At 40.8% G+C, this 72,089-nt stretch overlaps 1 protein-coding gene and 1 non-coding gene across 2 annotated transcripts; one reads left to right on the forward strand and one right to left on the reverse strand.

The window, feature by feature from the left end:
* Nucleotides 1–19,916: 19,916 nt before the first annotated feature.
* On the reverse strand, nt 19,917–41,598 carry LOC130736388 (uncharacterized). The gene is made up of 2 exons (XM_057588222.1): nt 41,391–41,598; nt 19,917–20,785 (listed from the first exon to the last, which is right to left on the reverse strand). Exons 1-2 carry the CDS (start codon nt 41,596–41,598, stop codon nt 19,917–19,919), a joined length of 1,077 nt encoding a protein of 358 aa, XP_057444205.1.
* Nucleotides 41,599–69,714: 28,116 nt separating this feature from the next.
* On the forward strand, nt 69,715–69,821 carry LOC130741543 (small nucleolar RNA R71). The gene has a single exon (XR_009020436.1). It is a non-coding gene; the product is annotated as a small nucleolar RNA R71 (small nucleolar RNA).
* Nucleotides 69,822–72,089: the final 2,268 nt, after the last annotated feature.

The following is a 72,089-nucleotide window of genomic DNA, read 5'->3' on the forward strand; positions in this document are numbered from 1 at the left end:
GTTACTCTCATTTAATTCAGAAATCTTTTTCTCATGTTCAACAGAGGTTTCAGAGGCAGCAAAGAAATTCTTTTTCATCTTTTTGTGCTTAGTCAAAAGAGAGTTATATTTATCCATAATTTCAGACAAGGCATCTTTGAGTTCAGAAGTAGAGAGAGACGCAAATACCTCATTTTCATCATCTGAGTCTGGCTCTTCTTCTGATGCAGATTCAACATTAGGTGCATCATTTGATTATGCTTCTTTGTCCTTGACAATCGCCATGAGTCCTTCTATGACTTCACCATTAGAATCAACTTCTTCTGACTCTGAGTCATCAAAAGTCACCATGAGACCTTTCTTTGCTTTGAAGTGCTTCTTAGGCTTCTTGTCCTTCTTCAGCTTAGGACAATCACTCTTGTAATGGCCAAGTTCTTTGCATTCGAAACAAGTGACTTCTTTTGATGAGGACTTCTTCTGTCCTGATGAAGATTCATGCTTTCCTCTTGCCTTTGCTGAACCTTTGTACTTGTTCTTGCTATGCTTCCAGATGCGGTTAAGCTTTCTGAAGATCAATGTAAGCACATCTTCATCAGAATCTTCAGAGGATTCTTTAGATTCTACTATTGCTTGAAGTGCCTTGGCCTTTTCAGATTTGGATTTCAAAGCTATAGACTTCTTCCTCTGAGTTTGACACTCAGCGCGATCTAACTCATGACTCTTCAGCATGCTTATTAGTTCTTCTAAACTCAACTGGTCAATATCTCTGGAAAACTTCAAGGAAGTTATCAGAGGTACCCATTTCTCAGGAAGACCTCTAAGGATCCTCTTAACATGGTCAGCAGTGGTGCTCTTAACATGGTCAGCAGTGGTGTAACCTTTGTTGAGAATTCTTATTCCAGCAATAATCAACTGGAATCTGGTAACATGTCGCCAATGGATTCGTCAGGTTCCATTTGAAAGGATTCATACCTTTTGATCAAAGACAGCGCCTTTGTCTCTTATACTTCTTTGTTTCCTTCATGAGTCATCTTCAAAGAATCAAAGATGGATTTAGCAGAATCACGATCAGTAATCTTCTCATATTCTTCATATGAGATAGCGTTGAGAATAATGGTTCTAGCTCTATGATGATCCTTGAAGTCCTTCTTCTACTCAGCTGTCATCATGTCTCTTGAGATCTTTTCGCCATTAGCATCAACTGGACGCTTTCAGCCATCCACAACGATATCCTACAGATCTGCATCGAAGCCAAGAAATAAACTTTCAATTCTATCTTTCCAGTACTCAAACTTTTCTCCATCAAAGACATGAGGCTTTGCATTGTAGTAGTCTTTTTGCGCATCACTAGTGGTCGCCATCACATTTTTTAAACACCGGCCCGGATCACTGAACATTGTTAGCTGTGGTCTGATACCCATTGAAGGTATGAAAAACGATAGAAGGGGGGGTTTGAATAGCGTTTTCAGATAAAAACTTTTCCCACTTAAGATTTAGACAAATCTTTTCGGAACAAATAACACAATGTGCAAAGATAAGAGATGTAGAGGGCAACCAAGTATTTTATCCTGGTTCACTTGATAATCTCTCAAGCTAATCCAATCCACTCGTTAAGGTGATTTCTTCCTTCTTAGAATGTTTGTTACAACTGCACTAGTAACCTGCTCAATGACAAACAATACAATGAACTAGCAAACACTAAGATTCACTCTCTTAGTCTTCTCAAGGATCTGACCAACCTTGGTCCCTTAAGGAAATACAAACTCACTGTTTGAAAGATTTGGTTTACAATGAATTGCTTCTGAGAAAGCTAAGGTAAACACAATAAGAACATAATGAAGAAAGATTGCTAAGAGAATCGGTGGAATATTTGCTTGAGTTTGGCACAAAGTTTCTTAACTTCTTTCTTCCATCTTCAACCTCTATATATACTCCAAGGTTTAGGGTTGTAGCCGTTGCATGGAATGCTACCGTTGGAGGGCAAATCCGGAACTTCCAGATTCTGCTATGCTGAACATCTTAGGTAAGGCCGTCAGAATAGTACACTTGCTTTTGTACTTGGATAGCGACGTGAGCCTTAGCCTAGTTGACTTCTGATCTGGGGACGCTTCGTGTTGGGACGCGTGAAGCTTATGAGATCAGAGTCAGAGGGAAGCTTTGATCCTCTAACCTTCGTAGCTTCTGCTTCTGGACTGTTCATCAAAACTTCTGGTCATCAGAGTTGGAAGTACTTGGTCTTCAGAGCCAGCTTAATCTTGGACTTCAGAGTCTTCACTTCTTAACTTCTTAACTTCTGGAACCTTCAGAGCTTCTGATCATCAGAGCTTCTAGTCTTCAGAACTTGAAGTGATCTGAATCCATATCAGAGCTTGTAATCTTTAGAACTTCTGAAGCATTTACTACTGTTGAAACAGAACATAGTGAGACCGAAAGCGTTGCGTTGGTTACTCTTTTGGCTTTGTGCTTCTGATAAGTGTGTTGTTAGACCAGAGTCAGAGCCTGTTAATAAAACACTCAGAGAACAACGTTAGAGTACCATAATTGTTCATACACAATAATTAACTTGTAATCATCAAAACATAGAGTTGTACTACATGACCAAATCTTGGTCTTACAGGAAGAGGGTCCGATCACCAAGTTTTTCCAGGGATGTTGGATTTACAAACAGCGGTTCGTGAAGCCCGATGGGTTGGGAGAGAGATTACCTATGCCAGTGCTGGAGGAGGGGAACAAAAGAGACATGGAAGAGGATTCGGAGGAGGAGGAGGTTGGGGAATGAAGCCGAATGATCCGATGATAGTTCTTACTAGTTTTCTTGATTAATTAAGTTTTTATTTGATGATGCCTTGTGGGGGATGTGTATACCCTCACTTGAACACTCTCTTGCTTCTGTCATTCGAGCTTTGTAGTGGCCTTGGCCACGTATGCTATGTGTTTGATGTTTTATCTGTTGCTAACTTGCTTGTCTTAGGATACGATCATCCGTCTGAAAATGTTAGAGGGGAACTCTGCGACTGTGAAAGGTCGCAAGTGGTCTCTGAATCGAAGTGTAGTTAGAAAGGGTAACACTAAAACAACACAAAAAAAAATCGGGTCGCTCATTCATAAGTGATAGGAGTTGGGCGAATACATCACTTGTGAAAGAGGGACGCCACTGATGGCGTAGTGGAGTACCCACTATTTTCACCTTTATGGGGCTGGGGGGGTTCGCTTGTGATGGTGGTTTTGGGTGGGAGTGTGATGAGAAGAAGGAAGAAGAAGATGAAGGGAATTATGGGTGCTTGGGTTTTAAAGATAAAGAAAATGGTTAAATTTCTAGGTTTTGGAGATGAACTTCTGGTGTTTCAATTTCAATGAATGAATGAATTTTTTTTTGAACTTCTGGATTTTTTGGGTCCAAATTGATGAAATTTGGTTCCACTGCCAACACGAAACCAACCCCACAACGTACAAGAACTGGGTATCAATTTTCAATTGAATCTTCTCCCCCAATCCAACATAGTGATGGAGATGGTGGGTGTGAAACTTGGAAGAGACGAAGATGGAGTTGAACAGGAATGCAATTGGGGGAGAAGGATTAATAAATGGGTAAATACCCAATATTCAAATTAGGGGAGAGAGATTGAAGATAGCAGTGGAAGGAATAATAGAGGCTACGAGAGAGATGGAGTGCAGATGGTAAAAGGTTGAGTGAGAGAGAGAAATGAAGGTGTGATAGGGTGATGCATCTTCTCTGCAAAGTCTGAATTGGAGAGAGTGTAGATTGCAAAATTACTTTGGCACCCTTATAAAGTAACTTAATTTAAAAAGTGAAACCCGAGCTTTTTGTCGAAAGAAAAAAGGTGTATGTTGCTAATGTACTCCTTCTAAAAAAAGAGTGGGTGTGCATTAGCATTCCCCTATATATATATATATATATATATATATATATATATATATATGGGGAATGGCCGTATATATATATATATATATATATATATATATATATATATGAAGAAAAACAGAGGAATAATGCTATACAGATGTACCTTTCATTTTCCAATATTATATTGTACTATCAAACATCAATGAATCTTTCCATTATTGATACAACGCAAAAGTATTGGAGACAACTTTCTTTGTAAGCAAAACTTACCATCTGGGTGAAGGTATGAAAAACACTAGAAAGGGGGCTTTCAATAGGGTTTTGCTTTTAAAAACTTTCCCTCTAAGATTTTTACAAATATTTTCGGTTTAAAGAACACAAAGTTCAAGAGATGAAGGGATGAGAAAAGCACACAAGTGTTTTATCCTAGTTCACTTGGTAAATCCCTCAAGCTAATCCAGTCCACCCGTTAAGGTGATTTCTTCCTTCTTAGAATGAAGGTAATCCACTATTCAAAGATTGTTACAACTGCACTAGCACACCTTGCTCAGTGACTAACAAATCTATGAAATAGCAACACTAAGACTCATGTGGCTGAACATCGTAGGTAAGGCGGTTAGAATAGTACACTTGCTTTTGTACTATTGACAATGACATTTCCTTAGCCTAGTTGACTTCTGATCTTGGCGACGCTTCATGTTGGAACTTGTGGAGCAATTGATCAGAGTTAGAAGGAAGCTTGGATCCTCTGACCTTCTGAACTTCTACTTCTGGACCGTTCTCTTTGAACATCTGGTCTTGAGAATTGGAAGTACGTTGGTCTTGAGAGCCAGCTTACTCTTGTACTTCAGAATCTTCAAGTCTCAGCTTCTGGACCGTTCACTCAGAACTTCTAGTCTTCAGAACTTCAACACTTGAATCTTCAGACCCCACATCAGAGCTTTAATCTTCAGAACATCTGAAGCGTTTACTACCGTTCAGAAGAATGTAGTGATTGCAGAAGTGTTTCATTGGTTACTCTTTGGTCTTTAACTCCTAATGTATATGTCTTTGGGTCAGAGTTAGAACCTGTTTGTCACACACTTAAAAGACAAACGTTAGAGTACCATAATTGTTCATACATAAATATAAACTTGTTATCCTCAAAACTTAGAGTTGTACAACCTGACCAAATCTTGCTCTTACAATCTCCCTGTTTTTGATGATGACAAAACCATGTATTTTGATGAACAATTCTTAAACAATAAACTAACTACACTCATAGTTTAAGATATCAGAGTTAAACTTATCATGATTTGTATAGTTTATTTAGCTCCTTCTGAATCCAAGTCTAGAGCTTGATTCTGTGCTAAGCTCCCCCTGAATCTAAGACTTAATGAAATCGTTAGAGTTGTCTAGATTCTGAGCTTAAATATTTGAGATAATGACCATAATGATATCAATCAGAGTGATACAGAAATAGTTTGACAAATGAATTAGGCATTATGATTATATCAGACTATTGATTTATCAGAGTATATATTCACTTCCGAAGAAGTGAAATGTATTCCTTGCTATTTCGTCGTGAAAGGGTTATAGCGATTGATCACTTATCTCTAGAAAAATTTTGAAGTTTATCAAAAATAATTTGTATACTCCCCCGTTTTGTCATAAGCAAAAAGAGTGTGAAAAACTTAAAGTTGAAAACAAGAAGTACTAGGTACTCCCCTTGATTAGGATACAGGACTAAGTTCACAAGAAAACAGAGTGAAGAAAAGTAGAAGAGATCAGATGCAAAGATATATATATATATATATATATATAATGTGCGGTAAAAACAAATGCAAAAACAATGGATGAGAGTTAAAAAGAAACGAGAAGCAAAAGAAGAACAAGTCCTAAAACTATTTTCTGTTCAGAAGGTCCAAGAGCATTTGTTTGATTTCATCATTAGATTTCTGGATTGCAGAGGTGACAGTGTCCTGATGATCCAATAGAGCCCGGAAGGCTTGTTGTTCAGCTTGAATGGTAGCCAGAGTCGCTTCGAGTCTAGAGGGAGTTGGAGCAGAAGATCTAACCAATATAGTTGATGTAGAACTGCCAGCTAGAGCCTCTAACTGAGTAGCCTTGGCCTTGAACGAATTAGCCTTGACCAGGGCCTCTATACGAGCACCTTCGATTCTGGAAGCTTCGTCATACTCTTCTTCTATCTGAACACACTCTCCCAGTTCAGCTTCATAGACAACCTTAAGTGCAGTCACTTCTTCTTCTCTTTGACGCATGGCTTCCAGAGCCAGCTCTCTCAGATTGAGCAAACTATTGTACTCAACAATAGCTTCTCTTCTTGCATTCAAGGCAGCTTGCCTTACTTGCCTTACTTTCGCAGCCTTAACCCTTTGATCCTTGTCATAATCAGAAAGCACAAGCATATCTTCAAGACGAATGCGCAACCAGCTCTCAAATTCCCCCCAAAAGCGCATTAACCAAGTTTGGTTGAGAGCTTGAATTAGTGGCAGCATATAGATTGCGGACCCTGGTGCTTGCTTCAACACTTAACCAATTGAGAAACTCAAGAAGGTTGTTTGGATCAGGTTCGTTGTATAGGATTCAAGCTTGGTTAGATGAAGTGCGTGTAAGAGTTGAGCTACAAGCTTCAGAGGTTACTGGAGCAGAAGTGTCTGCTTCAGAGTTCATTTGTTCAGAAGCTTGGTCTTGATCATCTGATCAGGAATGGTCTGATCAGGGGCCAATTGTGAGGGTGGAGTTTCTGGTTGCGAAAAGACAAAGTCTTTGGAGGTGACTGGTGAGTATTGTTTAAGGGACACATCAGAAGGTTCTGATGTGGCTGGTTCAGTGTTGTTTGTGGGGAAGGCAACTGAGAGGGGAATGGGAACTGCTGAGATTGAATAAGTTGAGGTTAATCAGATTCAGTGGAAACAAGGCTGGTATAAGTGAGTTGGATAGGGGGATTTGGTGCAGAGGTGGATTAACGTAAGATCTCTAGAAGATCAACTCTTGGAGAGGGGTTAGATGATTGTTCAGCGGTGGTTGTGGTAATTTGAATAGGTGGAGTTGGTATGGGTACAGAGTGAGAGATGAGCGGTGAGGTTAGGGGAATGGTGGCGGAAGTAGTAGAGATAGAAGGAGGGGGAAGTGGTTGAGTTTCATCAATAGTTGTAAGTGGAATAGAAACAAAAGTAGAGGCAAACTTACTAGCATGTCGTGCAGAGCCTCTGGTAGGCCTTGGAGTTGGATTCTGATTCAGAGCGGTTGAAGCAACATCCTTCTTGGCCTTCTTTCTTTTCACCTTCTGTTCGCTGTCACAGGCTTCTGACTGCTTCTTCCTTTTCTTCGGAATCTCAACATCAGGAGTCTCTGGAAGGAGCCTGACGAAGTCTTCAGGGTCTATGTCAATGCCTTCATCCTTCATGGCGTTCAGATACTCCACGATGGCTTCAGGAGAGTCCTGCTTGGACCAAACTGGGTAGCTATCAACATAGATTTGCCTTCGAATCAGATCTTCTGCAGATTCCTTTACAGGCTGACCGCCTCGTGGTGGTCAGGCAAGCTCAGAGTTGGGCCTCCCCTGCGAGGCCTACATGCTCAATAGGGGTAGTTAAACTTTCCAGGCCCCGCCCCTAGCCTATAAATAGGGAGCGGTTACCATATGTAAATGGGACTCTTGGCTCATTTGATCAATAATAAACTCTCAATTCAGTTATTTTCTCTCTCTAAGCGGTTACATTCTCTCTCTACGTAGTTACACATTCCTCTCTCTAGATTCTATCTCTTGTGCAATCCCTTCACTCTAAGTACTATACCATATCTCTATGTTCTTGGCTGGAACAACGAAAACTCATCCTTTCGTCTTCGATTAACATACTCTGAAGCTTCTAAAGTTTCGTCAGATGTTAGTTAACACTGTTTAGACTGTATTTGACTGAATAATGTTATGTTTTCTGAAAGGTTTGGTTTTCGAAACCTTGGAAGCCAGTGAGGAAGCGAGTGAAGGACCCCTGCACTATGAAGTTGGACAATTTGGAGGTGAGGGCAACTTACTTATCAGATAATGCTTTAGGTGTTGATAACTTCGACTTGCTTATTTGATTGTGATGATGTTAATTGAGTTGCATTGGGAAATGTTTTCCGAGGCTTCAGCCGTGGTTAAAACTTGAGACTTATGTCTCTATTTTCTAGGGCTTTGACCGACATATGTGTTGGTGATTTGCTTGTTGCTATGATTGATGTTGACTGAATCACATGCTTTATATTTGCTAAGTGGCTAATCATAAGATGTGTTGATATCTGCGAATATGCTTTGTTGGATTGTACTAACTGAATTGTGCAATTATATAACTCATCCACCCTAAACCAATCTGGGTTATCCACCCAAAGCTTTGTCCAATCCAAACAAACTAAGGAAGACTATGCCTTCCCAATCCAAACCCTTCAGGCCTTCCAAGAACAAGGTCTTAGGACCAGAATCCTGTGGTGTTATCCCATGCTAATGTATCCAGAGCGTAGGCTTGCTTTGAGCACTCTTATTTCTTCAAAGTAACAGCGTCGGAGGCACGACCCGACCAATTAAGGCCAAGAGCGCATCGCCGGCAGAAGGGACGAGCCAACCGGTGCACACCAGAGGCGGACCGATCGACCCAACCCAAGGTCCAACTACGAGCTTTTTAACTGCAACAACTTAAATATACGCTATTGGAGCTGGAATTACCGCGGCTGCTAGCACCAGACTTGCCCTCCAATAGATCCTCGTTAAGGGATTTAGATTGTACTCATTCCAATTACCCGACTCAAAGAGCCCGGTATTGTTATTTATTGTCACTACCTCCCCGTGTCAGGATTGGGTAATTTACGCGCCTGTTGCCTTCCTTGGACGTGGTAGCCGTTTCTCAGGATTTCTCTCCGGAATCGAACCCTAATTCTCCGTCACCCGTCACCACCATGGTAGACCACTATCCTACCATCGAAAGTTGATAGGGCAGAAATTTGAATGATGCGTCGCCGGCACAAAGGCCGTGCGATCCGACGAGTTATCATGAATCATCAAAGCAATTAGGGGTTACTCATAATATTCCTACTTCCCCATCAGGCTCTGATACCAAGAGGGGTTCGGAAGCAGATTTAAGGGGTTAGAATTAAAGCTGGTAAGAGAAGTAGGATGCAGCCAGACTGCAGAATATAACGATTGACTGGAATAATAAATGCGCAATAAGTAAATAAATTAAAAGGAGGCTCAGCCTTCCATTGACAGAATAAAATAAAGCAGGAGGCTTAGCCGTCCATTAAATAAGATTGCAGAAGATTGATATTATTGAAAACTGAAAAGGATTGAAATTACAGAAACAGATTGAAAAACTGAAACAGATTGAAAAAAGAGAAAGCAGGAAGAGATAAGACTTACAGTTTATCTCTCTAGGATCTGACTATCTCTCTGCGTCTAAAGTGTGCCCTCTAACATAAGAGGGGCTCTCTATTTATAGGAAAAATACAAACACTGTTTGAATAGTTCTGGTTATCGACTGGAACTGTTCGGTACTAACTACAGTGAAAAGTCAACTTTGCTACAGTATAAAAGTCAACTTTGCTACAGTAAAAAGTACAATTATTGAGATGAAAATCAAAGGAGATCTTCTTCATTGTCTTCCAGGCTGTCTGGGACAAAACTGGCGTCAGATTCTGATTGAGAGGGTATCCGATGCTTTTCTTTTTTCTGCAAAGGGTCCTTTGAAGAAGATGCTTGATTGTCTTTTGAATTATTTTGTAGTATTTGAAGGGCAACTTGGAGGCTTTTCAATAAACCTTCCTCTGAAGAGGCACCTGCGAGTGCTGCAATGATGTGAGCCTTCTGGTTGAGCAGGAGGCAAGATTGAGGACTTCCATGATTCAGATATTTCTGATTTGTTATGAACCAAAGATCAATATTTTCTTTTGAAACCATCGAAGCATCAAAGGTTTTCCACCATTTGATTGAGGTTTGCTTGTGGAGCTCAGGAATATTTTTTGTTTTAATGAAGTACTGCCATGCAAAAATCCAAGACAGCGAAAAGATTGTATTAAAATTTAAACTAACCGGATAGTTGTTTAAATCTTTATTCCAATTTTTTGAAAAAAGTTTGAATCCCTCCAGTACTTCGGGGGGGAAAATATCTTTTGTAGGTCCAAAGAAATCCCACCAAGAGTGGAACCAATTTGGAAAAGAGTAATTGGTGTCTTTCTTGAAATAGATAAGCCAGGAATGTTTGAGATTCTTATTTTGGAAGCCGAGGATGGTATTTTCCCAGGCTCTGACATAGTCCCAATAATTAAAACCTATTGGGTCAAAGTTCTTGGAGAATTTCTTGGTTTTTGTTGGGATTGCTACCAAAGTCTGAAGGTTTAAGAACTCTCATGATTTGGAAAGTTGAATGGGTTATTAGGGATTCATCATTTTTGACCCTAAAGTGTTTGATTGCCACACTATCTGTATCTACAAGAATAAACTCATAGAAGTTTTGGGTTTTGTTGTGGCTGATTGGATCAAGGTGGCTTGATATCGGAAAAACTTTTGAAGCTGTTTTATCAGCTACGACCTCACTACTAGTTTGGTCCCAATACTCTGGTTCGATCAACATGACAAATTTGGAAATTGGTTTTTTGAGATATTCTTGTCTGGGAAGGGTTGATTGGATTGGTTTGGGATTGGCTTGAATGACTTGGGATTTCTGGGTTTGGATTATTGTTTGGAGTGATGGTAGGTCTTGGTAACTATCATCATCTGCAATGCTAGCCCAAGTCTTTTTTTGGAAGTGTGGTTAGACCTTGTTCTTGGAAGGCCTGAAGGGTTTTGATTGGGAAGGCATAGTCTTCCTTAGTTTGTTTGGATTGGACAAAGCTTTGGGTGGATAACCCAGATTGGTTTAGGGTGGATGACCCATTTTGATGTAAAGAAATATTCTTACCTCTGGATTTGCTGCTTCCCCTTCCTCTAGAGGAAGAGGTTTTGGAGGCCATTTTAGCCTCTTCCCTGTAGATATTCACAGGTGAGATAGTCAGGGAGAGAGTTTGCTGAGCCTTTGATATATTCTATGTCAAAATTGAAAACACTTAAAATAGCTTGCCATCTAGCAAAAATTTGTTTTGAAGCTAAATTTTTAACATCTTTTTGTAATATATCCTTGGCAGATTTACAATCTACGCGGACTAGAAACTTTTGATTTATCAAATCCGATTGAAATTTTGAGATGGATAAAACAATTGCTAAAACTTCTTTTTTGACAGTAGAATAATTCTGCTGAGCAGGGTTCCAGTGTTTTGAAGTAAAAGTAATAATTTGTTCTTTGTCTAAAATTCTTTGTTTCAAGATACCTCTAAAGCCAATATCAGAAGCATCAGTTTCAACAATTTTAAAAGCTTGGGGATTGGGTAAATAAAGATAAGGAAGACTTTTGACTTGAGCCTTTATTTGTTTGACAACATTGGTATGGATATCCGACCATGGAGGAGGATCCTTCTTGAGTCTATCATGAAGGGGCTTTATGAGGTTGCTGATCTGTGGGCAGAAATCAGCAACGTAATTGAGGCAACCCAAAAACCTTTGTAATTGAGTTTTATCAATAATTTGATCAGGGAATTTGTCTGTAAATTCAAAGGCACGATTGATAGGAATTATAGTTCCTTGGTGGATATTGTGTCCAAGGAATCTGATTCTGGTTTGGAAGAGACTAATCTTTGATCTGGAAACAGCAAGACCATTTTTCTTGATAATGGAAATGAAAATGCTGATATGTTTGAAATGTTGATCAATGGATTGGGAGAAGACCAGAACATTATCAATGTAAACAATTGTAAATTTTGAATAAGGATTAAAAATATCATTCATGATCTTCTGAAATTCGGAAGGGGCGTTTTTTAATCCGAATGGCATAACATTCCACTCATATTGTCCAAAAGGGACAGTAAAAGCGGTTTTATACCTATCTTCTTCTTTGATCTGAATTTGCCAAAATCCGGATTTCATGTCAAATTTAGAAAAGATTTTAGCATCATGTAGTCTTGCAAGAAGATCCTTTTTGTTAGGGATAGGGTACCTATTCCAACCGAGGGCTTGATTAAGAGGTTTGTAATTAATGACAAGTCTGGGAGTTCCTCTTTCTATTTCAGCTTGCTTGTTAACATAAAAAGCTGAACAAGACCATGGACTCATACTTTTGCGGATTAATTTTTTGCTTAATAGATCATTGATTTCCTTTTGACAAAACTGAAGAAGTTCTTCGTTCATTTGGATTGGCCTGGCCTTGGTGGGAATTTTTCTATCAGTGAAATCTTTTTCATAAGGGAGGTCAACCATATGGCGTTTCCTTTCCCAAAAAGCGCTTGGTAGATCCGAACAAATGGAAGATTGGATTTCTTTAAGAAGGTTTTCAATCTTAGCTTGGATCGAGGAATATTGTAATTGGGTTTCAACATTTTTGAACGAAATCTCATCTTTGAGAAAATTAATCTGCCTTTCTTTATATGAGATGACATTTAAATTCTTGATAATCTAAGGTTTGGAGAATTTGAAAGTAATAGGTTGTCCTAGATGTTGGACAGTAATGCCATCTTTAGTTGTCATATAAGGGAAGAGTTTTTTTTTGAAGGGTGTTCCAATAATTACCCTGCTACTCATATTTTTGACAAGCAAGAAAGATGTCTCTAGTTCAAGGTTTTCATTTTGAATAATAGCCGAAGAGATTTTATATCTGATAATAAGCTTAGAACCTTCAGCAGCACTGAGCTTTTCAGTAGTTTTCTCAAAATATTTAGTGGGGACAAGTCCTTCTAAAATCCAGCTGGAATCAGCCCCAGTGTCAAAAAGAGCTGCAGTTTTAAAGCTAAAATCTCCTATGATGATTTTGACATCAATATAGAACTTTTGGATTGTAACAGTATTAATTATTTGCAGGAAATCTTCAATATCATTTTCAGGAGAATTGTTATCATCATCGTTAGGTAATTTAGATGTTGAAGGTTTGTGGTTTAAAGAATCATCTTCATACGATTTTTCTTCAATCCAACTATCTAAGATGAGTTGCTGATTAGCCTGTTGTTGCTTCAGACTTTTGACTTCAATTTTAAAGTTGTTGACCTCCGATTGGAGATCTTGGATGGTAACAGGCTTAATACTGGATTTCTCAAGCCTCTTAAAAGTTTCTCTAAGATTAAATTTATTGGTGGTGAGAGGACCCTTTGGAGGTTTGCTTTCTAAGGTAGATTTAAGTTTCTCAAGATATTTCCTTTTCTCTTCTGGGCCAGGAATGACATTAATTGCTGTAAAGAGAAAATCTTTCTCATTGGTTAGGACATTAATAGAAGAGGAAGATTGGGACCAATCATCATCCTGGATGTGATTAAGGTCTTCAGATCTGTCCGTATTAGGAGAATGTGATTCTTCTTCATCGGAAGATTGAAAAAGGAGATTGTTGAGTTTGTCTTCTAATTCAGGGTCAAGTTTAAGTTCATAAATCTTTCCTTTGAGCCTACAATACTTGCTATAATGACCAGGCTAGCCACAGTTATAACAGGTAATGGTTTTATTGCGAGAATTGTTATTATTCGTATAAGGCTTTTCACTAGGTTGAGTAGTTTTAGAATTAGCTTTAGGCTTCCTATTGTTGTAGGTTTGTCTAGGTTTTCTTCTATGCTGAGGTTTGGGAAGATCATGCCTAGGTTTAGGTTTGTCTTTATTTTCACAACGAACTCCAAATCCAAATTGTTCACAGAAGGTTCCTAAATCCCTTCTATTTTGGGCCTTTTCTTATGAGAGTTGCAGCTGGATTTTGTCATCTTGGCAAATTTTTAGAGCAACTTTTTGGATTATAGCTATAAGCTGACCATAACTTAAGGTTTGGTAAGGGATTTCTTCGCCTGGATGTTGACTCCTAAGTTTTTCCCTAACCTTGTCGCCTAAGGATTTGGGAAGACCTGCAAGGAATTTTTCTTTCCAGAAGGCATGTGTGAGACCCAAGTTTTTAAGTTTGGAATAAACAGAATAAAATTCATATTCACGATTGGTTTGATGTAACGTTAAGGAAAACCTAAACAAGTATTTATTGAATGGAATAAATTTGTGAAGGAGAAAGTTCAGGAAAAGACTAAGGATTGTATCAAAGTCGATAAAAGTTATAGCACGATTAGTATTCGCTTAAACCTAGGGCAAGAGTGCCAATCAATAGCTAATTTACACTTAAAGACACGATGGAAACTAATTCCAAAAATCTTCAGAGAAATGTTAGAACTTCTCTTATTCGTCTATAAACAAGCGTTTCGATAGGAAACCCTAGAATGTACGAACGTCAAATTCCAATACTCGGAAGTTTGCCGAAACTAAATCACTGACAGTTCAAGAAACCTAAAATCAACGGACGATGAATACTTTCTCTATTCGGAGCTTCAAACGAAGATTCCACACGTGTACGCCTATTTCTCTTGATATTTCTAATCTTTCTTCAGAACGAAGTTTTCTCATCCGACATCAACTGCAAAAAGTAACTTTTCGGGTAAAACCGATTTACACCAACTTTCGATCGTTTGATTTAATTCCAAGAAACCTGTTTTGAGTTCTGGAATTCTGTCGCCAGAACCTATCTTAGAATTCACGGAGGAATGCGCAGGAAAAATCGGAATCGCGAAATTTTCATTTTTCCGCATTTTCCAAAACCTATAAATAGCTAGAAAATGAAAATTTTTGCAAAACTTCACCCATTTTCTTCCCAAACCCGCGAGCAACCCAAGGAGAGGAGGAGGAAGTGATTTTCGCCGTTTCTTGCCCGATTGCTGCACCGTTCGTTGCTAATCGAAGACTTCGAGGTATAGATACTATCTCTCACTTCTGATCGTCAATTCTGTCTTCTTTCTCTATGTCTTTCTGTGCTCAAAGTTTTGAGCTTTTTGTAAAACTGTCCAAATAACTCGATTTCTCTGTCTAAACTTATTCCCTGCATGCCCAAGAGCGTGTTTAGCGGATTACATTTTGTCGAATGTCGCCGAAATGCCGCCGGAATTCATTTCTGTTGGAAAAACCCATTTCTAGACAAAGTTTCGTTCTTTAAGCTGAAAATTCACGACTTAGCTTAGCGCTAGTAGGATCAGTCGTCATAAACATCGTTGGTAACGTCCTCATCCAATTTGTTTTTCGAAAATCCAGTTTTGAAATTCTGAGCTGAAAATAATGACCAAAATATCCCTGCGACAGTTTTCGATCCGAAAATTTTTCCGAGCTTAAAATCGCCTTAGTTACCACTAATGATAACCTAGGAACCAAGTTTGATCGAAGAAAAATCGGCGCACACAATTATGATGTGTGGCCGAGAGCTCCTCATTAGGGGGGGGGGAATTTCGTTTTTCGAAAACTGATCTTAACGCGTTAGATTATCGTACTTCGAAGTTTATAATGCTTCGTGTAACCCTAGTATCTATTGTTTGCTGAGTTTCTGACTCATTGTGATTGATTTCTGTGAATTTGCTCTAAGGTTCGTTTGAGGAACTTTGTGGAGTCGAGGAGGAAGATTGTGAAGGAAAGTTCGAGGAGCAAGCTGGAAAACCTACAGGTGAGGGCTACTCACTGAATACTAGATAATGAATTAGGTGTCGACGAATTCGACTTGATTTACTGTTTATGCACTTGATTGTATTTGTCTGGGAAATTTTTTTTCTAAGGCTACGGCTGACAATTGATAATCATTTATCGCTTGAATTGTTTTTGAGATTGATTCACATGCTATGTGCTAAATGGTTAATCTAGGATGTGTTGATATTGATTCACATGCTATGTGCTAAATGGTTAATCTAGGATGTGTTGATATATGTGCCATGACTGTTGGATTGTGTTACTTTGATTATGCAAATACACATATATCTGTTGTTCGTCAGAGTGAGGATAACGGGCAGTTATGCCAAATTTATCGTGAGATTTTGAGAAAGTTTGACGGGACGAACAGAGATTCGGGCCTTGTTGTTGTTTTGATGGATCGAGACCTTCTCTGGGAATTACTTGGGATTGTGGGATCTTTTAAACTCATAAGATTAGAGACAAAACTAAATGGAAACTATTTTACCAGAAAAATTCATCAGACATTAAACAACCTCTAAATCTTTAAATAATGATCACAATCGCAGATAAGAGCTTAGGACTTGAATATTAGTTTTGGAAAATGAGAAGTGTCGCCGAGTCCAAGTTTTGGGGAAACTAATGAGTTTCCGAGTATGTTGATACTCTTTGCTCTAGGAGCAGTTTTGTTGTTTGGGCTATCTAAAGGATAAGCCGGGAAAATTAATAAGTTCCTGAGTATGTTGATGCTCTTTTGCTCGATGAGCAGTTTTGTTGTTGGGCTATCTGAAAGATAAGCCGGGAAACGGGTAGTTTCCAAGTACATTGGTACTTTTTGCTCGCTGAGCAGTTTTTGACCATCGGATGGAGATGAGTCAGATGATTCGAGAAATCATCATGAGATACTTTTTATAATTAATTGTCTTTTGTCGCAGAATCGACATTTACCTTAGGGTATTCTTTTTAGAGACAATAAGTTAGCTAGAACACGTGACGACGTGACGAGTGAGGTCGGAGACGTTGTTTGGCTAATCACTTTGCATTCATGCACTCATTTTGAGGTTAATACACGGTGGGATGCCGGACCTCGGTGGATTCTAAAATGGTCATAAGACCCGGATTTCCACATAAGAACACTGCGGTGATTCTTAGTAGCAGACGGAAATGGCAGACCTACGGGTTCACTGCTGATCTGACTACATTTTGTTTGGTATAAGAGACGCCCGAGCGGAAATGATCCCACCGTGGCTGGTGTTAGGGCTGACTCGTTGGTGCCCATCCCCCCGGATTGCATCTTGTTCCTTAGCATTGCATTGCATGCACCATTCATGCTGATTTAGTTGTCGAGTGTATTTGATATTTGTTAACATTGTTTGAGATATGTTAATTGCCCGCAAATGTTATTTATTTTTGTTGACAAGATATACAAATTATAATGCTGTCATTCATATTTAAGCCTATGTAGCTAATGCTTAAACTTTACCTATTGGATGTACTATTATGTAATTCTTTGAGTTGACCCTTGCGCGTGCTACCTGTGTATGGGGGGCTATGTATGCCCTTTTTTTCAGATGTCGATGGCAGATTGGTTCGAGATGGTCGTCCCTTCGGGGGGACTAGGTTCGAGATGTTGGACCAGGATACCCCGGGCTCATGGGTGGTCGACCCCGCCGGTCACTGAGCTATTTATTCGGGGCGATTAATGGAGGACCGCGTCGACAGAATGGGAAACTTGACGCATGGAGTCTTGAGACGCTACACCGTCAGCTTCAACCTACCACCGGGCGTGCACTGTGGCCCTGGAGTTGTAGTACCACCACCACCGTCGCCTGAGGACGAGGAGGACCCTTCGGAGGAGTTGCCTGTAGGAGGGACTTCATCTGATTCTAGCTCACCCACCGTCGCGGCTGCTGTTGATTTGGGATCGGGTACAGTACCTGCCGTACCGGCTGTGAGGACCGATGCAGTCATAGACCTGATCGTCTTGGATTCAGATTCAGACGACGACCATGGTGATGCGTAGCTGGGAGTGTTGTGTTGTACTCCTCTAGTCAGGATTAGGGTAGGAGTAGCGCCGTGGCTCTGATCTTCAGTTTTCTCATTTTGGGGCAGGGTAGGTCCCCGACCTTTAGTTTTTTTTGTGGTTCTCTTTACGTGAGTCACATGGAGTTGGTCGGACTAGGAGGTCTTCGGGCTGTTTTTGGGCTGACCTACTTTCGTTGGAGGACTGTATTCAGAATACTGACCTTATATTTTGTTCTGTACTTATTTGCCGACAGGCACTACTTTCCGTCACTGGAGGATTACTCGTGACGTAGCATGTTACTTACTGTGGGGGTTGTATATATATCTTTATATTAGTCATGTTTATCTTTCGTCGATACGTTTTAAAATTCGACAACTCTTTTATTTAAATAAAACAAATATCAAAAAAAAAATATTCACGTTTTTCCGCTTTTGTTTTCTTTTTTGATACTAAAGTGACGCCACCGAAATCGGGGTGTTATAGCTTGCTGACTGTCTTCTCTAGTGTAAACCCTAGTCAGGAAGGTGTCTTTATACCATCTAAAGTCTCCTAGAGATTTACACTTAAGGTTGGATAATAAGTCGCCAGACCTATCTTTGATCAAGGAGGGGTCTCCTATGAAGTGTTGGGCTATAGTGAAGATGAGAGTATTGACTGCATCAGATGTATATTCTCCACCTTCTCCCCTGATGGGGTTATCCTCATCATCATGTTTGATGGCTGTCAGAATTTGGAGTCTTTCATCGTCAGTGAGATAATTATCCAACCATCCTTTGAGTTGACCGCAGAATCCTGCTACGAGGATTTCTACAATTAAGGTTTCTGGACAGTTGTTTGAAGTGGAGTATGCTTTAGCAACCATTGTCATATTTTGGAGGATTTTGGTGATCCAATATTCATTTTCACCGTCTATGGTCCATTCATAGATATTGTTGGCACTGAAGCTCTTGAAATTAGAAGAATCCTTTTCTTCTAATAATAAGTCAGGAGCACTAGCCCTATTGTAATAGAGTTTGGTTCCTTTTCTCCAATTGTTTCCTGGATTGTGCTTGACAGGACTGATTTTAGGTGAATCTCAATAGATCCAGTTGAATTTACTTCCTCAATGTTATTTACAGATGCTTCTGGTGTTAGTGGTGTATCTTGAGCAACAGTGTTGAGAAGTTTGAGTTGTTCAACTACCTTGCGAAGAAGCTTGTTATCTGCATCTTTTCCGGCTTGGGTATTTTGGAGATTTAGTTTAGAACCTTTCGTTAATTGGTAAGATCTAAACAAGGGTTTTTCTTTGTGATTTTCTTTTTGAATTCCTGAGGTAGAGGGAGTTTCCATCTTAACCTTTCCTCTGTTCAAAAGTTGGAAATAAGCCTCATCACCTAATTGTTGAAGGCATTTGTCAGTAAGTCCGAACCCCTCTTGGTATCAGAGCCTGATGGGGAAGTAGGCCATGCACAATCACAACAGACATCAGCCAACCAGTTACTCCCCTTTATTAGCAGAATTTGGCAAAGGTGCACTTGATAAAGTAGAAACCAGTAAAATCTACCATAGATGTTAAACTAGATAAGTAGCATTATCAGAGGAAGTACGAACCAGAACATAAGTTCAAATATCTAGGAGACTGAATCAAAGACATCCAAAAGAAAAATAGATAAGTCACAAAGATGCACTCTCTGTTCCAGAACTCTCAGAGCCAGTAATATCTTCGTCTTCTTTGCCTTCATCAGATTCCTCCTCTCCTTCTTCCTCAGCAGCTATGCCTTCTTCAACCTCATCCTCTGTTTCAGTCTCAACCTCTTCTTCAAGATCAGCCTCTTCTTCATCTGCACTGTCAGCAACAGTATCCGCTTGTGCTTGTTCTCCATGAGCACCTTGGAGCAACTTGATGAGTTGATCCACATGCTCCTTTCGGACAATGCTGGCATGGATGGTATCTTCCAGAGTCTTGGAAGTAGCAATGAGTTCAGCCAACACATCTTTCGTGGCAAAGCCAGGAAGCTTGGATCCACTAGCACTTTCAGAATCCTTAGCAGTAGGGAGCACCATGTCTGGAACATGTGTCCCAGCAAACAGACGATGATCAAATTTAAGAGGGTCAGGCTTCTTACATTGAGGTTCATTGGGCCTCACAATGTCAGGATGTTGATGCACAATCAGTTCAGTCAGCAAGGTTGGAAACATGATAGGCAGTTTCACAGCATAGGACTCAACATGTTTGATAGTCTGCTCAAACACATGAGTACAAAAATCAAACTTGGACTTGGTTCCAATCAGGTAGATCATTTTGGCCAGTTGAGGAGTGACACCAGAAGTGTGATGTGTAGCTACCCAATTTGCAGCTCCAATCTTGTTCAAGACAGCAAACTTGGCAGACAATTTGGCAGATGGCAACAAGCCTTGCTTGGGCCATTTCTTGACAAGGCCTCCAGTGAGAGTATGAGCTACCATATGCAGACTTGGCTCCCCCTCATTCACAGCACCAGCATCTCTCATAAGAAACTCATTGACCACAGCAGGAGAGAAATTAATGCACGTCTCACAAAAACCTTCTGAAAGCCCGGATTATCAACATCATTGCAGTCAACAGGGATGTTTACAATGAACTCCCTGATCAATTGATCATAGCATCTGCCAAGATCCTTGACAGTGTTGATCAATCCTGCCTGAGTCAGAAGACTCACAATCTCATCAACCTTGAGTGCTTCCTCACTCAATTCCTTCTCCCTAGCAATTCTTCTTTGATACACAAACTTCCACCTCTGAGTAGATTCTGCAGTGTGGAAGGACACATTGTCCATAGGAGCATCGGGAATATTAAGAGGAACTCTCTTACCTCTGATTCTCTTCTTTGTTGTGGAAGACATGTTAGCAGCATCTGGAATAACATCTTGTTCTGAATCAGATGAAGAAATGTGTTTTCTCTTCTTGCCAGTTGATGCTTTGACCTGTTTCTTCTGAGTATCCTGCGCCTCCTTCTTCTTCTTGGCACTCTTTTTCACAGACTTTTTCTTCTCTGCCAGTTGAACTTGAGTACTACTATAGGTGATAGGAGAAATCTGAGAGATCTTAACAGGGTTCTTGACAGGAGATCTCACATTCTGATCAGAGGCCTTCTTGCTAGCACTAGTACCAGAGACACTCTTCTTCTTCATCACAGCAGCAATTGGTTCATTTTCTTCAGAATTCATTTTCTCTTTTCCCTTTCTAGAATCCTGTGTGGAGTTCTGTTGAACAGGAGTCTTCTCAAGGATGTCATCTTCACTAGCAGTGGTTCCACCCTCCTTCAAGGAGTCAGAAGAATGATCAATATCTTCCTGTGATTTCTCAACAGGGGAATCATGCTGGCTCACAGCAACATCTGCAAGAGTGATGGCCCGGATTTAGTAGTGTTTTTAGGGTCATTTCTTTGTAGGTTTTGAATCTTTTCCATGTGTCTCATGTAGTGTTTCATGCATTCTCATGCATTTTTGCCTTTCTTTGTGTTTTTACTTTGTTTTGGTAATTTCATAGTCCTATAGGGACTTTTCTTGCATTTTAAGTAAGTTTAGGACTTGCATAATTTTCCTATTTTATTTGAGGGGTCTTTTGTGCTAATAATCTCTTGGAGTTCCTAGATATTTTTCCTTGCTTTGTTCCTAAGTAATCTGGTCTGAAACTGCTGAAGAAAGAAGGTCAAAAGGCTTGGAAAATTGAAGGGAGGCTTAAAGGGGAGTTAAGAAGAAAGTCAAGAGGCTTTCTAGCATGTCGAGAGCGCTCAGGCGCTCGTGTTAAGCGCCTGAGCGCCAATTGGATCGTTGTGTACATCATACTAGAGAGTAATTGGCGCCTGAGCGCTCCTGTTGAGCGCCTAGGCGCCAATTACCTTCCAGAGGCTCAGTTTCAGCATGGAATTAGCGCTCAGGCGCTCTGAATTGGCGCTTGAGCGCTAGGAACAGCCTAGACTCGTGATTTTTACCTATAAATAGGATTCTAGTCATTTTCTCTTGTATATTTTGATACTTTCTAAAATTCAGAGGTAGAGGATCATCTAGGAGAGTGAGAGAGGTCTTCCAAGCTTGTAATTCAGGTTCTTAGCCATGCTTGGCTAATCTTTCTTCTTATGCTTTGGTTTTCATGTAAGACTTTTCATCTTTAAGTTATAATCTTAAGTTCTTTCCCACATGTTCTTCTTCTTTCCATGAATCCCATTTTCTGAACATCAATCTAAGCTTGTATGCATGCTTGCTTTTTGCTTTTCTATAATCAGAACGGAAGTTTGTTATTGTTGGAACATGTTGCCATGCATTTTGTCAAAACAACCGATTGTCGAAGCAGATGTCGTGGCATCTGATCTCGTGAAGCTAGGGCATCAGTCCTCAGCTTGTGTTTCTGTTGTGGGCCCTCTGAAGATTTACTGAAGATATGTTTTTGAGTTACTTGAGGAGCAAGTAGCTATCCAGAAGGGTTTTAATTGTTGGGTTGTTATTTGTTGAAACAATCTTTGTTAAAAGATTGGTTTCTATCTTTACTTGTGCAATAAGAAACCGAATCTATCAAGATTGCGTTTTTGAATTGCTGTTACTGCAATCTGTTTCTTCAGCCCGTGCCAACCCTAAAGCCCATGCTACCGCTGCTGAAGTCTATAAAAAGGGATGAAGACCTAAAACATGAAGGTGTCGAAGCTGATAGAGAGAGATCGAGTGTTTTAGGATATGTTAATTGTGCTTTGTCCTTTCTTGGTTGTGAATCTCTCTTTGCTCACTGATTCTATAAAGCAAAGAGAGATTCTGTGTGTTTGATTGCGTTCAAACTCTACTTGTTCATTGTGTTAACCAATAACTGTGGCAGTGATTGAGAGAAAGAAAGAGGGGCTCTCATACTTAGGTTGAGATTCTAAGTAGAAATACACTGGGTAGATTAGGAAGTGAACTATGAACTGAGTTGTTCATGAGTGTCTGTAATTCCTGAATCTTGAGATAGTGGATTTCCTTTCTTTGGGTGCAAACCCTCCAGACGTAGGTGAAAGTTTTCACTGAACTGGGTTAACAATTACTGTGTGTTATTGTTTCTGCTGTTAAGTTTTGTTTTACTGTAAAGCAGTTGTCGAACCTCTTGTCCCAGCATCGTGCAGGACAATCAGATCAGAGGGAACCTGAATTTACAATTGGCATCAGAGCAGGCACCCTGTTCTGGTTGGTGAGCTCCAGGGAGTTTGATTCAAGTTCTCATGGATAACAAGGAGGGAGGATCAGTCAATAGGCCACCCATTCTGGATGGTACTAACTATGACTACTGGAAGGTTCGCATGACAGCCTTTCTCAAATCAATTGACAACAAGACTTGGAAAGCTATTGTCAAGGGTTGGAAGCACCCCACTAAGGTTGAGGTTGAAGGCACCTCTACTACTGTTGTGGAGAAACCTGAAGAAGAATGTACCAGTGTTGAAGATGAAGCTGCTCTTGGAAATTCAAAGGCTCTAAATGCTATCTTTAATGGAGTTGACAAGAATATGTTTAGGCTGATCAATACGTGTACTGTGGCAAAGGATGCTTAGGAAATTCTGAAAACTGCACATGAAGGAACTACTCGAGTAAGGATGTCAAGGCTTCAGATGCTTACTACTCAATTTGAAAATTTGATGATGACTGAAGAAGAGACTATTTCAGAATTCCACATGCGTGTCCGTGACTTGTCTAATGCTTCATTTGCTTTGGGAGAACCTATGTCAGATGAGAAGCTTGTAAGGAAGATCTTGAGATCTCTTCCTCAGAAGTTTGCTATGAAAGTCACTGCAATTGAGGAGGCTCAAGACATCGAGAACATGAAGGTTGATGAACTTATTGGCTCTTTGCAGACATTTGAGTTGAAACTGAGTGGAAAATCTTAGAAGAAGAATAAGAGTATTGCTTTTGTGTCAAACACTGATGAAGGTGATGATGAAGATTGTGAGGGTGAAAATCTTTCAGAGGCTCTGGCCATGCTAGCAAGAAAATTCAACAGAGCATTGAGAAAGATTGACAAAAGAATCAGGCCTAATGTCCAGGACATGAAGTTCGATAACAAACCCAAGCCTTCTAATTCACAGAGGAAGACCAAAGAAGAAGAAAGATCTGGTCAGAATAAAGGAGTGCAGTGTCATGAATGTGAAGGATATGGTCATATCAGGTCTGAATGCGCCACCTATCTAAAGAAGAAGAAGAAAGGTATGATGGTAACTTGGTCAGATGAAGACACTGAAGATGAGGAGGAGATATCTGCAAACAAAGTCAATGCTTTCTCTAGAACCATATATGAATCTGATACAAGTGATGAGGACATTACAGATGAGGAACTGGCTGAGACTTACAAGCTGCTACACATCAAGTGGGAAGAAGCATGTAAACTTGTGAGAGAAAAGCAAAGTGAGATAGAACAACTTGTTTCTCAGAATGAAAGGCTGAAAGAGCTCAGCACAAAGCTGAAGGAAGATCTGGAGGAATGGCAAAGTAAGTTTAATAATGCTGATGTTATTGAAAAGGCTAATCTAGTGTTGATCAATGCAGGACTTCAAGAGGAAGTGGCAACTCTGACAAGAAAGCTTGAAACTACTCACAAATCTGTTATAATGTTAAACAGTGGTTCTGATATGCTTGATGAAATTCTGAAAGAAACTAGCAAGCAAGGAGGAAGTCTGAAGGGAATTGGCTTTGACTATAAAACAGCAAACAAAGAAAATCAGAAAGGTTCAAAGAAGTTTGTGTCTACTGCAAAACAAACTGAATTCAAGAAGCCCAGAAATTATCAGTTGTCAGATTCATTGCCTCGACATGTACCTCTGCATGTGAAACCCCAGCTTAAGCTTGACAAAACTGTACCTTGGAAGTGTCACTACTGTGGTAAGAATGGTCATATAAAGCCCTACTGTTACAGGTTATATGGTTATCCTCAGATGCACGAGAAAAAGCCTGTTCAGATGAGGAAGCAATGGAAGCCCAAGGGTGAAGTCAGATGTCAGGTAGCCTACACATCCTTCAGAGCATCATCAAAGGAAGATTGGTATTTTGATAGTGGCTGCTCAAAGCACATGACAGGAAACAAGAGCTTCTTGCAAGACGTCAGAAGTCACTCCACCAACTATGTTACTTTTGGAGATGGAGCTAAAGGAAAGATCAAGGGAGTAGGAAAACTTGTTAGCACAGAATCTCCTAACTTGAACAATGTGTTACTTGTGAATGGTTTAACAGCCAACCTAATCAGCATAAGTCAACTGTGTGATCAAGGATATGATGTGAAGTTCAATAAGATAGAATGTGTTGTGACCACTGATGATGAGAAAGTTGTGATGAGAGGAGTCAGATCAAAAGACAAGTGTTATATGTGGACATCAGAAGAAAAAGCTCATGTTTCCAGATGTTTGTTAACTAAAGAAGATGAGGTGAATGTATGGCATCAAAGACTAGGACATCTCAACTACAGGAGCATGCAAAAGATTCTTGCAGATGAAGCAATAAGGGGATTGCCCAATTTGAGCTTGGGAGAAGGAAAGCTATGTGGAGAATGTCAGATTGGTAAGCAAACCAAGGTGCCACACAAGATGCTCCAGCATCAGACCACGAAAAAGGTTCTGGAATTGCTTCACATGGATCTCATGGGTCCCATGCAAGTTGAAAGCTTGGGAGAAAAAAGGTATGTGTTTGTCTGTGTAGATGATTTTTCAAGGTATACATGGGTTGAATTTATGAGAGAAAAATCAGAGACTTTTGAAATATTCAAGAATCTATGTATGAGACTTCAGAATGAGAAGGGCTGTGTGATTGTGAGAATCAGAAGTGATCATGGAAGGGAGTTTGGGAATTCAAAATTCTTGGAGTTCTGTGGAACAGAAGGTATTAGCCATGAATTTTCTGCCCCCATCACTCCACAGCAGAATGGAATAGTTGAAAGGAAAAATAGAACTCTCCAGGAATCAGCTAGAGTAATGTTACATGCTAAGAAGACTCCACACCAGTTCTGGGCTGAAGCTATGAGTACTGCTTGTTACATACATAATAGAGTCACCATCAGGGCAGGGACATCCTCTACACAGTATGAGCTATGGAAAGGTAGAAAGCCGTCTGTAAAATACTTTCACATATTTGGAAGTAAATGTTATATCCTTGCAGACCGTGATCCTAAGAGGAAGCTTGATCCTAGAAGTGATGAAGGAATTTTCATGGGGTATTCTATGAACAGCAAAGCTTATAGAGTTTTTAACTCTCGCACAAGGACCATGATGGAATCTGTGAATGTGACTGTGGATGATGAACCAAGCAAGAAGGAAGAAACAGTTTTGAATGAAGATGATGATGGTGCTGATGTTCCAACCGATGCTTCAGCAACCGCCCTCGATAATGAGTCAGAAACAAGGGCTGATGAAAAGGAAGACAAAGATATCACATCAAACAAAGCTCCATCAATCAGGGTTCAGAAGAATCATCCTCAAGAAAACATTATTGGGAATCTTCAAGAAGGGGTAACTACCAGATCCAGAAGTATGATTGCTTACAGTTGTTTCATTTCTAAGATAGAACCCAAGAATGTAAATGAAGCTCTCACTGATGAATACTGGATAAATGCTATGCAAGAGGAGCTAGAGCAGTTCAGGAGAAATGAAGTATGGGCGTTAGTGCCTAGGCCTGAAGAAGTAAACATCATTGGCACTAAGTGGATATTCAAGAACAAATCAGATGAAACTGGAACAGTCACAAGGAATAAAGCAAGGCTAGTGGCTCAAGGATATACTCAGATAGAAGGGGTTGATTTTGATGAAACCTTTGCTCCAGTAGCTAGACTGGAATCTATAAGACTCTTGTTAGGTGTTGCTTGTCTCTTGAAGTTCAGACTTTATCAGATGGATGTGAAGAGTGCTTTTCTGAATGGCTATTTGAATGAAGAAGTATATGTTGAACAACCTAAAGGGTTTATAGATCCACATCATCCAGATCATGTGTACAAACTGAGGAAAGCATTGTATGGCTTGAAGCAAGCACCTAGGGCTTGGTATGAAAGGTTAACTGAGTTTCTTGAAGGCAATGGTTACTGCAAGGGAGGAATTGATAAAACTCTGTTCGTGAAGAATGTCAAAGGAAAGCTCATGATAGCACAGATCTATGTGGATGACATTGTATTTGGAGGAATGTCGAACTCAATGGTGGAGCATTTCGTTCAACAAATGAAATCTGAATTTGAGATGAGCTTAGTTGGTGAATTGAATTATTTTCTAGGACTACAAGTCAAGCAAATGGAGGATTCTATGTTCATATCTCAGAGTAAGTATGCTAAAGGCTTAGTTAAGAAATTTGGCCTGGAAAAGGCTGGTCACAAGAGAACCCCTGCTGCTACACACATCAAAATGTCCAAGGATGAGCAAGGAGAAGATGTTGATCAAAGTCTCTATAGAAGTATGATTGGAAGCTTGTTGTACCTCACTGCTAGCAGACCTGACATCACCTTTGCTGTCGGTGTATGTGCAAGATATCAAGCAGCTCCTAAGGCTAGTCATCTGCTACAAGTCAAGAGAATTATCAAGTACATCAATGGCACGAGTGACTATGGTATTCTCTATACTCATGATACAAATTCTTCTTTAGTTGGTTTCTGTGATGCAGATTGGGCAGGTAGTGCAGATGATAGAAAGAGCACATCTGGTGGATGTTTCTTCCTAGGGAATAATCTGATTTCATGGTTTAGCAAGAAGCAGAATTGTGTCTCATTGTCTACTGCTGAAGCAGAGTATATTGCAGCTGGAAGTAGTTGTACTCAACTCATGTGGATGAAGAAAATGTTGAAGGAGTATGATGTTGAACAGGATGTCATGACATTGTACTGTGACAATCTCAGTGCAATCAATATTTCCAAGAATCCCATACAACATAGCAGGACCAAGCATATTGACATTAGACATCATTTTATTAGAGACTTGGTGGAGGATAAAATTATCAATTTGGAGCATGTTACAACTGACAAGCAATTGGCTGATATTTTCACAAAACCCCTTGATGCAATCACTTTTGAAAAATTAAGAGGCAGTCTAGGGATTTGTTTTTCTGATGCATAGCAATTAGCGTGCCCCAGTGTGTTAACGGCTAGTTTATTCTTGATCATCACTAACTGCCGTTGTGACATCAGCAGAGAGAAAGTTACTTCATGGTTCACTTATCCTATAACTACCTCCAACGGGCAAATTGTGTTCTCTCAACCGCTTGTGCATCTATCTTCTTCCAGTCATATCATCTCACATTTGCAGTTTTATTTCGTTGTTCTGTACTCTGTTTGTAATTGCTCTCGATTCATCATGTCTCAAAGTTCAGGAAAGAAGGAATCTGTCAAGGCCAAGATTGAAAGAACTGCTAAAGGAGTCAAGTGTATGGGTTTGAAGAGTGATTCTTCTCAACCATCTTCTGTGTCCAAGAAAGCTCCCAAGAAGATGAGATCACGAAACCCAACGTGTAAGGTCTACAAATCACAGGTCAAGAATAGCAAAGCTCCGAATGTTCCTATCCTTGAGGATGTTCCTGACGAAGAGGAAATCAATGATGAAGATTCTCCTGTGAAATCGCCCCCTGATGTTGTGCCTGATGTTGAGACATCTGGGTCTAAGGAAAGTTCTGCTCAAGAAAATTCTGGAAAGGATTCCACTTCTCATGAAGATTCAGGTTGTGCTACCCAGCCTGATATCTCTGTATCATCCTCTTCTAAGGATGCTGATCCAAAGAATGATAACTCTGCGGGTATCAACTTTGAAGAACCAATCCAGGATCCCGCCTCTGTTCAGAACATCTCTGATGATGCTCCTGATGATGTTCCTCTGACTGAGACCTTTGCTGATAGTGTTGCTGCGAGGATGAAGAAGAAAAGAAGGATTTCTTCTCCTGAAGTCACTCCTACTCCATCAAAGAAATCCAGACAGGGAAGTGTGAAGAGTAAGGGAAAGCAAAAGGAAGAAAAGACTCCCACTGAGAAGAAGAAGAGGAAGATTTCAGTTGAAGTTGAAGACTATGAGTCAGATGTTGAAGTCGGTGTCCAGGACATTCGATCTTCTGAGAAAAAAAAGTTCTCTGGTAAGCGTATTCCTCAGAATGTTCCTGCTGTTCCTATTGATAGAGTGTCTTTCCACTTAGAAGAGAATGTTCAAAAGTGGAAGTTTGTTTGCAAGAGGAGAATGGCCAAGGAAAGGGAAGTTGGTTCTGATGTTCTTGAATGCAGAGATGTAATTGCACTAATTGAGAAAGCAGGTCTGATGAAGACTGTCCAGAATGTTGGAAGGTGCTATGAGAAGCTTGTGAGAGAGTTCTTGGTGAATCTCTCTGTTGATGTAGGACTTCCTGACAGTGTAGAATTCAGGAAAGTCTATGTGAGGGCTGAATGTGTGTTGTTTTCACCTGCTGTTATCAATCAAGCACTTGGCAGAAGTGCTATTGAATGTGTTGATGAAGAAGTGTCCATGGATGATGTTGCCACGGAACTTACTGCAGGTCATGTGAAGAAGTGGCCCAGCAAGAAGTTGTTGTCTACTGGAAATCTCAGTGTGAAGTATGCTATTCTTAACAGGATTGGTGCTGTGAATTGGGTTCCTACTCAGCATACCTCTGGTGTTTCTGCAACGCTTGCCAAGTTGATCTACAGGATTGGCAAATCTATTGCTTTTGATTGTGGAACTTTCGTGTTTGAGCAAACATTGAAGCATGCTGATACTTGTGCTGTGAAGCTGCCTGTGTCATTTCCTTCACTTCTTACTGAGATCATACTGAAGCAACATCCTCAGATTCTCAGGGCTGATGATGTGGCTATGTCTCGTGGTGTTCCAATCACTTTGGATCAACGTTTGTTTCTGGAGCCACATGTGCTAGACATTGCTTTACCAACCAGCAGAACATCTGCTCCTCCTGTGACTGAATCTGGCACTAAGGCCATAATTGCTGAATTACTAGAAGTCTCCAAGGCTTTGCAGGAGACAATCAGGGTGAGTACTGCCAGGAAGCTCAAAGTTGATGCGTTGCTACATAAGCTTCAAGAAGAAGAATGTCAAGGTGGTGAGCACAGTGCTGCTGCTACAGCTGCTCAGAAAGCGGGTAATGAAGAGGGGGAAGGTTCTGAAGAAAGTGCAGAAGGGTCTGGAGAGGAGTCAAGTTCTGAAGACTAGGTTGCTCTGATCTTGTGCTATTTTCTTTTGTTTTTGGATGCACCCTTTGCAAATTTGTGCTAAAAAGGGGGAGTAGTTGAAATTGAAGATTCTATGGTCTGCTATGTTTTGTGGAACTGTTGTGTTTCTTCTGCTATGTGTGTTCTGATCGTGTTAGCTCTGATAGTGTTAGCTTTGGTCTGTTTAATTTGAAGACAAGTTCAAGACAATGGCTATGTTTGTTTCAAGAGGCATGTTCTTTCAAGAGGCATGTTCTGATAGAAGTATATTTTTTTTTTCCAGATGGCAGTAATTCTGAAACGTCACTTCTGAAAAGTTACTTCTGAAACGTTACTTCTGAAATGTTACTTCTGAAACGTTATTTCTGAAACGTTACTTCTGATAGTAGTACTTCTGATCATGTGCTGCCAGCTTCTGATGGTAGTATTTCTGATACGATGATGTTCAAGCTGATCTATTTTGGTGTCATCATGTGCTGAGGCTGATTGTACTTCTGGTTTTGTGTTTGTGAGTATTTTTGTCTGAAGAATGGTAGTTGGTTGTGTAGTTGCATCAGTTGAGGGGGAGATCTGACTAAGGGGGAGAATTGTCTCTCTAGTTTTTATCCTCTCTGATTGTGAGTTGTTTTAGACAAAATTTGACAAAGGGGGAGATTGTTGGAACATGTTGCCATGCATTTTGTCAAAACAACCGATTGTCGAAGCAGATGTCGTGGCATCTGATCTCGTGAAGCTAGGGCATCAGTCCTCAGCTTGTGTTTCTGTTGTGGGCCCTCTGAAGATTTACTGAAGATATGTTTTTGAGTTACTTGAGGAGCAAGTAGCTATCCAGAAGGGTTTTAATTGTTGGGTTGTTATTTGTTGAAACAATCTTTGTTAAAAGATTGGTTTCTATCTTTACTTGTGCAATAAGAAACCGAATCTATCAAGATTGCGTTTTTGAATTGCTGTTACTGCAATCTGTTTCTTCAGCCCGTTCCAACCCTAAAGCCCATGCTACCGCTGCTGAAGTCTATAAAAAGGGATGAAGACCTAAAACATGAAGGTGTCGAAGCTGATAGAGAGAGATCGAGTGTTTTAGGATTTGTTAATTGTGCTTTGTCCTTTGTTGGTTGTGAATCTCTCTTTGCTCACTGATTCTATAAAGCAAAGAGAGATTCTGTTTGTTTGATTGCGTTCAAACTCTACTTGTTCATTGTGTTAACCAATCACTGTGGCAGTGATTGAGAGAAAGAAAGAGGGGCTCTCATACTTAGGTTGAGATTCTAAGTAGAAATACACTGGGTAGATTAGGAAGTGAACTATGAACTGAGTTGTTCATGAGTGTCTGTAATTCCTGAATCTTGAGATAGTGGATTTCCTTTCTTTGGGTGCAAACCCTCCAGACGTAGGTTAAAGTTTTCACTGAACTGGGTTAACAATTACTGTGTGTTATTGTTTCTGCTGTTAAGGTTTGTTTTACTGTAAAGCAGTTGTCGAACCTCTTGTCCCAGCATCGTGCAGGACAATCGGATCAGAGGGAACCTGAATTTACAGTTATAGATTAGGGAACCGATTTGGGATTACCCCTTCTATGCTTGCTACTAGGAATAGAGGAAGGGTTGAGGTTTGATGGCCTGAATTTGCATGATCTAAAACCTCATATAAATGACTAAGTACACAAGGAATTGGGCTTAGCTTTTAGTATGAGAGAATTGCTCATGTGAGGAATCAATAAGTGAGTAACTAGGCTATATCATCAAGGAGAGATCCATGAGAACATGTGCTTAGAATGATGTACTTGAATTGACTAGTTGAACAAGAACCCAAAGCATGTTATTTTCTGAATTTTCTTTTTATTTTTCCTTTTCCTTATTACTACTTCAACATATCTCTTATTCAATAATACAAACCTTCATACTCAAGGCTTAAGCTGAATTTAGTCACTCACAATCCCTGTGGTTCGATATTTAAAACCGGGTGGATTCGTACACTTGCGGATTTACCAACAAGTTTTTGGCGCCGTTGCCGGGGATTGTTTGTGATTTTCGGTTTGAGTTACGAGTTTGAAGTATAGTCTACCTAAGACTATAACTTAGGGCTGTATGGGAGACAACCCATGTTTTTTTTTTCAGATTTACGTTTCTGTTTCTTTTGTTAGTTTTTCAGGAAATAAAAATGGAGAACACTTGGAAGCACTCAATCACTTGGAAGGAGGTTCTTTTCTTTCTTTGAGTTTAGTCCATGCATTTTTAGCATATTTTTCTTTTATAGATTTTGTTTATCTTTTTGATCATGCATTTTTTTTGGAGTCTTTTGTACCTCGGTCTTTATGCCCTTTACTCAAATGACATGTTCCCAAGTCTTGCTCACTCACATGATGCTGGTTTTGAAAATGCTTTTAAGTGGATACTTTGTGCTTTCTTTTGGGGAGTGATTGTATGTTTGGGAAAGAGAGGGAGAGACTTCGGTCTTCTAAGTGTTATCTTGAGGATAGAGTTGATGTGAGTCCACAAGGGTCCATTTTTTGACCCTTCACTATATAATTTCCCTGGAGGATCCTGGCTCACTTGCACTTCTTGGTTCTGTGTTTCATTTGGTGAACCCTTGAGAGTAGCTCTATGAGACTTGCATTTTTGAGACTGGTAGGTTTTCTTGGACTTCAAAATTTGTTTTATAACATCTTTGTCCCTAGTTGACCCTTTTGAGCCTTATGGAGATTCTATTGTTATCTTGTTTATTGGGCTGGATGATTGGTTGGATTCAATGGGGAGTTGTGGTTCTTAACTCTTAATGGAGCTAGTTTATAAAAAATGCAATTGTCTCTTGCCCCAAAGAAAAAATTGAAAAAAAAATCAAAAGAGAAAATGAACTCCATGGCCGGATGGAGTTCTAAAAAAAGAGAAAAAAAAATGAACTCCATGGAATGGGTGGAGTTCCAAAAAAAGAAAAAAATTCTAAAATAAAAGGGGATTGAGAGACTTGTGTGCTAAGTATCAATAGCTTGAAAGCTCCGGAATTTCAAATAGGACCACACTCAAATTTTGTGCAGCCTTAGTCTTCCTTAGGGACCACCTACCTTGTGCTTTACCTAGCCAACATTACAACCCTTTTGATGTCTCATTGAATAATGCATTGTCACTTTAGTTGCTCTTGAGTGAATGATTCTCAGAACCTATGAACTTGCTTGTGTGCTCAGTGCACTAAACAATTGTCTCATGCTAGGATGTTAGTTCAAAATGCTTCTCATAGTGGACTCTAATTCTTCTTTATCTAAGAGTAGCATGAAGTTGATTGTTGAATTTTTCTCTTGGAACTAACTGCATTTACTTGATCCCCCGGTTTTCTAAAAATGTATCCCTCTTTTGGCATGTGTGTTGGGAGTAATTCTTTCTGCTTGAGGGCAAGCTAATTTTAGTGACGCTCGAGGGCGAGCTGTCGTTGAGTATAGTGGTGTGATGACCCGGATTTAGTAGTGTTTTTAGGGTCATTTCTTTGTAGGTTTTGAGTCTTTTCCTTGTGTCTCATGTAGTGTTTCATGCATTCTCATGCATTTTTGCCTTTCTTTGTGTTTTTACTTTGTTTTGGTAATTTCATAGTCTTATAGGGACTTTTCTTGCATTTTAAGTAAGTTTAGGACTTGCATAAATTTCCTATTTTATTTGAGGGGTCTTTTGTGCTAATAATCTCTTGGAGTTCCTAGATATTTTTCCTTGCTTTGTTCCTATGTAATCACGTCTGAAACTGCTGAAGAAAGAAGGTAAAAAGGCTTGGAAAATTGAAGAAGGCTTAAAGGGGAGTTAAGAAGAAGGTCAAGAGGCTTTCTAGCATGTCGAGAGCGCTCAGGCGCTCGTGTTGAGCGCCAGGCGCTCGTGTTGAGCGCTGTAACACCCCGATTTCGGTGGCGTCACTTTAGTAACCAAAAGTAAACTTAATGCGGAAAAACGTGAAATATTTTTTTTTCGATAATAACTAAGACAAGACTGAATTAAATAAAACCCAACAATAACAAAATCAGAACTAATATACAATATATAAACAGCCCCCGCTGTAGTAGCAACCTCGTCACGAGTAACCTCCAGTGACGGAAAGAAAAGTGCAACGCCCGTAGGCAATATATACAACCAAATGAAAAGGTGAAGTGCCCGCAACACTATCCCTCAAAACTGAGAATCAGCTGACCCAATGGCCTGAAAATAAGACTTCCTAAGTCCAACCAACTCTCTGTGATTCCCGTAAGGAAACCACACAAAAAGCTATAGGCGGATCTACCCTATCCCCTAAGTAACAAATGAAGCAAGACTGTCAGAGCTAAAACTCTACTCCTACACTAATCCTAACTCGAGGAGCTCATACCAACACTCAAAACTATGTGCTAGCATGATCGTCGTCTGAATCAGAATCCAGAACGACCAAGTCTACTAACCCTATCCGTCCTCCCCTCGCAACCGCAGTACGCTCCGATGCTGGACTCACGGGCTTAGGGCCCGAACCCTGATCATCAATGATCGCAACAGAGGGTGCACTAGACCCTGCCGAAGGCACTCCCACTGGAATTCTCCTCTGAGGGATCCTCCTCCTCTGAAGATGACGGTGGCGGCGGTGCTCCTCCGAATCCTGGTCCGCAGTGAACACCCGGTGGCAAGTTGAAGCTGATAAAGCATCGCCTCAACACTCCTGACCTCAAGAGTCCTCCACTGTCCACGTGATCCTCCATGATACGCCCCGAATACGTCGCTCGGTGGCTCGCGGGGTCAACCACCCACGACCCGGGGTCGTCCTGATCGATCATCTCATACCTAATCCCCCCCGAAGGGTGGACCATGGTGTACCAGTCCGCAATATTCATCTGACAAAAGGCGTTGTCCGCCAAAACACACACAGAAGACGCGAGGGTCAACTCTAAAGAACTGTGTAGATAATAAACCCAATAGGTACAATTAATAGATAGCCACTTAGGCTTATAACTAGAGATATCATTCCTAGGGTTGCATGTTCCACAAAATCATAACGACAATAATAACAATTAGCATGTTCCAAGTAAGTTTATCAAATAGCAACCACACTCATCAACTAAGTCAGTATGCATGTTGCGTGATATGTATGCAGGTTAACCCAGTCAACCAATATGCAATCCGGAACGGATGGACATCATTGGATCAGCCCTTCACCAGCCACGGTGGTGCCATTTCGGCTCGTGATGCCTCTTACTCCAACAGGGGTAGTCAGATCAGCAGTAAACCCGTAGGTCTGCCATTTCGGTCTGCTACAAGAGACGTCTACAAACGCTCTTTCACGGCATTCCGGGTCTTGTGACCATTTTGGAAACCGACGAGGTCCAGAGTACGTCCTGTGTTAATACCTCATTAATGTTGCATGTATGCAAAATGATTAGTCAAACAACGTCTCCGACCTCACTCGACACGTCGCCACGTGTTCTAGGGAAGTTAAAGTCTCTAAAAGCTTACCCTAAGGTAAAGTCGATTCTGCGACCAAAAGACACACTTCATAACGACACATAGCTGCTCCAACAGCACCACAACACACGCTGCTCCAACAGCACAATAACACACGCTGCTCCAACAGCACAACAATAAACGCTGCTCCAACAGCACAACATCAAACGCTGCTCCAACAGCACAACGACAACATACTCAACACTTGGATCCGACGACACTCCTCGTTTTCCAAAATTAAGATTTCACTCCCAATGCCTTCCTTCGAGGTTGTTATCATTACTTAAAGATTTAGAGGTTATTTAAGGTCTTATGAGTTTTCTTTATAAAATAGATTCCATTTTGTCTTATCGCAAGTCTTATACATTTGCAGGATCTCCCAATCCCAAGTCGCTTCCAGAGGATGTCTCGATCCACTAAACAAAATTAAGGCCCGAACCTCGTTCGTCCTATCAAACTTTCTCAAAACTCTCAAAATAAAATCGGCATGACCTGCCCGCTATCCTCACCATTCAGAATCTCAGATTCCAGTACAGAGCATATTTAAATCATCACAATCAACATGTCATATATCAATAAATCGCATCATAAACACTTAGCACTTAGCATATAAAGCATGCACCACACATCCTAGATTACCCACATAGCACATAGCATGTAAGTCAATCTTCAAAAACATTCAGTAGATGAATCATCTACATTGTCAGCCGAAGCCTCAGAAAACATTTTCAATCACACACAATCCCAGTGCATAAACAGTAAACAATGTCGAAACATCGACCCTAAGCATTAACTAGAGATTCAGTGAGAAGCCCTCACCTGAAGGTTCTCCAGTATGATCGTCAAGCGCTTCCTCGCACTCAAAGTGTTGTTCCTCAGAGAAATCCTCAAAAGCACCTTTACAACAAAATCACAGAATACTATAAGAATCTATCGAAAACTAAGCTATCGATACTTACTAAGGTTACTCGAAGTAATCTATACTCTAAGGTACGATAATCTAGCGCGAAAAGACAAGTTTTCGGAAAAGGAAATTTCTTCCTCCCCCTCTAATAGGCTCGGCCACTTTTCACAATTAAGGGGCTCGATTTTTCTTCGATCAAACTTGGTTCTATGCTTTCATAAGCCGTAACTAAGGGTATTCTGAACTCGGAAAAATTATCGGATCAAAAACTGTCGCAGGGGTATTTTGGTCATGATTTTTAACTTAGGATTTTCAAAACTGAAATCCCAAAAATAAAATTTTGCAGGGACGTCACCAACGACGTTTATGACAACTAATCCTACTAGCACTAAGCTAAGGCGATAGTTTTCAGCCTAAAGGTTGGAACTTTACTCAAAAACTACATAAATGGGTATTTTAGGCTAGAATTGATTCCGGCGGAATTCCGGCGACATAACGGAAAATCTAATCCGGCAGAAGTGATCTTGGGCACATATAGAAGAGGTTTAGAATCAAAAATGAAAGATTCAGGATAGTTTTGCAAAAACCCATAAACTATCCACTCAGAAAACTCTACAGAAAAGCTATGGAAAAAGCGATCGGAGGTAAGGATTAGCGACTATACCTCGAAGCCTTGAAGCAGCAACTGATTGATCGACGATCAAGCAAGGTTTGAACAAAAACTCTTCTTCCTTCTTCCTTGTTCTTGGCCGCGGGTTTGAAGAGAGAAAATGGAGGAGAATTTGAGTTTTTCTTCCTTTCTTTGCTATATATAGAAGGTGGAAATTCGCGGTAAATGAAAGTTTCGCGAATCTGATTTTTCCGGCGTCATTCTCCATGAATTATTAGATATGTTTTGGCAAAAGAATTCCAAAACTATAAAGAGGTCTCCTTGTATTTTTGGCAACTAAAGCATAGTCGGTATAAAACTATTTTACCCGATAAGTTGCTTTTTGCATCGAATGTCGGAATAGAAAACTTCCTTCGGAAGAAAGATTGAAATCATCAAGAGAAATGGGTGTACGCGTGTAGAATATTCATTTGAAGCTCTGAATAGATAAAGTCCCCATAGTCGGGTGATTCTAGGGTTTTGAAATACCAGGGATTCGGTTTCGGCAAACTTCCGATGATTGGAATCGGACGTTCGTAGATCCTAGAGTTTCGCCTCGAAACGATTGTGATATATGGAAAAAGAGAAGTTCTAACATTTCTCTGAAGATTTATGGAATTAACTGCCATCGTGCCTAAAAGTGAAAATTAGCTATATACTAGGGTTTCTGACCTAGGGTTAAGCGTGTAACGATCGTGCTATAACTTTTATCGATCATAATGCAATCCTTGAACTTTTTCCTGAACTTTCCCCTTCATAAATATATTTCATTTAATAAACTTTCGTTCAGGTTTCCCTTCACATTACATCAACCCTAAACGTGAATAAGAAGTTTATTCACTTAGCATGAACTTAAAAACTCGGGCCTTACAAGCGCCTAAGCGCCAATTGGATCGTTGTGTACATCATGCTAGAGAGTAAATGGCGCCTGAGCGCTCCTGTTGAGCGCCTAGGCGCCAATTACCTTCCAGAGGCTCAGTTTCAGCATGGAATTGGCGCTCAGGCGCTCTGAATTGGCGCCTGAGCGCTAGGAACAGCCCAGACTCGTGATTTTTGCCTATAAATAGGATTCTAGTCATTTTCTCTTGTATCTTTTGATACTTTCTAAAATTCAGAGGTAGAGGATCATCTAGGAGAGTGAGAGAGGTCTTCCAAGCTTGTAATTCAGGTTCTTAGCCAAGCATGGCTAATCTTTCTTCTTATGCTTTGGTTTTCATGTAAGACTTTTCATCTTTAAGTTATAATCTTAAGTTCTTTCCCACATGTTCTTCTTCTTTCCTCGAATCCCATTTTCTGAACATCAATCTAAGCTTGTATGCATGCTTGCTTTTTGCTTTTCTATAATCAGAACGGAAGTTTGTTATAGATTAGGGAACCGATTTGGGATTACCCCTTCCATGCTTGCTACTAGGAATAGAGGAAGGGTTGGGGTTTGATGGCCTGAATTTGCATGATCTAAAACCTCATATAAATGACTAAGTACACAAGGAATTGGGCTTAGCTTTTAGTATGAGAGAATTGCTTATGTGAGGAATCAATAAGTGAGTAACTAGGCTATATCATCAAGGAGAGATCCATGAGAACATGTGCTTAGAACCTAAGAGTACTTCTAGCGGATTACATTTCGCCAAATCTCGCCGAATCGTCGCAGAGATCCAATTTTCAGGAAAAACCCAGTTTTGGGTAAAAGCGAAGCTTTTTGAATCAAAAACTTCTGACTGAGCTTAGCGTCAGTAGGATTAGTTGTTATAAATGTCGTTAGGAACACGCTCATCAAATTTATTTTTTAAAATTCCGACTTTGAGTTTTCGGGCTAAAAACACTGACCAAAATACCCCTGTGTTAGTTTTCGACCCGATAATTTTTCTGATAGTTTCCCTAGCCTAGATATCGTTTAAGAATACCTAGGAATTGAATTAGATGGTAGAAAAAGTTCGGGAAACCCTATTTTGATAGTGGCCGAGACTTATTTGGTATGGTACCGTGTCCAAAAATAATTTTTGGGTATGTATGACCTGAATTATAGCGTAGCTCTCTCCGTTGTCAAAATTTTGGCTTTGGTTTCGTGTCATTCCGAGTTCTGTAGCTCGAGTTATGCACGTTTTAGCGAATATAATGTTTTTGTACAAAACTTGAAACGAGTCAAACCCCATCCATTCGGGATAAGCCCTTCCATTCCTGCCTAGATGTTGTACTCTGAAGCTTCTTGAGCTTTGTCTAACGTTAGTTAGTATTGTTTCGATTATATTGACTTATTTGATTGATTTTCGCTTTGTTTGCTCTAAGGTTCGTTTGTGGAAACCTTGGGCTTGACTGAGCGAGCTTGTGAGTGTAACTTACGCCGTGATTCTGGAGGGACTAGAGGTAAGGGAAACTTACACTACTAGTTAATGCTTTAGGCGTCGATAACTTCGACTTGCTTATTTATGTTTCTTTATCGCTTTTACTGGAGAAAATGTTTTGAGGCTTCGGCCGTGTGAAACTAATATGAGGCGTGTGTCTCCTTTTTTCTGAGAGGCTTCAGCCGTTTACTGGTTTCTGTCTTACTGTTTTCTAGTGGATAGGACATGGTTATGTTTTACATCAATTACTTGATTCACATGCCAAACTTGCTAAGTGATTAAATGGTTAATCTTAGGCTATGTGAATACTTGTGCACATTATTTTGGAACATGCAATTACTATTGGAATATGCTGACCATATTGTGCAATTTATATCGGTTATTCGTGGACTACCAAAATGTGAGGAATAACGGTTAGTTATGCCCCGTTGGTGGCGAATTCTTAAGGGTTTATATCGACAGGACGAACCGAGGTTCATGCTCGTGTCTTCTTTTATGGTTTCAAGACCTTCTCATGGGATTTTGGGATATCGGGATCTTTTGAACTTATAGTTTTGGAAAGAAAATATTTTCATGAGAAATTCCATATGCTTTAAACAACATTCAAACTCTTCTAATTAAATGTTAATGATCTCGAATGAACTTCTAGGATTTGGATATTAGTTTTGGAAAATGAGAAGTGTCTCCGAATCCAAGTTTTGGGGAAACTAATAAGTTGCTGAGTACGTTGATACTCCTTTGCTCGATGAGCAGTTTTATTGTTTGGCTATCTAAAAGATAAGCCGGGAAACTAATAAGTTTCAAAGTATATTGGTACTCCTTCGCTCTTTGAGCAGTTTATTTAGCCATCCGAAGGATGAGCCGGGAAGCTTCACTGAGGCGTGAGACTTCGTGAAAGCATGGAACTTCATTGAAGCGTGAGACTTCGTGAAAGTGTGTAAATTCACTGAAGCGTGAGACTTCGTGAAAGCAGAAACTTCAATGAGGCGGGAGACCTCGTGGGGACGGGAACCTTCGCTGAAGCGGGAGACTTTGCGGAGGCGTGAAACTTCACTGAAGCGTGAGACTTCGTGAAGGTGTGGGACTTCATTGAAGCAGGAGACTTCATGAAGGCGCGAAACTTCACTGAAGCGTGAGACTTCGTGAATGTGCGAAACTTCACTGAAGCGTGAGACTTCGTTAATGCGTGAAACTTCACTGAAGCGTGAGACTTCGTGAATTTGTGATATTTCACTGAAGCGTGAGACTTCGTGGAAGCGTAAGACTTCATTGAAGCGTGAGACTTCATGGAAGCGTGAGATTTCATCGTCGTTTACCCTAGGGCAAACGACAGGGAACATTTGTTTAGTTAGACAGTTATGCGTTGGGAGGACGATACATTATTTGACTAACCTTATCACCTAACTTCATATGTTGAGATTTTGATGATTCGAATTTTATTTGTGGAATTGCTGAGATATTGAATATTGTGTTGTTACTAGAGCTTCGATAACATGTCATGTGTATACCATAGGGTAAGCAATGCAGAACTTATATGTATATATATGACATATATATATAAATATATATATATATATACCCCCTTATTCTTCACTTGTTGCTTGTATTATTTATCATATTCTGTGAGTTGACTCTTGCGCGTGCTACCTATGTTTGGGGGGCTATGTATGCCCTTTTTGTCAGATGTCGTTGACGGATTGGTTCGAGATGTTTCGTCGTTCGGGGAGGACCCGGAGCGAAATGACTACTATTGAGCATTCGACGAGGACCCAAACTTCATGCAGGATCAAACGAGGGTCGATGATAGAGGTGTAGGATATGGGTGGTTAGAGTTACTGATTTTTGTTCTTGTTGTCATAGCTCTGATTCTTCATTTGTATTGTGGGGCATGGTAGGTCCCTGACTATTAGCTTTTTGGGTGGCTCTCTTCCACGAGGATCACAGGGAGTTTGTCGGACGTAAGAGGTCTTTTGGAAGCCGTTCTGGGCCGACTTACCTTCTTGGATGACTGTATTTATAAAGCTTATGACTCGGGCTATGGGTCACACTTATTTGCCTGCGGGCACTACTTTCAGTTACTTGATGTTACTTTCCGTCACTTGAGGACACTCGTGACGATGTTTTCAGCTGCTGCGAGGGCTGTACTTATATTGTATATTAGTCGTTGTTAATCGCGAGTGGGTTGAGTCTTTATTTCGACAAGTCATTTTATTTAAACAAAACGAAAAAAAAATACCTGCTTTTCCGCTTTATTTTATTTTTCAGTTACTAATGTGACACCCGGAAATCTGGGTGTTACAGGGGCGGCGTTGAGAAGTCAATTTGCAGAGGATAAAATGGGAAGGGGCGCGACCACGAAATTAGAAGAAGTTGCCGGGGGGGTATCAACTCTTAGGAAAAAGGGGGTAGGGACGTAGGGTTCAAGGATTCTGAAAATGGCAGATGATGGAAGAAGGGGGTTTTAAGAAGAGGAAGGAGTAGTGCTCTCTGCTTGCCATCAATTATTTTATGCTCAAAATGGCCCCAAACTTCAGATCTTGTCTTCCTTTTATCACCCACAACTTCAATTGTAACTTCTTCTTCGAAAACAGTTTCAGGTACTGCACCAAAATCTGAACCACTCATAGTATATGGCGAATCTTCTTCTCCTTCTTGGCCATCACCCAATGGAATAGTCGAACTGAATGATTGTTCCGTAGACATTCTACAAAAAAAATAAAAAACAGAATTCATAACTTAACATATATTTGTTTAGTATGTAAATTTTATAATAATATCGTAAAAATCTTAAACCACTGTAGATGCTGATCACAAAGCTCAAAGTTACAGATAAGATAAATATTCCAGCTTTTCATTGCAGTTTAGGTGCAGGGATAAGTCACAACACAATCCCTTTATTTCTCATCAAGTAGTAACCATAATCAGAGATATAAAAATCATATATAATGTGAACAATTATGCAGTTTACTTTTAAACAAAACAGTATGCATCAACATTGAGCTGATGGGTTAAACAATAAGGCAAATGCTATCAAATAACCACAATTCTATCATGTAAACACAACTGTGAGACCCAAGTTTTTAAGTTTGGAATAAACTGAATAAAATTCCTTTTTCACGATTAATTCGAGGTAATGTGGAGGAAAACCTGAACAAGTGTTTATTGAATGGGATAGATTTGTGAAGGAAAAAGTTCAGGAAAAAAGCTAAGGATTGTATCAAAGTCGATAGAAGTTATAACACGATTAGTATTCGCTTAAACCTAGGTCAAGAACGCTAGTAAATAGCTAATTTACTCTTTAAGGTACGATGGAAACTAATTCCAAAAATCTTTAGAGAAATGTTAGAATTTCTCTTATTCGTCTATAAACGAGCGTTTCTATTTGGAGCTTCAAATAAATATTTCATCCGCGTGCTCCCACTCTAATCGACGTTCCGAATCTTTCTTCAGAAGGAAGTTTCTGCATCCGAGGTCAAAATCATAGAGTGCATAAAGTGCATTTTAAGCCAGTACACATTAAAAACAAGCCTCGAAAACCAAAAATCATACTGATATTTCTTTGAAGAATTAGAAGATTCAGCGGGAAGATTATCGTGTCTAAAATACGTTGGAATCAGTAGGAAAAATCGGAATCGCGAAATTCTCATTTTTCCGCATTTTCCATTTCCTATATATAGTATGAAAGATGAAAAAAAAAACAAAAAAAAAAGCTTCACAACACACACACACGGCCGAGACATTGGAGAGGAAAAAGGAAGAAAAGTGATTTTTCCAATTCTTGACCGATCGTCGTTCCGTTCGTTGCTACGCGTAGACCTCGAGGTACTGATGCTTTTCCCTACCTCTGATCGTAAATTCTGTCGCTTTTCTCTATGTCTTTCTGTGCTCAAAGTTTTGAGCTTTTTGTAAAACTGTCCAAATAAGCTGATTTTAGTGTCTAAACTTATTGCCTACGTGCTCTAGAGCATGAATATCCGGTTGTTTTCTGTTGAATCTCACCGAATTGCCGCCGAGTTTCAATTCTGCTCAAAAACCCATTTTTATGCTGAGGTTCCGCTTTTTGGATAAAAAACTCTCGACTGAGTTTAGCTTTAGTAGAATTAGTTGTTATAAATGTCGTTAGGATCGACCCCATCTAATTTGTTTTTCGAAATTCTGATTTTGAGTTTCCGAGCTAAAAATATTGACCAAAATACCCCTGCGACAGTTTTCGACCCGATAATTTTTCTGAGAGTTTCCCTGGCCTAGATATCGCCTAAGAATACCTAGGAATTGATTTAGATCGAAGAAAAAGTTCGAAAACCCTATTTTCCATAGTGGCCGAAACCTATTTGCTTGGGTACCGTGTCCAAAAATAATTTTTGGGTCTCTATGACCTGAGCCATTGCGTAGCTCTTTCAATTGTCGACATTTTGGCGCCGGTTTCGTGTCATTCCGAGTTTTGTAGCTCGAGTTATGCACGTTTTAGCGAATAAAGTGTTTTTGTACAAAACTTGAATCGAGTCAAAACTCATCCATTCGGGGAAAGCCCTTCCATTCGTGCCTAAATGTTGTACTCTGAAGCTTCTTGAGCTTTGTCGAACGTTAGTTAGGATTGTTTCGACTGTATCGACTTAATTTGATTGATTTTTGCTTTGTTTGCTCTAAGGTTCGTTTGTGGAAACCTTGGGCTTGACTGAACAAGCTTGTGAGCGAGACCAACACCGCGAGACTGGAACAACTCGAGGTTAGGGCAACTTACTTACTAGCTATTGATTTATAGGCGTCGATAAATTCGACTTGAATATTGCTTGATATTGAATATTGCTTGTTATTGAATATTGCTTGGGTATTGTTTATCGTTTGAAATTGGAAAATGTTTTCTGGAGGCTACGGCCGAGTGAATTTATATGAGACGTGTGTCTCCGTTTTCTGAGAGGCTTCGGCCGTTTACTGGTTTCTGTCTTATGATTACCGCACCGTATTATTGTTGCATCGCTCTTTAGAGCTTATTATTGTTGAATTGATATCGAGTTGTGCGTGTTGACGCGATTGCGGAGCGTAGGACATTTGAGCTGATGTTGTTGATCTTTTGGGTTGAGAGGAAACCCTAGGCAGGTCCTGACCTGAGGTCTGAGATCTAGCCCTCTTTGGAATACTTAGACTTTTCCCGGGGTTTTTATTTGGGAGGTTTGGGAAACTTTGAATAGTTGGAATTTGGAACTTGAAGAAATTATGGAACTTGGATTTCGATAATAAACCTCATAATTTAATTAACTCAACTTGAAATGCTTTGATTAATTAACGAGACCTTTGGGAAAATTTAAGAGTTGGAAATGATTGTGAAAAACGGGAAATAGTCGAAAAGCCTTGAACTTGAGATGATTTGATGGTTGTCACGAGGATGAACCATAGTGACCATGGAAATGTCACTGAGTGCAATATGTACTCCGGCTTTTCACAGCCTAGTCGCAAGACGACTTTGATCTTCGGGTCCTTTTAAATTGAGACTTGTGGTTAAACTCGTACGTGTGAGGACGATTCGATGTTTTGTTAACCATATTGCATTATGCATATGTTTGGGGTTTGGGACGGTCAAAAGACTGGGCCTTCACGAAGAACACCAAGAGTGTATCTTCGACATTGCAGCGCGAATCCGTATGTCCAAACCCGACGGGTTGGGCCGATTCGGCAATAATTATTGACACGCGCGGATCCGTATATTCAATCCGATGGATTGGATCGATTCGGCGGTAGTCACTCAGGCACGCGTGAGTCTGTATGTTCAATCCGATGGATTGGATCGATTCAGCGATTGCCATTTTAACTCGCGTGAATCCGTATGTTCAATCCGAGGCATTGGATCGATTCAGCGATAATCTTTCGACTCGCGTGAATCCGTATGTTCAATCCGTGGGATTGGATCGATTCAGCGATAATCTTTCGACTCGCGTGAATCCGTATGTTCAATCCGAGGGATTGGATCGATTCAGCGATAATCTTTCGACTCGCGCGGATCCGTATGTTCAATCCGATGGATTGGATCGATTCGGCGATAGTCTTTGGACACACGCAGCGTCCGTATGTTCGACTCTTTTGAGTGAACCGACTTGGCGTTGTCACTTGTTGCGTGTGCGAGTCCGTATGTTCAACCCGATGGGTTGGATCGACTAGACATGCCTAATGTAAGATCAAGTTTTGATCTAGTAGTACAACTCTATGTTTTGATGATTACAAGTTAACCTTTTGATATGAACAATTGTGGTACTCTAACGTGTTTTTCTGAGTGTGCTATTTACAGGCTCTGACCTCAACTCAATCTCACACAAATCAGAAGCACTGTGTATAAAGAGTGACCCAAGCAACGCTTTCGCATTCACCATGTTCAGTATGAACAGTGGAAAAGCTTCAGAAGTTCTGAAGCTATACAAACTCTGATGTGGACTCAGTCGCTAGAAGCTCTGAAGATCCAGAAGTTCTGATAACCAAGAAACACTGAAGGTTCAGATGTTCTGATGGTGTAGAAGACTCTGAAGATCCAGAAGCTGAATAGTGGAAACTCTGAAGTCCAGAAGCAAGAAACTCTGAAGGCCATGTTCTTCCCTCTGAGTTCAGAATCAGAAGATACAATGGTCAGAGGATCTGTGCTTTCCCTCTGACTCTGATCAACCGGCTTCACAAGTTCCAATATGAAGTATTCCCCTGATCAGAAGTCTCCTAGGTTAAAAGGTCAAGTCGCTATCCAAGTACAAAAGCAAGTGTACCTTCCTGACGACCTACCTAACGTTCTTAGCCACAGCAGAAGCTGGATTTTCCAGAACTGCCCTCCAACGGTAGCATTTCCCATGCATTGCTCAACCCTAATCCTTGGAGTATATATAGAGGCTGAAGATTGAAAGAAGTGGCAAGAAGCAATATACATACGCGCAAGACATATTCAAAATATTCTAAGCTTTCTTTCATCTAAAATTCATTGAGTTTACTATTAGCTTTTTAGAAGCAAATCTCTTGTAAACATTTCTTTGATAAACAGTTTGTTTAGTTCCTTTAGGAGATCAAGGTTGATCGGATCCTAGAGAAGACTAAGAGAGTGAATCTTAGTGTGAGCTAAGTCAGTGTAATTGTTAGTCACTTGTAGGTTTCAAGTGCAGTTGTAACTCTTACCTGATTAGTGGATTGCCTTCATTCTAAGAAGGAAGAAATCACCTTAACGGGTGGACTGGAGTAGCTTGAGTGATTTATCAAGTGAACCAGGATAAAATCCTTGTGTGCTTCTCTATCTCTTATCTTTAGCACTTAAGTTCTCGAAAGATTTGTCAAAATCTTTAAGGTGGAAGTTTTGTACTGAAAACGTTATTCAAACCCCCCCCCCCCTTTCTACCGTTTTTCATACCTTCAATTGGTATCAGAGCGCAAGTTCTGATTACCACACCTAACAGTGTTCAGTGATCCGGGCCGGTGTGAAAAACAATGGCTGCCACCACCAGTGAAACTCAAAGAGATGGTTACAATGCAAAGCCTCCTATGTTCGACGGTCAAAGGTTCGAATATTGGAAAGATAGACTGGAAAGTTTCTTTCTGGGTTTCGATGCAGATCTCTGGGATATTATTATGGATGGCTACGAGCGTCCAGTTGATGCAGATGGCAAGAAGATCCCTAGGTCAGAGATGACTGCAGATCAAAAGAAGCTGTACTCACAACATCACAAAGCAAGAGCAATTCTTCTAAGTGCTATTTCCTATGAAGAGTACCAGAAGATTACAGATCGTGAGTTTGCTAAAGGCATTTTTGAATCTCTGAAGATGTCTCATGAAGGAAACAAGAAAGTCAAAGAATCAAAGGCATTGTCTTTGATCCAAAAGTATGAATCCTTCATCATGGAGCCAAATGAATCCATTGAAGAAATGTTCTCCAGATTTCAATTGCTTGTAGCTGGCATACGACCTCTCAACAAGAGCTACACAACAAAAGATCATGTCATAAGGGTCATCAGGTGTCTTCCTGAAAGTTGGATGCCTTTGGTGACTTCAATAGAGCTCACGAGAGACGTTGAGAATATGAGTTTAGAAGAACCCATCAGCATTTTGAAATGCCATGAGCTGAAGCGCTCAGAGATGCAAGATCTGAGGAAAAAGTCCATAGCCTTGAAATCCAAATCTGAAAAGGCTAAGGTTGAGAAGTCAAAGGCTCTTCAAGCTGAAGAAGAAGAATCTGAAGAAGCATCAGAAGATTCTGATGAAGATGAGCTGACTCTGATCTCCAAGAGACTCAACCGCATCTGGAAGCACAGGCAGAGCAAGTTCAAAGGCTCTGGAAAGGCAAAAGGAAAGTATGAGTCCTCAGGCCAGAAGAAGTCTTCAATCAAGGAAGTCACATGTTTTGAGTGCAAAGAATCTGGGCACAACAAAAGTGATTGTCCAAAGTTGAAGAAAGACAAGAAGCCAAAGAAGCACTTCAAGACCAAGAAGAGTCTGATGGTGACATTTGATGAATCAGAGTCAGAGGATGTTGACTCTGATGGTGAAGTCCAAGGACTCATGGCCATTGTCAAAGACAAAGGAGCAGAGTCAAAGGAAGCTGTTGACTCTGACTCAGAATCAGAAGGAGATCCTAACTCAGACGATGAAAATGAGGTATTTGCTTCTTTCTCTACCTCTGAACTGAAACATGCTTTGTCTGATATCATGGATAAGTATAACTCCTTATTGTCTAAGCAAAAAAAGTTGAAAAAGAACTTATCTGCTGTCTCCAAGACTCCTTCTGAACATGAGAAAATTATTTCTGATTTGAAAAATGAAAATCATGCTTTGGTAAATTCTAACTCTGTGCTTAAGAACCAGATTGCTAAGTTAGAAGAAATTGTTGCCTGTGATGCCTCTGATTGTAGAAATGAATCTAAGTATGAAAAGTCTTTTCAAAGATTCCTAGCTAAAAGCGTGGATAGAAGCTTAATGGCTTCAATGATCTATGGCGTAAGCAGAAATGAAATGCATGGCATTGGCTATTCTAAACCAATTAGAAATGAGCCTTCTATGTCTAAAGCTAAATCCTTGTATGAATGCTTTGTTCCCTCTGGTACCATATTGCCTGATCCTGTACCTGCTAAAGTTGCTAAACATCCTCTTAAAAAGGGATCTTTCTCTATGACTAAATATCATGCAAATATTCCTTTAAAATATTATGTTGAGACACCCAAGGTGATCAGAACCTCTGGGGTAACTAACAAAAGAGGACCCAGAAAGTGGGTACCTAAGGACAAGATTATCTATGTTGCAGATATCCTTGATAGCTCCACTGAAACACCAATCATGGTATCTGGACAGTGGATGCTCGCGTCACATGACGGGAGAAAAGCGTATGTTCCGAGAGCTGAAACTTAAGCCTGGAGGCGAAGTTGGCTTCGGAGGAAATGAAAAGGGTAAAATTGTTGGTACTGGTACTATTTGTGTAGATCGTAGCCCATGCATTGATAATGTTTTATTGGTAGACGGCTTAACACATAACTTATTGTCTATAAGTCAATTAGCTGACAAGGGTTATGATGTTATATTCAATCAAAAGTCCTGCCGGGCTGTAAGTCAGATCGATGGCTCTGTTCTATTTAACAGCAAGAGGAAGAACAACATCTATAAGATCAGATTATCTGAGTTGGAGGCTCAGAATGTGAAGTGCCTTCTGTCTGTTAATGAAGAGCAGTGGGTATGGCATAGACGGTTAGGGCATGCCAGTATGAGAAAGATTTCTCAGCTGAGCAAGCTAAACCTTGTCAGGGGCTTACCCAATCTGAAGTTCGCTTCAGACGCTCTTTGTGAAGCATGTCAGAAAGGCAAATTCACAAAAGTCCCTTTCAAGGCAAAGAATGTTGTCTTAACCTCAAGGCCGTTGGAACTTCTGCATATCGACCTTTTTGGACCAGTGAAAACTGAGTCTATAGGTGGCAAGAGATATGGGATGGTTATCGTTGATGACTATAGCCGCTGGACATGGGTAAAGTTTCTAACCCGCAAGGATGAGTCTCATGATGTGTTCTCTACCTTCATTGCTCAAGTGCAAAACGAGAAGGCTTGTAGGATTGTGCGTGTCAGAAGTGACCATGGTGGAGAGTTTGAGAATGACAAGTTTGAGAGTCTGTTTGATTCCTATGGAATTGCACATGATTTCTCTTGTCCCAGAACTCCTCAACAAAATGGTGTTGTTGAGAGGAAGAACAGAACTCTTCAGGAGATGGCTAGAACCATGCTCCAAGAAACTGGCATGGCTAAGCACTTTTGGGCAGAGGCAGTAAATACAGCATGTTACATTCAGAACAGAATCTCTGTGAGACCAATTCTGAATAAGACTCCTTATGAATTGTGGAAGAACATAAAACCCAACATTTCTTATTTTCATCCTTTTGGCTGTGTTTGTTATGTTCTCAATACTAAGGATAGATTGCATAAATTTGATGCTAAGTCTTCTAAGTGTCTATTACTTGGTTATTCTGATAGATCTAAAGGTTTTAGATTTTATAATACTGATGCTAAGACTATTGAAGAATCTATTCATGTTAGATTTGATGATAAGCTTGACTCTGACCAGTCAAAGCTAGTTGAAAAGTTTGCAGATTTAAGCATTAATGTTTCTGACAAAGGCAAAGCTCCAGAGGAAGCTGAGCCAGAGGAAGATGAACCAGAGGAAGAAGCTGGTCCCTCTAACTCACAAACTCTGAAGAAGAGCAGAATCACTGCAGCTCACCCTAAGGAATTGATTCTAGCAAAACAAAGACGAACCAGTCAGAACCAGATCTGCCTTCAGACCCTCTGAAGAGACCTTGTTGAGTCTGAAAGGATTGGTGTCCTTAATTGAACCCAAGTCCATAGATGAAGCTCTTCAGGACAAGGATTGGATTCTGGCCATGGAAGAAGAATTGAATCAATTCTCCAAGAACGATTTTTGGAGCTTAGTGAAGAAGCCTGAGAGTGTCCATGTTATTGGAACAAAATGGGTATTCAGAAACAAGCTGAATGAGAAAGGAGATGTAGTCAGAAACAAGGCAAGGCTAGTTGCTCAAGGCTACAGCCAGCAGGAAGGAATAGACTACACTGAAACATTTGCTCCAGTAGCAAGACTGGAGGCAATCAGACTGTTGATCTCTTTCTCAGTAAATCACAACATAGTTCTACATCAGATGGACGTAAAGAGTGCCTTCCTAAATGGTTATATCTCAGAGGAAGTCTATGTTCATCAACCCCCAGGTTTTGAAGATGAGAAGAAACCAGACCATGTGTTCAAATTGAAGAAATCACTCTACGATCTGAAGCAAGCTCCCAGAGCATGGTATGAGAGACTTAGCTCATTCCTTCTGGAGAATGAGTTTGTAAGGGGTAAAGTAGATACAACTCTTTTTTGCAAGACTTATAAAGATGATATCTTAATTGTGCAAATTTATGTTGATGATATTATATTTGGTTCTGCTAATCAATCTCTATGCAAAGAATTTTCTGAGATGATGCAGGCTGAATTTGAGATGAGTATGATGGGAGAATTAAAGTACTTTCTGGGAATACAAGTTGATCAAACACCAGAAGGAACATATATCCATCAGAGCAAGTACACTAAAGAACTTCTGAAGAAGTTCAATATGCTGGAATCCACAGTGGCCAAGACTCCAATGCATCCTACATGCATTCTGGAGAAAGAAGATAAAAGTGGTAAAGTATGTCAGAAGCTCTATCGTGGCATGATAGGTTCACTTCTATACTTAACTGCATCTAGGCCAGACATATTATTTAGTGTTCACTTATGTGCTCGTTTCCAATCAGATCCAAGGGAAACCCACTTAACTGCTGTTAAGAGGATCCTAAGGTATCTGAAAGGCACCACTAACCTTGGCTTGATGTATAAGAAAACATCAGAGTATAAGCTTTCAGGTTACTGTGATGCTGATTATGCTGGAGATAGAACAGAGAGAAAAAGTACTTCAGGAAATTGTCAATTTCTGGGAAGCAATCTAGTCTCATGGGCAAGCAAGAGGCAATCAACCATTGCACTATCAACTGCAGAGGCAGAATATATCTCAGCAGCAATATGCAGCACTCAGATGCTCTGGATGAAACATCAGCTGGAGGATTATCAGATCCTTGAGAGCAATATCCCAATCTATTGTGATAACACTGCTGCAATCTCATTGAGTAAGAATCCTATCTTGCATTCAAGGGCAAAGCACATTGAGGTAAAGTATCACTTTATTAGAGATTATGTACAGAAGGGCGTACTTCTTCTGAAGTTTGTTGATACTGACCATCAATGGGCAGATATCTTTACAAAGCCCTTAGCAGAGGATAGATTTAATTTTATTCTGAAAAATCTAAACATGGACTTTTGTCCAGAGTGAAGATGGATCAGAACCTCTGACTATGATACTTCTTGATCAGAAGATGTCTAGTCCAGAAGGTAACTCAATCAGAGTGTGTGTTCCCACTGGTACTGACTCTGACGCTGAGACAACAACATGTGTGTCAGAATTTCTGATGCATAGTTCCTTGTGCCCGTGTGACAGTCTGTTATGATTGCGTGTAGATATGCTTATCTCCTGTGTGTGATTTGTGTATTTTACTGTTACTATCTATCTTTAATTTTCAGCCGTTGATCTTAAAGTGCTTTTTGAATCAACAACGGTTATTTGATAAAACCCACTATACACACACGTTCTCTCTCACTTCCGGTTTTCACTCTCTGCTTTTCAAAACCGCCTTTTCTCAATTTCTCTCTCGATCTCTCTTCATCTTTTTACCTTCATCTGCTACCTCAAACCTTCAACCTCTTCAAAATGGTAAGACAAACCAGAAGATCTACTGCAGATGCACCTCAGTTCCCTCACATGGTAGTTGGTCTAGCAACGGGTCAAAGGGGCTCTGAAAATCCGGCACAAGAACAAGTTCAAGCTCAAGAGCAGATTGTTCCAATTGCAGAACGGGGCTGTGCCGTTCACTGCGTATTTGCTCCTGAGGAACTTCAAGTCCTGGCAGAATGGAGATTCGACCTCGACAATCTGGCTGCAAATGGGTATGATCTTCGTCCTGAAGTCCAAGCTCAAGGTTGGGGAAACTACTTCAACCGACTTCGAGGACCGGTGTATGAGAAACTGGTAAAGGAATTCTGGAAGCACGCCGACTGCGATGATACTCAGGTGGTCTCTCACATTCTTGGCAGAAAGATCATCATCACGGAGAAGTCCTTCGTGAACTTGCTGGGTGCAGATACTGCTTATGGGTATCGTTTCCAACTGACGGAATCGAAGCTGAAACCCAGCACCAAAGACAAAGTCAACCAGGCCCTGTACACCACCTTCAAACCGGGCAAGACGAGTTATAAGGTGATGGATCTTCATCCCAAACTCAGGATCTGGCACAAGATCCTGCTCAACTGCATAAACCAGAGACCGAAGGGCAGTTCTCCAGACTACATCAACTTCAACCAGAAGGTGATGTTGTTCTTCATCCAAGATCAGGAGAAGATCTGCCTTCCCTTCTTCCTGTTCTCCTACTTGAAGGAATGCATCCGAAAGTCTCGCACCACCGCCTCCATCAAGTCTGCAATCAAATATATCCCTTTTGGGAGGCTGCTCTCAGACTTTCTCATTGAAAGCAACCTGGTGCAAGATCTGATCAATGCTGGTTGCACAGAGGATTTGAGCACAATTGTCAGTGATGTCTTCACTGCAAACTCTCTGAAGAAGATGGGTTTGGTCCAGAAGAAGATTGCTCCTGCTCATGAAGACACATCTTCTGAGATCAGAAGCAGAAGGATGCCTCTGAATGACTACCCTCTGTGGACTCAAGCAGACCATCCTGACGCCATCAGATGCTATGTTGAAGACCTCAGGGCTCAAGGATTCGAAATAGACCTTGATGATTTCGTCAGCAGACTACCGCCAGCTCCAGAGTTTCCTACTCCTCCCAAGAAGAAAGCTCAGTGGAAGATGGTTCTGGAAGAATCCTCAGAGGAATCTGATGTCCCTCTGGTCAAGAAGACAAAGAGAAAGCCTGATGATGGTGATGATAGTGATAGTGAGGATGGTCCTCCAAAGAAAAAGCAGAAGAAGGTCAGAATCGTGGTGAAGCTTACTCGGGTGGAACCAGCTGCTGAAGTGGTCAGAAGGACTGAACCTCCTGCCAGAGTGACTCGATCATCAGCACATTCAAGTAAGCCTGCACTTGCTTCTGATGATGATTTGAATTTATTTGATGCACTCCCTATTTCTGCTATGCTCAAACACTCCTCCAATCCCCTCACTCCTATTCCTGAATCCCAGCCAGCCGCACAAACCACCACTCCACCACATTCCCCAAGATCTTCCTTCTTTCAACCTTCCCCTACTGAAGCACCTCTCTGGAATTTGCTTCAGAATCAACCCTCTAGGTCAGAAGAACCAACCTCTCTCCTCACCATTCCGTATGACCCATTATCTTCTGAACCCATCATCCATGACCAACCCGAGCCAAATCAAACAGAACCACAACCCAGAACGTTTGATCACTCTGTTCCCAGAGCATCAGAACGTCCTGCTGCCAAAACCACGGATACAGACTCTTCAACAGCCTTTACACCTGTATCCTTCCCAACCAATGTTGCTGATTCTTCTCCCTCCAATAACTCTGAATCCATTAGAAAATTCATGGAGGTTAGAAAAGAAAAGGTGTCTACCTTGGAAGAATATTACCTAACTTGTCCAAGCCCTAGGAGATATCCTGGCCCTAGACCTGAACGTCTAGTAGACCCAGATGAACCTATCTTGGCTAATCCTTTACAAGAGGCAGACCCCTTGGTTCAACAAGCTCACCCTGTCCCTGACCAACAAGAGCCTATTCAACCAGAACCTGAACCCGAACATTCAGTGTCTAACCAATCCTCGGTTAGATCACCTCATCCTCTGGTTGAAACTTCAGACCCTCACCTTGGAACCTCTGAACCCAATGCTCCCATGATTAACATTGGTTCTCCACAAGGTGCCTCTGAAGCTCATAGCAGCAATCACCCAGCCTCTCCTGAAACCAACCTCTCCATAATTCCCTATACTCACCTTCAACCCACATCTCTCTCTGAGTGCATCAATATTTTCTATCATGAAGCCTCCTTGAGGCTCCGCAATGTATACGGTCAGACTGACCTCAGTGAGAATGCTGAAAGTGTAGCTGATGAGTGGAACAATCTGAGCACTTGGCTAGTGGCTCAAGTTTCAATTATGATGCAGCTCCGGCATGCAGAGGGAAGTCAGAGCATTGAGGCTGCCAAGCAAAGGTTTGCTAGAAGGGTGGCTCTTCATGAACTAGAACAGAGAAATAAGCTTCTTGAAGCCATTGAAGAAGCCAAGAGAAAGAAGGCTCAAGCAGAAGAAGCTGCACGTCTAGCAGCAGCTCAAGCTGAACAAGCCAGACTTGAGGCAGAGCGACTTGAAGCTGAGGCTGAAGCTCTTAGATGCCAAGCACTTGCACCAGTTGTGTTTACTCCTGCTGCTTCTGCTTCCATTCCAGATCCTCAAGCTGCTCAGAATGTTCCTTCCAGCTCTACTCAGACAAGCTCATCCAGACTCGACATCATGGAACAGCGTCTTGACATTCATGAATCCATGCTGATTGAGATGAAGCAAATGATGATGGAACTTCTGCGACGCACTGACAAACCTTAGTTTTAGGATCTCTTCTTTTTTCCTTCTTTTTCGTTAACTTTGTTTTCCTTTTGTTAAACTCTGTTTCCTTTTTTTTTAATTTGTTCGTTTGTGATTATATATGCATATCTATATACTTGTGTCACATATGTTTGCTAAACTCGTTTTATTCATAATCTTTTTTTGTTTACATCATACATTACTTCTCTACAAAGTCTAGAATGGAGGATCTCTCCTCATTCTTCTGCACTCCTGGCGCTGCTCTGACCTATCCTTCTCCAGACGATCCAGTACATACTGGATGTTGCTGAGCCTGTTCTTTAGCTCATCCCTCTCCAGAATCTATTCTGAAGTCTTGAGCTTCTCTTCCAAACTTTCTTTTTCTTCCAGCAGCTTGAGTTCAAGCCGGCTGAGTTCTTGCACCTCCTCCACGAAGGCAAGAAATTCCTTCAGGTCTCTCTCCAACTCTGGACGCAGGTCCTCTTCCAGCAGTGTCCGTGTTAGCTCCGAGATGGTCGTTGTACCCTCAGGATGCCTGATGTTCAGGAACAAGTCCTCTTCAAAGGCCTTCTTCCTCAGCTCTTCTAGTGCTACGTTGTATGATGCCATTTTTTTTTAACTGAAAATTGTTCGAGGTGTGAAGCTTACCTTTCTCTCCAACGCTTTATATAGGCTTCACTTTCTCTCTGAAAGTTAATGCTCCTACGGTTTCTCGAGGTTAAGTTCTTGGTAACTGACCCTTCTCTTTACTCACTTGACCGGTGGTAAACGTTCTTCTCTTGCATTAACTCTTCTATTTATTTCGCCTAACTCTGATTCTTGCATCGTTTTCATTTTCTTTAAACTTAGACCTTCTCTAAGGGGGAGTACCTTGTACTTCAAGCTAAGTTTTTCACACCCCAAGCTTTTTGCTTATGACAAAAAGGGGGAGTAAACCCAGTTTTTGATGTGTAAGATGTGTTAGTGTGATTTATTTTTCTTTTGGAGAATTTAAGAGTTCCACCTTCATGACCATAGATGTGTCACTGGGCAAATACAAGGAATACATTTCACTTCTTCTGAAGTGATTCTAAGTTGACTCTGATACCCAAGACTCTGATACCTCGTCCGTGACTCTGATTACTTATGCGCTCTGTTTACTCGATTTTCATCTATGTCATAAGTTTTTCACTCTGAACTCTTATATTATTTAGCTCAGAATCTAGACTTTACTAACGTTTTCATCAAGTATTAGATTCAGGGGGAGCTAAGCTCAGAATCAAGCAGTGACTTGAATTCAGAATGAGCAAGATAAACTATTCACATCAGGATAAGTCTTATTCTATATCTCTAAACTCTGAGTGAATTCAGTTTAATGTTTAAGAATTGTTCATCAAAAATTTTAGTTTTGTCATCATCAAAAAGGGGGAGATTGTAAGATCAAGTTTTGATCTAGTAGTACAACTCTATGTTTTGATGATTACAAGTTAACCTTTTGATATGAACAATTATGGTACTCTAACGTGTTTTTCTGAGTGTGCTATTTACAGGCTCTGACCTCAACTCAATCTCACACAAATCAGAAGCACTGTGTATAAAGAGTGACCCAAGCAACGCTTTCGCATTCACCATGTTCAGTATGAACAGTGGAAAAGCTTCAGAAGTTCTGAAGCTATACAAACTCTGATGTGGACTCAGTCGCTAGAAGCTCTGAAGATCCAGAAGTTCTGATAACCAAGAAACACTGAAGGTTCAGATGTTCTGATGGTGTAGAAGACTCTGAAGATCCAGAAGCTGAATAGTGGAAACTCTGAAGTACAGAAGCAAGAAACTCTGAAGGCCATGTTCTTCCCTCTGAGTTCAGAATCAGAAGATACAATGGTCAGAGGATCTGTGCTTTCCCTCTGACTCTGATCAACCGGCTTCACAAGTTCCAATATGAAGTATTCCCCTGATCAGAAGTCTCCTAGGTTAAAAGGTCAAGTCGCTATCCAAGTACAAAAGCAAGTGTACCTTCCTGACGACCTACCTAACGTTCTCAGCCACAGCAGAAGCTGGATTTTCCAGAACTGCCCTCCAACGGTAGCATTTCCCATGCATTGCTCAACCCTAATCCTTGGAGTATATATAGAGGCTGAAGATTGAAAGAAGTGGCAAGAAGCAATATACATACGCGCAAGACATATTCAAAATATTCTAAGCTTTCTTTCATCTAAAATTCATTGAGTTTACTATTAGCTTTTTAGAAGCAAATCTCTTGTAAACATTTCTTTGATAAACAATTTGTTTAGTTCCTTTAGGAGATCAAGGTTGATCGGATCCTAGAGAAGACTAAGAGAGTGAATCTTAGTGTGAGCTAAGTCAGTGTAATTGTTAGTCACTTGTAGGTTTCAAGTGCAGTTGTAACTCTTACCTGATTAGTGGATTGCCTTCATTCTAAGAAGGAAGAAATCACCTTAACGGGTGGACTGGAGTAGCTTGAGTGATTTATCAAGTGAACCAGGATAAAATCCTTGTGTGCTTCTCTATCTCTTATCTTTAGCACGTAAGTTCTCGAAAGATTTGTCAAAATCTTTAAGGTGGAAGTTTTGTACTGAAAACGTTATTCAAACCCCCCCCTTTCTACCGTTTTTCATACCTTCACCTAATTGTTGGGATAATCTTCTGAGTTGACATACATGCACCCCTACTGATTTATTGAGCCATTGTTTATTGAACTGTTGAGATACAAATATCGAATTGTTTATTAGAGCCTTGATAACATGTTATGTATATACCTTAGGGTAGGCAATACATAAATTACATGTATATATACAACATATATATATATACCCCCTTATTCTTCACATGTTGTTTGTATTATCTATTTTATTTCGTGAGTTGACCCTAGCGCCTTGGCTTTGTTTGTATGTTTGTGTTTGGGCGGTCGGCCTGCTGCCAGGCGTCCGTCAGTCGATTCGTGATGACTCGTCACTCGAGGAGGACCAGGAGCGTAATGATTATTACTGAAGCTTTCGACGAGGACCCGGACTGAATGCATGACCAGATGAGGGTCGATGATGGAAGTATAGAGTATGGGTGTTTTAGAGCCTACTAAGGTTGGGTGTTAATGTCATAGCTCTGATTTTCATTTGTACTTTTGGGACAGGGTAGTTTCCGACAGGTTGCTTTCGGTGTGGTTCTCCGTAGATGGGAATCGCACGGAGTAGTCGGACGTAAGAAGTCTTTTTTGGAAGTCGTTTTGGGCTGACTTACTTTTCGGAGGACTGTATTTATAAAACTTGTGACTCTATTTATGAGTCGCACTTGTTTGCCGTTGGGCAATACTTTTAGTTACTTGATGTTACTTTCCGTCACTTGAGGACACTCGTGACGATGTTTTTAGTTACAGCAAGGGTGTGCTTGTATTGTATATTAATCGCTGTTAATCGAGATTGGGATGAGTCTTTATATCGACAAGTCTTTTTATTTAAACAAAACAAAAAAAAAATACCTGCTTTTCCGCTTTATTTTATTCTTGAGTTACTAAAGTGACGCCACCGAAATCGGGGTGTTACAACAACCAATAAGCCAATCAGTTGTATGCATAAAACCACAGTTCTCCAAGTAGAGTGACAAATGAATTCTCTTCCAAAATCATCCACATGCATATAATTATTTTATGATGGAATGCAAGAATGTTTCCTTTCCACTGGATTATCCCATAAACAGCCGATAATTTTATCAAACTCACCTATAAGGAGAGCCTTTCAGCTAGAAAAAAACCATTTTACAAATAGAGTGGCACCAATCCCATACCACTTTCTTAGTTTGTTAGCTTCCTAACCCAAGAAAAAAAGACTTGAAACAGTATGAAACAGAACGTTATAGCCATGATCATTATGTATACCTATCATTCAATATCTACCATAAGTTCCCACAGACAAAAAAACACACACATGCCTCGAATAAAATATCAAGAGAGTTAAATACGACTAGGAATCAGAACCTTATGACAAATGCCAAAGATGTTAAGCACAGACAGGCATTGTTTTTTGCAGTTTGACACAAAATGAAAAGCACATTGCATTGAGAACTATCATTAACAAATCAAAGACAAGTTTACTTTTCGGAGCAGGTGCAGCATATGGGTGTTGTTGAGTAGCAAACTCATAATCAATGGAATTAACATCAAATTGCAAAGGAAATCAAATAGATAAACAATTTTTTTGGTGAAATCAACAATCATCAACGAAAAGAGGTGACCCAACGCGAATTGAAAAACGGGAGATTGAAGCAAAGGGTATTTTCGAAAAACAACAGATAACGAAGAAAAACGCAGCAATGGGTTGCGTGAGGCATCGAATTCTCTTACCAGACGGTGGTGGTGTACCAGTCGCCGGAGATGGGCTGACGGTGGCGGGAGGAGATGGTGGTGTGCGGCGCTGACGGTGGCTGAAGGAGAGGGAAAGAGTGAATGGAGAAGAATGAAACCCTAAAATTTTAATTTGAGCTTAAGTAAATAGTAAGGGCATTTATGTAATTTTACTTTAACGGGTACCCACGGGTAGGGTACGCGAGTATCCGCCCTGCCCCGTTTTCGGACGGATATTTAAAATATCTGTTTTTCAAACCCGTGGGTACTCGAACCCGCGGGTTATTATACCCGTGACAGATTTTTATCCGCGGGTACCCGCGGGTTCGGGTTTTTTTTTGCCCCATTGCCATCCCTAGGTTCAAGGATTCTGAAAATGGCAGATGATGGAAGAAGGGGGTTTTAAGAAGAGGAAGGAGTAGTGGTTGAGATCGCGTCCGCGTGTAAGGATAGTGGGGTATCGTGTCCCATGATGACAAGGTGAAATGATTACTTTGGGAAAGTGGTGCGGATTTTGGGGAGTGGAAGCGACACATTAAATGAGAAGTCACATTTGTATGCGTTTTATGCGTTCCATATTCACCACCGGTTGTTGGTCAATTCGCAAGTGTACGAATACCTCCGGGTTTTAAAATATCGAACCACAGGGATTGTGAGTGAGAATTGTTGATTTAAGCCTAGAGTTTGCAAGTTCTTAAAACAGTAAAATTCAGAAATTGGTTTTGGTTGATTGTGACAAAAGTTTTGCAAAAGAGCAATGATGAAAATGATGTAAATAACAAATGATGGAAAATTGCCTTGGGTTTTTGATCAACTAATCCATTTTAGTCCACCTATCCTATGCATGTGATATCTTGATTTATCTCTTGTTGTTATAGCCTATGTACTTACTAGTTGATTCCTCACAAAAGTAATTCTCTCAAATTGAAAGATAAGCCCAATTCCTTGTGTACTTAAACATTCATAAGAGGTATGATAGCATGGTTATTCAGGCCAACAAAACCCTACCCTCACTCTATTCCTAGAAGCAAGTATAGAAGGATCTATTCCAATTCATGTCCCTAAATCATAACAAATTTCCATTTGATTAAAATCTAGCCTATAGCAGAGGTGCACCAAAGCTAAACATGCAATAAGGAATTGAAATACAAGATTGAATCAAGACTCATGCATAGAGATAGGATTTAACAAACTAAAATTTCATAGAATCTCTCAACCCAAAGAAAAAAGTAAACTAGCCACTCATGGCTAGTGAATTCATAAAGGAAATGTAAAGAAAACCTGAGAAGAAATACAAGTTGGAAGCCTCCCTTGGCCCCAAAGTTCCCCTCAGCTCTCAAACTTGATCAAAAATGAGTAAAATGTCCAAATGTATAAAAGAAATTGGCCTAAGCCTTATTTATAGGCAAAATGAACGAAACTGGGCGTTCAGGCGCCAATTCAGAGCGCCTGAGCGCCAATTGCATGTTGAAAAAACATGCCTCTGACCTTATTGGCGCCTAGGCGCCCATTCCCAGCGCCTAGGCGCTCAAGCTCGCCTGAAAATGACTTTTTGGCTTCTGAAACTCCTCTTTTCAATCCTCTTTATGTTCTTCATCAATTCCATGCTTCTTCGCCTTCTTTCACCTTCAGTTTCTGCTCTCCAAACCTAACCAACAAGACATGGAAGATTCTAGAAGCTCCAAGAGCTCATTAGCACAAGAAGTCCTTCATAAAACACAACAAAACCATGCAAGTCCTAAACTTTACTTAAAATGCAAGAAAACTACCTATAAAACTACTAAATTACCAAAACAAAATAAAGACTAAAGAAAAGAATAAAAATGCATGAGAATGCATGAAACACTACATGAGACTCAACAAAAAGACTCAGAACAAACGAAGAAATGACCCTAAAAGCACTACTAAAATAGGGTCATCACACCACTATACTCAACGGCAGCTCGTCCTCGAGCGTAAATAACACTCGCTTGCCCTCAAGCGCAAGAAATGCTCCCACAGAAGTGCTCTCAACAAGGAATACTTCACAAAAACAGGGGGACAAAGTAATCACAGCTAGTTCCAAGAGAAAGACCCGACAACCTACTTCATGCATCTTTTGAAAAGAGAAGAGTGTAGATTCCATTCATGAGAAGCATATAGAACTAAAAATCCTAGGATGAGATGTTCATTTAGTGCACTGAGCACACAAACAAGTTCATAGGTCCTGAATGTCACTCACTTAATAGCAACAAAGATCAAACATGCAAATATTCAAAGAGACTTCCAAAAGGGTTGAAACATTGGCTAGGTAAAGTATGATGGTGGTTGGTCCCTAAGGGAAAACTAGGCTTTCAAGCACATTGAGTGTGGTCCTCTTCTGTTAACCCCGGAGCTTTTCACAACAAACACTTTAGCACAAGTCTCTTGCACCCCCTTTTCAAACTCTTCTTTTCTTTTTCCAACTCCAACTTTTGTTTAGGAGTTCTTTTTCTTTCTTCTTTTTTTTTACTGTTTTTTTTTCTTTTTGGGGCAAGAGACTATTTCTCAATTTTCAGCTCCACTCAAATGAAACAAGGACCAACACTCCCCAATATTCCAACCAAAACATCCATCCCAACTTGGCTACAACAAGATTCTCCAATTAAGCTCAAATGGGGCAACTAAGGGCAATGTTCAACCACAAACTCAGAATCTCAAGAAATCCTATAAGTCTTCAAGAATAAAACAGAAATCACTAAGCATGCTATGAGTGAAATTCACGCAGAACCAAGAATTGCAAGTGAGTCAGGATCCTCCATGGAATTTTTATGGTGAAGGGTCAAAGATAGACCCTTAATGGACTCACCTCGACTCCCTTCTCAAGACACACTCGGAAGACCGAAGTCTCCTCCTCTCTTCCCCAACATGCAATCACTCATCCCCGAAACAACAACAAGTATTCACGAAAGTATTTTCAAAAACAGCACTAGTAGGGAAGCAAAACTATAGCTAAAAGCATGTGAGTATAGGGAAGTAAAGACCCAAAAACAAAAACAAAACCAGCTAAAACAATGCATGATCAAAAAGAAAACAAAATCTACAAATTGAAAATATGCTAAAAATGCATGACCTAAACTAAGAGTAGAGTTACCTCAACAAAGTCACTCCATGGGGTCATGGTCACCCCTTCCATCGCCATAATCCGGATGAACACCGGCATCATGCATCAAGCTCAAGTCTATCATCCCCTGCTCCAAGGTATTAAAATCCAAGGGCCCATTGTACCTGGGGTCTGATGTGCTACCTCCCCTCCAATGGAGGTCAAGATCCTTGTGTAGGCGATCTTGCCTCAAAAACATCCGCCCGAAAGCGGCCTCCATCCAAGCAGGAGAAGGATCAGCACGTGGTGGAGTAACCACCTCATTCACCACCTCAACATCTTCTTCTTCCTCCTCTTCTTCTTCCTCTTCTTCTTCATCTTCTCCCGCTGGCTCCTCAGGATCCTCTTCCTCTTCATCCTCTTGAGGCATCCTGTAAGACCCGGATTTTCGGAACAAGTTAATTTCCGACTCACGCGTGGAATCAGTGTAAGTGTGACAGGAGTTTGATATTTGAGAAAGATTAATGAAGAAGAAAGTTCAGGAATTGCTCGAGGAATGTGGCGTTGTTTCTTTCGGAGCTACTGCGAGTCGTCTGCACACCTGCCTTATGGCGAGCATGTCCAGAATAGGCTATTTCGCTCTTAAAGCAACGTTTTAAGTGAGATTTCGAACTCTTGGAAAATTTAAAGTTTCTCTTTATTTTTCCATCGACCAGCGTTTCATTTCGGAACTCTGGACTGTACGCACGATAGTATTTACTTTTCGGATGTCCGCCGACGCTAATTTCTTTGCTTCGAAACCTTAGTTTTGAGCGAAGGATGAAGACTTTTTCTATTCGGGACATCTAACGAAGATTCCGTCCGCGCTGCCAGACTTGTTTCGACATTTCCAATCTTTCTTCTGTTGGAAGTTTTGTCGTCTGAGCATCACAGCAAAAAGTAGTTTTTCGGGACAGACTAACTTACACCGCTTTTGGCGTTTTGGATATCGTTTTTCCCAAATCTTAGATATTTGTTTTGAGTTCTGGAATTCTGACGCCAGAATCTCTCTTAGAATTCCACGGTGATCGTGCTGCAAAAATCGGAATCGCGAAATTTTCATTTTCCCGCGATTTCGCCTGCCTATAAATAGCTCAAAAAGCAAAAATTCCTTCATTTTCTTCCTTTTGTGGCTGAATTTCGTGGAGAGCAAGGGGGGAGGAGATTTTCGCGAAAACTTGACCAATCTTCGTGCAGTTCGTCCCTACTTCTAGGTATCAAGGTAACTAACACGATTCCTACCTCTGATTGTTGTTTCTGTTGCGTTTCTGAAGTCGTTTCTGTGCTCTAAGTTTTGAGCTTTTTCTAAAATTGTCCGATTTCTCTGATTTCTCGCTTGGGTTATGTTCCTTATGTTCCCCTGAGTCTAAAACCTCTGTCAGTAAACTCTGATTGCGATTCAGTTGTCCAGGATCTGAAAAATTGACTCAAAACTCTTTTTGTCTCACATTTCGAAACTTTATTGTCGTAAAGCTATAATCTGACTTCGTGCCTTTGGGATTTGTTGTCACGGATGTCATGAGGATCGTTGCTGTCAAATCTGTTTTCAGAACTGATAACTTTGAAGTTTTGAGCCTTTATTTTGGACCAAAATGCCCCTGCGTAGTCGTATTTCGACCCGATTGTCCGAAAATTGTTCTGACAGTTTCTTTGCCTTAGTTTTACCCTAAAACTACCTTGTGAATTGATTTGATCAAAGAAAAAGAGCCGAAGCCCTTTTTCCTTTGAGGCCGTGGACTATTTCCTTTAGGGGGGAGTTTTTCGGTTTCGAAAACTTGTCTTTTCGTACCTGATTGTCCTATTCTGAAGCTTTAATGCTTTGTCTATCGTTTATGTATTGTTTTGCGATCGAACTAATCGATTTTGTTTGGTTTCTGCTTTGTTTTTCTCCGAGGTTCAGTTGAGGGAACTTTGGAAGATTCAGAGCAACTGTTTGAGGACAACCTTGATTTCGAAGCTGGAACAGCTCGAGGTTAGGGCAACTTGCTATATTTAGCTATGATTGCATGATAGGCATCGATAAACTCGACCTATTCTTTATCTAATGTTGTATATGATGATGATTTCTTGTTATGATTGTTTCATAACTTATGATATTGATGATGTGTTGAATTGAGCGTTTTGACGCAACTTCGGAGTGGAGGTTCATTGATCTGGTGATCTTTGATATTTTGGGTTGGATGAGCAACCCTAGGCAAGTCCAAATGAGGGGTTTGAGACCTAGCCTGGTTGGTATTTGTTGGTTTACTTAGACTTTCCCCGGGAAACTTCTTTTGGGTGGTTGGTTTTGGGAAAACGTAGAAGGATTAGAATTTCGAAAACTAAAGACTTGGGAAACCTAGATTTTGAGAAATAAACTCATAACCTGACTAATCTGAATTGAAATCATTTTTATTAACGTTTAAGTATAGGAAAACTGAAGGGGAAAATATTTACGAAAGACGGGGAAAAGTCGACCTTTGTTGTGAGTTATTGGAATTGGGGAAAGCCACTAAGGTGAGCTATGGTGATGATTGAAAGTCACCGAGTACTTTACGTACTCTTGTTGATGGGGTTGTGTTGTATTGACCGACACTAATCCCTTGGGTTCTCTTGTTGTTGGAGCGGTGTTGTATTGACCGACACTTAGCGCTCTTGTTGTTTGGGCTGTGTTGTATTGACCGACACTAGACCCTTGTGTATTCTTGTTGGTGGAGCTGTGTTGTATTGACCGACACTTACTCCGAGTTGTGTTGTATTGACCGACACTAACTCATGGGTTTGTTGAGATTGGGTTGTGAGCTAAACACTTTCGTGGTAAGGGCGATTCGTTGTTTGGCTAACCACGTTGCATTCAATCGGGTGAATAACGGGAATGGTTCACCTGTGCATATCATGGTGAATAACGGGAATGGTTCACCTTGCATAAATGATGAATAACGGGAATGGTTCATCATATGGTGAATAACGGGAATGGTTCACCAAGGATGAATAACGGGAATGGTTCATCCAGGATGGATTTCATCCAGGATGGATAACGGGAATGGTCCATCCATAGTGAAGAACGGGAATGCTTCACTTGTGGCGAACGGGAACGCGTCACAAATCCGGATTCATATTGTGCATTTCACGCATACATTCATGCTGACTGAGACTGTGTGCTGTTTGTTTATTGAAGCAATGTTAGAGCCATAACATGCTAGGATTACTTATATGCTTATATAACAACTTATATATATACCCTGTCACATGTTGAGTGTATATGTACTTATTGCTGTGAGTTGACCCTAGCGCCTTGGCTTTGTTTGTATGTTTGTGTTTGGGCGGTCGGCCTGCTGCCAGATGTCGATGGCCGACTGGTTCTCGGTGGTCTCTCCCTCGGGGGGGGATCAGATATGAGCTGCAGGATCGGGATGCCCCACCGCTTGGGTGATCGATGTTGCTGGTCACCGGGCGACGTATCGGGGAAGGGTCATGGAGGACCGGACTGACGAGCGTGGACGTCTGACGAAAGGAGTTCTATGGCGCATGGAGTTGAGCTTCAACTTGCCGACTTCAGATCGTTGTGGGTTTGGCACTGGGAGGTTAGGTTTGGGCAGGCGTCATGTTTTGTGTAGAGCTCTGATTCGTTTTGCTTTTGGGATCGGGTAGGTTTCCGACGCATGACTTTTCGTGTGGTTCTCTTACTGAGGGATCACAGTGAGTCAGTTGGACCATAGGGGTCTTTGCTTAGGCCATATTGAGGCCGACTTTCTCCTAGTGGTTTGTAATTATACTTTTTCTCACTCACACTTCTGGATCTGTAAATATTTGCCTACGGGCACACTACTTTGGAGTCACTGCGAGTGTGTGTGACGTGGAAGTGCAGCTGAGGCTGTACATGTTTATATTTGATGTATATCGGTTAGTTTAGTAGTTGGGTTTTGTCTTTACTTCCTTATCGTTTTGATTTAAAGGAAAGAAAACGAAAAAAAATTACCTGTTTTCCGCGTAAAGATTATTTTTGGTTACTAAAGTGACACCTGGAAATCGGGGTGTTACACATCCTTGCTGTCCATTCCTTATAAAGTTGAGCGATCCTCTCCTTACTGAGCAGAGGTGCCACAGGCAATCTCTTCTCAATAACATGGGCTGGCCTCCTAGCTCTGTCCCTCACCGCATGAATCAAAGAGCAAATCAAGTGAGGAAAGATGGGCCGATGCTTGTCTTTACTCCTGTTGTAAAGGGAATAAATCCGACCAGCAATGATGGTGGCCACATCCATAGGATGACCTCTCACGATGCAATAGATAGCAACCAATGTAACCTCTCTAACTTCAGATTTGTTAGAGCTAGGAATGAGGGAATCCTGCAAAAATTCAGCCCAAACTCTAGCCAGCGGTGTCATATCCTTCCTTCTCACAAAAATGATCTCATCTTCAACTGCTTCCCAGTCCCGCCCAGGCCTAACAATCACTGCCTTCATGTCTTCCAAGATCTCCGGTGACTTCTCTTCTAAGAGCTCATGATAAGTGGCCTTCTCGGGGAAAAGCTCCTTCTCTTGGTCCTCCGTGTGGAGACCAAGATGCCTGCGAATGACTGCTGGGTTGTAGTCAATCACATCTCCCCTAAACCAAGATGAATTCACCGGTGGCCTGGACCTGTCCTCTTGATTGTCACAGTAGGTGTTCGCGTAGAACTCCCTAACCATGACTTCACAAGCAAACGGAATGGGGTTGACCCAATTCTTCCACCTCCTAATCTCCATGGCTTCTTGCATGCCCAAGAGGTCTCTCCTTCCCTCCCGATACAAAACTCCCCGCTCCTTCACACACTCCTTGTGTGCTAGGTGAGCTCGGTAAAACTCCTCCTTAATCGCTGATAGGAAGCGGGAGCGATCAAAACTTCGGGAGGTGGAGGAAGAAGCTGCAGCTCTTGTGTTGGTTCTTGCTCTTTTCACAGGCATCTGCAAAGTTGTTAGCCCATACACAAGCCACAAACGTTAGAAATGTTAATTCAAAAAGAAATGAGAGGAGAAACTTTGTACAAAGACAAAAATAGAACAACCTAAGAGCACCCAACAAGTTTCTTAGTGATTTTGGCAAAGAGAGAAAAACTACCACAAGCATTGCCAAAAATCGACTAAGAGAACCCATTGAGGCATTCTATCAAACACCTTATAAGCAAAAGCTAAACTAAGCTAATCCACAAAATCCTAACTACCCATTCCTCACAAATTTACAACCCCTTTCTAATTAAGCACAAAACCAACCCAAAATGAACATACACAACCCAAACCCAACTTGCACTAGCACAAATTCACTCACCCTTACCCAAAAGAAGCATGCATTGCAAAACTCATGAACTATGATGAAGGAAAGTGGAAAATGGAACTTACCTTGACTTGAGAGTGAGTGGGTGCAAGTGGAATAGACTTGATGCAATGCAGAACTTTGAAGTAAAAGGAAGAGCTAATGTGTGTGCAAGTGAGAAATGAGAAGTGGAAATGGGGTAAGGAGAGAGTGGGGTGCGTTTTTTATGGGAGAATGGGAGTTAAGAGTGGGAAAATGAAAGGTTGGGGTTTTAAAACCCAAAATCTGGCAGAAACAACGTATAGGAGCGCTCGAGCGCTCATGGGGAACGCTCAGGCGCTCGTGCCAGATACAGAGGCAGTGCCTCTGCCACTAATTGGCGCCTAGGCGCTCAACCCAGTTTTTTCACAAAAATATTTACTTTTTTTTTTTTTTGAAATTAAACACCTAAAGTACTACAAAATTAAAAGATAGGAAATAATAAAATAAAAAGAATGGGTTGTCTCCCATTTAGCCCTAGGTTATAGTCCTAGGTGGACTCTCCTTCCGATGGTGTTAGGAAGGAAATTCCTTTCCATTGATTAACTTACCACAAGTGCAAGGAAGAAACCTTGCACAAAACCTCTGGAGTAAATCCTCCCATGAGGCTATGTCCTCTTGCTCATCAAACCAAGCTCTAGCCTCCCTTGTCAAAGAATGAGGGAAGAGTTTAATCTTCACTTCATCACTTGAAACACCCTCAATCTTAGCAAGGGTGCTAGCTTGGGTAAACTTCACCATATGAGCATGCAAGTTCTCGTACTTGGATCCCCCATACTTGTTACCATTAACAAGCTTGATGAGAGATGGATGGAACTCATCAATTTTGGCATTAACTTTGGGGATCTCTTCTGAAACCTTCTACCTGCTTCTAATCACATCACAGACAAAGTCATTGTCATGGTTAGTCTCAATCATAGGATTAAAAACAGAAAACCGTACCTTTTCCTTACCAACACAGAGAGTGAGGTGACCCTTGTCAACATCAATCTTAGCTCTACCAGTAGCTAAGAAAGGTCGACCAAGAATGAGAGGAATCTTCTCATCCTCCTCCATATCAAGCACAACAAAATCCACGGGGAACACAAACTTGTCCACCCGCACCATTACATCCTCCACAATCCCATATGGAGTCTTGAGGGATCGATCCGCCATTTGCAAGGAAAGCATGGTTGGGGTAACCTCTCCTAGGTTAAGCCTCTCAAACATGGTGAGCGGCATCAAATTGATGCTCGCTCCAAGATCACACAAGGCTTCCACATCCGCCATGCCTTCAATTTCTACCGGAATAGTGAAACTTCCGGGGTCCCTTCTTTTCTTAGGGATCTTCCGCTGCAAAATGGCACTACATTCCTCCGTCATCAACACCGTCTCATCTACTCCCTTCAACCTTCTTCTCTTATCAGAATATCCTTCATAAACTTAGCATATATAGGCATTTGTTCCAAAGCATCGACAAAAGGAATACTAATGTGGAGCTTTTTGAAAACATCAACAAATTTTGAAAACTTTTTATGTAAGCTCTTCTTAGCCAATGCTTTAGGAAACGGAACCTTGCTAGTTTCAGGAGTAAGATCAACTTCCTCTCTCACCTTAATAGGTACAACTACTTCTCCTCCCACTATCTCCTCTCTCTTTTCTCCCTCTGTTTTTTTCTTCAATTCACTCATCACTCTCCCACTTCTAGTGGCTACAACAGAGGCATTTTCTTGCTTAGGATTGGGGATAGTGTCGGAAGGAAATTTACCTTGAGGTCTCTCGGCTATTTGCTTGGCCAGCTGGCCAAATTGATTCTCAAGATTCTTGATAGCCGCCTCTTGATTCTTGTAATTGTTCTCCGTCCGATTGATGAAAGTTTCCACCAACTCTTCTAAGCTCTTCTTGGAACCACTACTTTCTCCTTCTCCTCGCTCTTGAGGTTGTCTTGAGCTTTGGCCTTGGAATCCTTGGCTAGGAAATTGTCTTTGAAAGCCATTTCCTTGCCCAATACCACCTTGCCTCCAAGAAAAATTAGGGTGATTCCTCCACCCTAGATTGTAAGTATTTGAAAAAGGGTCATTCCGAGCTTGACCCATAGCCTTCACTTCCTCCTCCGGTCTAGTCTCTGTGCATTCTTCGCTGTCATGTGGCCCTCCGCAAGTCACACACTCCACCTTGGCAACTCGACCACCAATCTTGGTAGTCTTCATTTGATTTTGAATCTCATTCATTTGCTTGGAGAGTTGCTTGTTGGAGGCCATAAGTTGATCATAAGCTTCAACCTCAAGGACTCCTCTTCGGGCTTGGCGATCATTACTAGAGTTCATGGCTCTTATAGCCATCTTTTCAATCAACTCATACCCCACTTGTGGAAGTAAGGCATCGAACTCTCCACTTGAAGCCGCATCCAAACCAAACCTCGAAGAATATTGGAGACCATCATAGAACTTTGCTACTTGCTCAGATTGAGTAAGGTTATGTTGAGGACACCTCCTCAAGAGCTTCTTGAACCTCTCCCAAGCTTCATAGAGATTCTCATCGGTGGATTGAGTAAAAGTCATGATGTCATTCTTGAGCTTCCTCAAGAGGGCTCTTGGAACAAACCTTGTGGTGAACTTCTCAGCCAAGTCTTCCCAAGATGTAATGCTACCTTGGGGCTGTGAATTCAACCACTCTTCAGCAGTATCCCTCAATGAAAAAGGGAATAAACTCAAGCGGATGGTGTCCGCTGAAACATTCTGAACTCTGTAGGTGTTGCAATTGCGGATAAACCGCTCCATGTGTGCATGAGGATCTTCAAGAGCACCTCCACCATACTGGTTTTGGCTCACCAAGTTGATGAATGCCGGCCTCAGCTCAAAATTTCCCGTGCCATCGGGGGAAACTATGCTGCCCGGATAATCGTAGCTCATGGCAGCCGAGGTGAGGTCTCTAAGAGAACGATTGGCATTCTCCAATTCTTGCTCTTGAAGTCTTTGAGCAAGAGCCTCATTCACCCTTTCTTCAATGTGGGCCTGCATCTCCTCTTCCGTCATTTGAGCAGCCATGGCTTCAAGCCTTTGTTGGGCTCGACGACGGCGAAGAGTACGTTCAGGCTCCGGATCAAACAGCAATGGATCCGTGCCAAGCCTACTGTGCATAAACTGAAATCACAAAAACAGAGAAAAGGTTAGTAACACCTATTCAATGCAATGCTTAGTAAAACAAACAAACAAACTCTTTAACTTAAACCGAAAACCACAAACAATCCCCGGCAACGGCGCCAAAAACTTGTTGGTCAATTCGCAAGTGTACGAATACCTCCGGGTTTTAAAATATCGAACCACAGGGATTGTGAGTGAGAATTGTTTATTTAAGCCTAGAGTTTGCAAGTTCTTAAAACAGTAAAATTCAGAAATTGGTTTTGGTTGATTGTGACAAAAGTTTTGCAAAAGAGCAATGATGAAAATGATGTAAATAACAAATGATGGAAAATTGCCTTGGGTTTTTGATCAACTAATCCATTTTAGTCCACCTATCCTATGCATGTGATATCTTGATTTATCGCTTGTTTTTATAGCCTATGTACTTACTAGTTGATTCCTCACAAAAGTAATTCTCTCAAATTGAAAGATAAGCCCAATTCCTTGTGTACTTAAACATTCATAAGAGGTATGATAGCATGGTTATTCAGGCCAACAAAACCCTACCCTCACTCTATTCCTAGAAGCAAGTATAAAAGGATCTATTCCAATTCATGTCCCTAAATCATAACAAATTTCCATTTGATTAAAATCTAGCCTATAGCAGAGGTGCACCAAAGCTAAACATGCAATAAGGAATTGAAATACAAGATTGAATCAAGACTCATGCATAGAGATAAGATTTAACAAACTAAAATTTCATAGAATCTCTCAATCCAAAGCAAAAAGTAAACTAGCCACTCATGGCTAGTGAATTCATAAAGGAAATGTAAAGAAAACCTGAGAAGAAATACAAGTTGGAAGCCTCCCTTGGCCCCAAAGTTCTCCTCAGCTCTCAAACTTGATCAAAAATGAGAAAAATGTCCAAATGTATCAAAGAAATTGGCCTAAACCTTATTTATAGGCAAAATGAACGAAACTGGGCGCTCAGGCGCCAATTCAGAGCGCCTGAGCGCCAATTGCATGTTGAAAAAACATGCCTCTGACCCTATTGGTGTAAGATCAAGTTTTGATCTAGTAGTACAACTCTATGTTTTGATGATTACAAGTTAACCTTTTGATATGAACAATTGTGGTACTCTAACGTGTTTTTCTGAGTGTGCTATTTACAGGCTCTGACCTCAACTCAATCTCACACAAATAAGAAGCACTGTGTATAAAGGGTAACCCAAGCAACGCTTTCGCATTCACCATGTTCAGTATGAACAGTGGAAAAGCTTCAGAAGTTCTGAAGCTATACAAACTCTGATGTGGACTCAGTCGCTAGAAGCTCTGAAGATCCAGAAGTTCTGATAACCAAGAAACACTGAAGGTTCAGATGTTCTGATGGTGTAGAAGACTCTGAAGATCCAGAAGCTGAATAGTGGAAACTCTGAAGTCCAGAAGCAAGAAACTCTGAAGGCCATGTTCTTCCCTCTGAGTTCAGAATCAGAAGATACAATGGTCAGAGGATCTGTGCTTTCCCTCTGACTCTGATCAACCGGCTTCACAAGTTCCAATATGAAGTATTCCCCTAATCAGAAGTCTCCTAGGTTAAAAGGTCAAGTCGCTATCCAAGTACAAAAGCAAGTGTACCTTCCTGACGACCTACCTAACGTTCTCAGCCACAGCAGAAGCTGGATTTTCCAGAACTGCCCTCCAACGGTAGCATTTCCCATGCAACGC

Source organism: Lotus japonicus, chromosome 2, assembly GCF_012489685.1.
Source record: "Lotus japonicus ecotype B-129 chromosome 2, LjGifu_v1.2".
NCBI classification, from domain to species: Eukaryota; Viridiplantae; Streptophyta; class Magnoliopsida; order Fabales; family Fabaceae; genus Lotus; species Lotus japonicus.

Coding starts and splice junctions, on each gene's coding strand:
- LOC130736388 (XM_057588222.1), bottom strand. CDS start 41,598: ATGTCTACGGAACAATCATTCAGTTCGACTATTCCATTGGGTGATGGC. Junction 20,786..41,390: donor TGAGCATAAAATAATTGATG/GCAAGCAGAGAG, acceptor TCACTCTTGCAG/ATGTTGCTGTGAGCCAGCAT.